The sequence below is a fragment of the Melospiza georgiana genome, chromosome 4 (assembly GCF_028018845.1).
Source record: "Melospiza georgiana isolate bMelGeo1 chromosome 4, bMelGeo1.pri, whole genome shotgun sequence".
NCBI classification, from domain to species: Eukaryota; Metazoa; Chordata; class Aves; order Passeriformes; family Passerellidae; genus Melospiza; species Melospiza georgiana.
Genome location: NC_080433.1, coordinates 31,299,484 through 31,368,024, shown reverse-complemented (window position 1 = coordinate 31,368,024; position 68,541 = coordinate 31,299,484). Strand labels below are relative to the sequence as shown.

The 68,541-nt window shown below is 51.0% G+C and overlaps 3 protein-coding genes across 8 annotated transcripts; all 3 read left to right on the top strand.

Moving 5' to 3' along the window:
- Positions 1-11,424: 11,424 nt before the first annotated feature.
- CBX7 (chromobox 7) lies at positions 11,425-28,429 on the top strand. Of its 5 annotated transcripts, XR_009114352.1 has the most exons (7): positions 11,426-11,741; positions 13,936-13,979; positions 17,973-18,038; positions 18,563-18,629; positions 19,229-19,568; positions 21,567-22,284; positions 24,398-28,429. XR_009114352.1 is itself a non-coding variant. In XM_058022011.1 (6 exons), the coding sequence occupies exons 1-6, from the start codon at positions 11,547-11,549 to the stop codon at positions 21,713-21,715; spliced, it is 858 nt and encodes a 285-aa protein (XP_057877994.1). In that variant the 5' UTR covers positions 11,425-11,546; the 3' UTR covers positions 21,716-28,429. The 5 variants fall into 5 exon arrangements, 4 of the variants coding, with proteins under 4 accessions (XP_057877994.1, XP_057877993.1, XP_057877998.1 ...); XM_058022011.1 differs by having other exon boundaries at positions 11,425-11,741; positions 21,570-28,429; XM_058022010.1 differs by having other exon boundaries at positions 21,567-28,429.
- A 4,669-nt stretch (positions 28,430-33,098) lies between these two features.
- On the top strand, positions 33,099-50,583 carry CBX6 (chromobox 6). Of its 2 annotated transcripts, none has more exons than XM_058023015.1 (5): positions 33,099-33,219; positions 33,376-33,419; positions 33,551-33,616; positions 33,835-33,901; positions 41,944-50,583. In XM_058023015.1, the coding sequence occupies exons 1-5, from the start codon at positions 33,151-33,153 to the stop codon at positions 42,859-42,861; spliced, it is 1,164 nt and encodes a 387-aa protein (XP_057878998.1). In that variant the 5' UTR covers positions 33,099-33,150; the 3' UTR covers positions 42,862-50,583. The 2 variants fall into 2 exon arrangements, with proteins under 2 accessions (XP_057878998.1, XP_057878997.1); XM_058023014.1 differs by having other exon boundaries at positions 41,890-50,583.
- Positions 50,584-54,557: 3,974 nt separating this feature from the next.
- NPTXR (neuronal pentraxin receptor) lies at positions 54,558-65,280 on the top strand. The gene is made up of 5 exons (XM_058023016.1): positions 54,558-55,325; positions 62,094-62,316; positions 62,458-62,702; positions 63,010-63,189; positions 63,566-65,280. Exons 1-5 carry the CDS (start codon positions 54,753-54,755, stop codon positions 63,788-63,790), a joined length of 1,446 nt encoding a protein of 481 aa, XP_057878999.1. The 5' UTR covers positions 54,558-54,752; the 3' UTR covers positions 63,791-65,280.
- The last annotated feature ends 3,261 nt before the right edge of the window (positions 65,281-68,541 follow it).

The following is a 68,541-nucleotide window of genomic DNA, read 5'->3' as shown; positions in this document are numbered from 1 at the left end:
CAACCAAAAAAAAAAAAAAAATTGTCCTCACTAGAACAATTGCCCAGAAGAATAGAAAAGAGAAAAAAAAAAAGAGGCCAATGGACCTGGCTCAGTGCCAGGACCCTTGTTTTCCTTTCCCAACACAATGCACGTTAAATAATACTTCCTTCTCACAACAAGGCCCTCCTGGGCCAGTTTTTTGTTTTTCTCCCCTGCCGTGTGGGGGTCGGTGAGCGTGCATGGCTCCCGGGAGCATCGGCCCTGCAGGGCAGCTGCTCATGCCCACCGCATGGATCGCCCATTCCCAGCACTGCAGAGGAGTGAGGGCCTGGGCCTGGGCTGCTCGCCTCCCCCTCAGCCTTCTGGTGGGGAGCAGCAGGCCCCTGAGCACTGCTCCTGACCTCTCCCACCACTTTGCTGGATGACATCTCCAGGGAAGCCAGGCAGCCATCCCAAACCACTGCTGTGTAACCATTCCCAGGCTACAAAGACATCCATACCAGCTAATCACAGCAGCCATATCACACATGCTGATTTATTGTCAGATTAAATATAACAGAGTAAGAGATCAATGTATATTACAGGGGGGATGAACAGCTTCATGACATTTCAGGCTTCCAGACTGGGATCAGGGGAGCCCCCCTTACTCGCACCTTGGCTCTTCAATTCCCATTTGGCTTGTGGTTAGTTTTCTTTCCTTCAGGATTTCTCTTCCCAATGACAGTGTCACTGGCACCCAACTGACTGTATTTAAATGTCTGTATTGTGGAAGAATCCAAGTAAAACTGGGTTTGTTTATTCTAACTTCTTTCCTGAAAAATTTAACATCTGAGGTACCATGCCACTCTTTGTTGGCAGTGTCAATCAACAGTCTCCAAGGGGCTGATCAGATCCATATCTCTTTTGTCTGAGGATTGTTGGGATTGCTGATTAAATAACAGGTGCAAGAAAGAAAGGAGTTGTCCTTCTTTAAACCAAACTGAGGCCTTTGTACACAAAATGACATCACTTCAGCTGTATATGTGTGTTGTCAGATTTCTGCTCTCTTACATGAGGACACAGGCTGCTGGGCAAAATGGATCCAGTGGCTCAATGCTCGGCCAACAGCTCTCTCAGCTGGCCAGCCTTGTCCTGGCACAAGGCAAGAGGGACAGATGCAGCAGTGGAGCAGCAGGTGGCAGGTCTAGTAGGTTTTTGGTGTACTTGCCCACTGACACTTGAAGTTGAGCAAACTCATTTGTTCCAAGGACAGACTTTGTGCACTGACGATCCTGAGGCAACCCGCAAGAGCCAGACCCAAGGTCCCACCTACCTGCATTGTCTGGGCTCAAATGTAAGTTCCTGCCTCCGAGTAAGGATTTGTGTTCTGGGAAAAAACAAAGGCTTTGTGAAGGTGAGATCTTCTGGTGCTGTTTTGGTCTGTTCTTCTCCCATCAAAGGATGAGCCTGTCCACTGCTACAAGGGTGTATGTGGTCAGTCACATCAACAAGAGGTTGGTCAGTGAAAGATGGTTTCTGAACAAAGTTAACCATGCCAAAGAGGTGCCTAATTCCCTAATTAGTGGGAATTAGGAAGGAAATTGGGGCAGAGCTAGAACATAGCATGCAGCCCTGCAGAAGTCTGAGTGTTTGTACTGCCCCTGTGTTTGCTGTGCCCTCCATGCATTCCCAAATCTGTGTGGTGGACATCAGTGGGATTCACCTTACAGCACATGTCTAACCACTGGCTCTGAAGTCTCAGCCAGCTGTCTCATCTCCCTCAATAATCTACAGAGTGAGATGAGCATGGCCAGAAAAAGAACTTGATGCCCTGGCTTAAGCTTTCAAAGTTTGGGATGAATCATGCTGTGGCAGTGCTCAACATTCCCTTTTGTCTAGAGAAGAAGACAAAGGCTGTTAGTGTTTGACTGCTTCATTTTCACTCGGTTCAATTTAAGGTGCTTAAATTTTAGCTGGCAAATGCCAAGAACAGTGAATCCCACCTCAGGAGTACAATGTACCAGTGTATGACAAGCAGCAGCAAGTCCAGGAGCACAGCTCCTCTCTTGATTTATTTAACAGCCACAGTTATTGCTTAAACTTGATCATGGGAACCACTGTCTCAGCAAAAATCCGTCTTGCTCAACATGCAGAGTATGCCTTGTCCTTCAACAGTGCTGTCAAAGAATATGTCCCTCAGGGACCTCAAAACACAGGAAAGAGTTGCTGGGGCTAGCAACTCACATCTGAGAGTGGGGCTTTCCCTCGATCTGGCATGGCACTTGTTTTTATCAGCTGCCAAACCTTTGGCAATTCACCAGCTCCACATAACGCAAGTAAAAACCTGGAAAGGACAAATCCAAACACTTAGGCCAGATTACTGTGTACATACAGGGGTCCTCGTGCCTGGTGGGAACAACCAGGTTGTCCACACTTGCCCCTGTGTCCAGGGCAGCCCCTGGACACCAGGTATCAGTGACAAAGAGCAACACTGCTGGCAGATCTCCCTCCTGCCAGTGAGACCGTGGTGGAAACTTTTAGCCAGCAAGTGTTTGTTGCTTGGCCTCTTCTATTAAGGGAGCAGATGCTGAAGGTTGTTTGGCTAGCTGATTAAATAAATCCCAGTGTTTTCTGCCAGACCAGGTGAAATCAAAATTTTCAGCTCCCTTGTCCCTACAAGATCATCAAGCAGCATTCAGCAGCTCAGTTACTGCTGAATATTTGGCTTTAAGAGCATCGTTCTGGCCATAGCCCTGATAACAACCATGAATCCACATTTCAAATGGCACCTGGAAGCACCAGACAACAAGAATATGAATGGAGTATATCCGGATCAGGCTGTGTATGTGCTCTTTAAACCATTTTTAATGTTCCTCAGGACTCACACTTGGAGGCCTGTATAGATAAGTGGTGGGTTTTGCAGGTCAGCTCGCATGTGAGCCCGTTCAGGGCTGTGTCAGTGCCATGCCAGCTCACCAAACTGAGGCATTTTCAAGGTGACTATCAGAATGATCACTTCCCATAGCAACCTGGAATATGACTGGGAAAGTCCATCCCTAGCTCTATTTTGTCCCTCACTTGCACCAGGTACACATCTGGGATGTGTGATGTTCATCTGGATGCCAAGTTCATCTGTATCACAGAAAGTGGGAAGCAATGGTGGTGACCTCAGCCACGGCTGAGTGCTGAGAAGTCACATGAACATTTATAAAAGGAGATGTAGGACACTACCCCATCTGTTTGGTATCTCCCTGCTCCCTTCACTCAGGTATAAACCTCCTGCAGCTGATGCCAACCCCAGTAGCTCAGTGATCCACCAGTGCATGACCCCTTGTTCCTCTCTCCTTTGATGAACAGAGATAAAATTTCTTGTTTTCATTACTGTGTCTTTTGCACATCCCCTCCTAACAAACTACCAACTCCCAACACTAAAAGAGGATCTATGCAGATTAGATAGAAGGCTTTGTGAGGTGGTGAAACACTGGCAAAGGCTGCCTAGCAAGGTGGTACATGACATATCCTTGGAAACTTTCACAATTAGCTTGGACAGGTCTCTGAGGAGGTTCATTTAATTGAAGATGTCCCTGCTCATTGCAAGGGGGTTGGACTAGATGATCTTTAAAGGTCCCTTCCAACCCAAACCATTCTAGGATTCTTTGAATACCATGGTCATGAGGAGCTGCAGCAGTCTGCTTTGGGGTGAGGCACATGCATAGTGACAGTTTTACAGTGACATCTCTAACACTGACTATCTACTTTTTCTTTATTTTTTACAAGTTATCCTACAAAATAATTATATTCATTGGCAACTTTCTCAACCTGAATTTCCAGTGGTTCCAATGACTAGTGATCCTACAGAGTCCTGTATCTTTTAAGGGGGTTAAAACACCCACTTGGCCAAACTGTGCCAAGAACCATCTTTCTATTGGGTTTTTCTACCAGCAAGCAGACAGTGCTGTACCTGTCAATCTTGCTGAAGCAACAGTTTTCCTCAGAAACAAATCTACCTACGCTGCAGTTTCAGGCTCTTCCTAAGAAAGGCTTTTCTGAAGTGCAGTGTAAGGCTGAATAATTTCAGATGGGAAGCATAACTGTCTACTGAGAAAAACGGGAACATACACTCCATTTTAAGCCCATTACAGAAAGAATTAGAAAGTCACGCGGATGCAAAGCTAATATCATCCTCTAGATAGTAACTGCTGCATCTAGTGCTTCTCAGCAATGTGCAAAAATAGAAGTAAGCAGAAATCCACCCAGACAAAAGCCGGGATTTTTTTTCTAATGTCAGTCAGGTGCCCAGATGTGGCTCCTGAGCTGTGAACATCCCACTGGCCTGACTGCCCCGGCGACCCCTCCTTGGCCCCATTCTTCCAGACACCTGCAGTTTTCTTTGAAGCAGGGACAAGGCAGGCATTTCCCAGAGACATGTCAGGACGCAGAAGGAAAAGCAGAGGGATGGATTCTATCTGTCAACTCACGATGAAATACAGTGACAGCCCCCCAAGTCCCAAAAGAAAGCTCAATTTTTTCTAGTTAAAAAAAGCATTTGGCTCCTTCCCTAGACCAGCTGCTTCCTACATAAGTAAGAGGCATGCACAGTGTACAGAAAAGAATATTTGACATTCCTAATCAATTAGATAAGGGGAAAAAACAGTCCATTTTCCTGTTCAAAATAAAATTATTGTGGTTACTTCAGATTTCAAGGGCATTTATCTTTCAGCTTCAGACAGAGGGGCACTGAGTAGACTGCAGGTTACTGACCCAGGGCTAGAGAATGACTAAGCTGCCAGCTGGAATGGAGGAGCCCAGGCTCAGCTCTGGTGGAACACTGGGATGGGAACAGCTGTGTCAGCTGTCAGCCAAGTCAGGTGTGCTCTAACAGAGCCAGGACTGTGCCAGGCCAGGAAAAACTGGCAACGTGGGAGGAGGGAGTTAAAACACCTCAAACCAAATTGTTCAAGGCAAGCACTCCCAGATCTTGCCCGCACACTCCCTGGCTTTGAAAACTTGTGTAAACATTTAACCAGGGAAATGCCAAGAAAATCAAGGCGAGGAAGAAGGTGGCTGGAAGTGTTGCAAGAGAACATAGGCACTTTCCTAATTTGAGTTCAGCTCTGGATGTTTCAGTGGAGAAGGCACAACCTGAGATGTGTTGCATATCTTTTACTCAAAAGCACAGGAGGCTCCAGGCCCCGGGGCAGGTGCCAGACACCACTGCCAGCCCTGCAACAGAGGCAAAAGGAGCAGGTACAGTGGCACGGTGCCCTCTCCTTGAAGATCATGTGTCTCTGGGTCACCTTTGAGGCCTCTCCACAGGCCAGTGGAGAATGGATGAGCTCTTTGAGAGGACTGGCTGTGCTGTCTCCAGTTCAGAGGAAAGCAGCAGCCCTGTTGCACTGCCTTGGTGCAAGCAGGGTGAGCAGGGTGGGCTGCAGGTCCCTGGTATGGGATTTACCCAAGCAATTACAGGCTCCCCCTGCAGTTCTTGGAGACTTCAATCCCAGACAGCTATATCAGAAGTCTCGGTCGCTGCTGCTTTGCACTTGCAATACCAGGCCTGTGTTCTTCCACTATTTGTCAGGACAGCATGTTTTCCCAGGAAAAATTAGGGCAGCGAAGTGTCGGAGCCTACAAACCCCTGTCCAGACCCAGCAGAGCCCTCTGGAGACCGCTCTCACACGTGGAATCTTGGGCTGTAGTGCCACCTAATGAACAGGCACAGCTCAGAGCCTGCAGGGATGCTGCTGTGTGCAGGGAAACCAGGCAAAAGCACCTGGTAGGGCTTGAATGCCTTTCATCCCTCTTCCAGGGCTTCAAAAACTACATATTTGATCCTCACAACCCTGCTGTCAGGCAGCGGATAATAATAACCTTGTTCTGTGAGCAAGTTGAGGAGCAGCTTTTTGCTGAGCCCAAGCACACAAACCCAAATACGCAAAACAAGCCGAGAGTAGTTGAATGACAAATGAGAGTTAACTCCTTGTTCCATGTCACTTTTGGAAATAGTGTTTCCAAGGGACAGGGCAAAGCAGTGACGTGGAGCATTGTGCAATTTGCACCCTTCTCCTGGGACTCACTGGCTTGTTCATCATGCACCAACAGGACCCACCTGGGTGGTGAGCCATGAACTCCCATCTTTCAGGAGGCAGAAGCTGGGATCTTTTTGGTTTGTGAGGATGGTCGTCAGGCATGAGGTGCTAAGGACATTCCCTCAGGAAGAAACCAGCTGCTGGTTGGCTTTTCCATAGGATATTGTCAAGGAGAACAAATATTCCACACAAAGTGTAAGCTTCAGCTCTTCACAGCAACTGCCTTCTCAGATCCAGAGAGCAAAACACTGAGGTGCTTCCCAAGTTTGTGTTCTGCTTTCTGACTACTGCTGATACAAGGAGGCATCCCAGGGGACAAACCACCACCCAGGACAGGGAGCTGCCTTGAGGCAGCAGGCAGGCAGTGTGGGGAGTTCAGTCTCTCCCTGGAGCTTGGGAGTTAGGGCTCTGCATTCTTCATTCTCCCTTTACCTTTTCTGCCATGATCTCAGGTCAGGCCCACACGAGAGCAGAGGTCTCTGTAAAGGTGCTGTCACAGATCTCAGACAGCCACCAGAGCAGAGGCCTATGTAAAGATGCTGCCACAGAGTGCAGCACGTGTGTGAATGGCAGCTGTGTGGTCAGAGCCCTTCCCCAGAAATGGAGGCTCTGAGCTGAGCACTCTCCTCAGCCTGCAGGGACTGTAGCACACTCTTTCCAGCAGCCCAGCCTGCTGTACCCCACACATCATGGCATGCCAGGCCATGGTTTAATGTGGTGGGTCTGTAGCATGGGTGGAGAGCAGCTCCCAGGTTCGGCATCCCAAGGGCATAACCCAGACCTGTCCTGGTGCGAAGGCTGGGAGCCTGATTCTGGCACCAGAGCAGCAGACCTGGCCACAAACACCAATCCTGTCATGACTGCACAGATGCTGAACCCTCAGATAACTGTGAAATAGGCTCTAGCTCCATAGCTGGTTTTGAAATCTTTCACATTTTTCAACGTGCTGCAGGGGTAAAGGAAGTGAGTTCTGCCACTCTGGCCCTTCACAAAGGAAGGAACAGGAGACATACACTGTCTCACATGCAAAGAGTTCTCCATGAAAAGAAACATTTTTAGGGCTGGATGCTCTACCAACAGGCAGTGCCAGGAGAAGATCATATATGAGAGTGGGAGTCTTTGGAAGTTTTAAGCAATGAACAGCTGAAGAAGTTTCCACAGAGCATGTGGGAGCCAAGGCTTTTCAAAGACATATCATATGTCCACAGATGGGCAGGCTTTCACTAAAACAACAAAACTCAAATTAATTGAAACAACAAAACTCAATTTCATTGAAACCACAAAAATATTTTTAAAGAAAACAAACCACAAAAGCACTTATTTTCTCTTGCCCACCCACACTTTTAGTCTAGGCTTCAGAGCAATGAAAATCCTACTACAACTTCCTGTAGAGGAATTTCTCTGAAGTGTGTGTTTTGTGTACCAAACCAGCAAGGTCCACTCTTGCTGTGACAGTCAAAGTGGCCCAGAGAGGAGGAAGACTGATCTCTAGCTAAGTGTTTATCTTGGAAAGCAGAAATCAGTGTTTCAGCACCTTCCCTAGGACATGTTTAGGAATTTTGCATGAGTCAGGCACTGGATGACATGTACACACAGCCAGGAGTGGTCGAGACATGAATCTCATCTTGCCCAGGAAAAGCACCATGCCGTAGCTGCTCCATGGCCCAGTGAACTCTGAATTTGTCTTGCACTGAGCAAGTGATTCAGTGGGTGAACATGTATTGCCCTCGCTCCTGAAAAAGAGAATAATCGGGTGTTTGTGGGCAGTCTCCCAGAATGTGGGATTTTATGGCTCTGAAGACAGAGGAGGGACAGGACCTTGATCACCAACACTACTGGGTTTGTGCAACAATTGCTGAGCCATCATTTAAAAGGTAGGAAAACAACAAACCCTCTTCTGGTGGCATTTGCAAATGTAGTAGCTGCTATTTTTTGCACTGATCCTGCTCTGGGAAGTAGATGAGCTCTTCAAGGAAGTCTGGGAGGAAACACCTACCTGGTGGTTCCCAGGCACACTTGCAGAGGAAAACAGCTGCCCACCAGGTTGATCTAAGACTGAAGGACAAGTACCAGCTGTGTTGGATTGAGAGGAACACAGTCTGGGATTCTGGCTTACCATCCCACTAAAATGGTCCTGTAAGGGCCTTAGATGTGCACCCAAGGCATGGCCACATTTCAAGGGAAGTGCTGGGTGCTCATATCTAAAGAGGATGGAAGGCTGCAGTGAACAGCTGTGTATGCTGTGTAAGGAGTGCAGACACCCCACGCTGGGCTAAAAGTGGTTACGGATGGGAACAAAATTACACGGAAACCATGACAGACCTAAACCAGAGCTCTCAGGCGATCCTCTGCCCTCTAAGACCTTCTCCTTTGGCAAGGCTGGAGGATTTCCATGGTTTTTTCCCTTGTGTCTGCTGTGTAACACCCGGAGGCAGAGCACTGCTTTGGGCTGGGGCTCAGTGGCCATCCAGCGTGGGGCAGCCCTGGTGTTGGGAGCAGATCAGAGCCAGGTGAGGAACACACAGCAGCACAGATTTAAACACACAGCAACACAGATTTAAACACACAGCGATACAGATTTAAACACACAGCAATACAGATCTGAACACACAGCAGCGCAGATCTGAACACACAGCAGCGCAGATCTGAACACACAGCAGCGCAGATTTGAACACACAGCAGCACAGATTTAAACACACAGCAGCTCAGATTTGAACACACAGCAGCACAGATTTGAACACACAGCAGCACAGATATGAACACAGCAGCACAGATTTAAACACACAGCAGCACAGATTTAAACACACTGTTCGCTGGCTGCTGGTGCCAAGGGCTCCGGGTAAGCCGAGGAGCCGCCAACTGGCAGCAGGGGGCGGCTGCATTCCTTCCACGCGTTTTAAGAAACTAACATTAAAAATGCTAATTGATGCGAGCATACCGACAGGGCAGATTTCTGGTGTCCTTGGGCTTGAATGCACTGATACCCGGTGCATCCTGCGTGTGCCTTCCGTGCTTCCATGGGGCAGACGGGGCTGCTCCGCGGGGCCAGGGCAGCACCGACCGCGCCTGTTCACTGCTCTGTACTCCTGCGATGTGCTCGCAGGCTGCCTGCCCAAAGCGCAGCGTGCAAACGAACCGGACCTGTGCTCACGGGGCAGCAGGCTGAGAGCCGTCTGCTGCTCATCGGACAGTGAGAGAGGCCGGCTCAGCCCCGGCCGGCCGTGCCTGGCGCCCGCACCCACAGCCCGGCTCCTCAGGGCTGCCAGCTCCGGGACACCACGGGGGCTGCCAGGGCTGCCTTCTGCTGCAAGGCCGCCTCTTGGAGCTTCTTTGGGATGTGCTGGGTGGTTTTGAAGCTATGCTGATCTTTGCTGCAGTCTTCTGGGGGACAAAAAAAAAAAAAAAAAATCTTTGGCAGGATTAGGCTTTGTAGAATATAAATGACCATTAATAAATTTTTAGTGTTAATGTAAGTGCTTGTATCAACTGAAAGCTGAATCGCTTAATCAGGCTAGCAGCAATTAAAATGGTAATTTTTTTTCTGTACTAGATTCTGCTTGCAATTTTTACTCAAGTAGAACTCTTTGAAGTTAATTGGAATTTTGATTAAAGCCTCCTGGATCTGGGTCTCTGAATTTGTACTAAGGAAGGTTCAATATTTGCTTTGGTTTTCTGCACATGAAGTTCACTGCTATATATTAGCGCGACTGTACAATTAGTGGTAACAAGAACAACTCCAATAAAGATTTCTGTAATCTAGTTCTTGATATACTTCAGAAAAGGTCTTTTATCACAGAATGGCTTTTAAAGTACTGCTAAAACAGGCTGTAAGATCTGAAAAACCTTGATTGATTAAATTGTTTGTCTTAATTATTTCTAGCCCAAATGAATGGCTTAGCAAAATTCACTTAATTTGGTAATTCAGAACTTGGATGGGATGGGAGGATGGGAAGTGCTCCCGCTCTTTGCCTTCAGCACTCGGGTTTTGGCTGCCACCGCAAAGAAAAAGAAAAAAAAAAAACCCACTGAAATTACATTATAACCATTAGTAGAAGGTAAAGTAACTGTGGTGGAACAGCTTTTAAAGGTAATGTTTTGTCCAAAATGTTGCAAAATAAACCCCAAGCAAACTCAACCCCCTGACCAGACTGCAGTGGGGCACTGCCGCATTTTGTGACAAGTACTTTAGGGCAAAGGAGGGCTTTTCTGAAAGCAGTGACATAACTGGTGCAATTACTGCTTAAGCTTCACTTGGGTCAGTTGCTGGTGTGGGAAAAGCAGAAAGAAAGAAGGGAATAATCACACGGAGATTACACTGATAATACCAAGCATATGGGTTCTTACTATCTATCTCTGTTTGTAGGAAGAGTATTAGAGCTTGTGATCAAAATGCTGGTCAATTTGTTTTTGAGAACTTCTTTGGTATCCATTAGCAAAGTTAATATATCTATATGTATTATTGGCCTTAAAGAGACATATATTAAATAATGAATTGTAAACATCCTGGACTAAGAAGTACAAAAGTTTATCAATAATTGAAATAATAATAACTGAAAGTTTGTTGTGACTAGGGGGTTTCTTTCTTTTATTTTATCCTGATGTGGTCATTGGAGCACATTTTCTTCCTTTTTCCAGTCTGGCACCTCAGCAAGTGGATTCCAATGTGAGGGAAAGGAATACAAGCAGATCCTTGCAATTCAGAGAAACATTCTGTTCTTTTGGTGTCTACTTTTTCTGAAGGTCTTAATTTTGAGAAACAAAGAAAATTTTACCTTAAATGCTTTCCCTCTTCTGCCTAAAACACAGACACAGAATATGAGAAAGGAAGAATTAAAAAGCAGATCAAAGGTTTTATTATTATTATTAACCATTCTTTTGTAATATAGTATAAACATCTTGAATATGCAACAGCTGTGCTATTAAATACCAAAACCCTGTTACAAACTGCTAGTGCTGCCTAATGATTATCCAAAGGGTCACCATTCCCTGACAGTGGACTTTGAGTTCTTAGATGGCTTCAGCAAGGGTAAGAACTCTGCCAGTTACCCAATCCATACCTGTGGACACATGTATGTATGTAGTGAGCAAATGAGCACATGCAGAATAAACGACTGAGATTAACACATTCACACTGCGTATTTGCCATTTCTGCAGTGAGGTTTGTCCTGTCTCAGACTTTGAGTGCAAACAGCACCCAGTGACATTCAGTCACAGCAGAGGAGCAACTGAGCACACTTGTGGGAGAGTAGGTAGTTGCACATGTAGAAATAAGTCCCTGCTCTGATGCAAAAAGTTTCCTAGGAGACTTCAAAGAAAAACCCCTCAGTCTGTTGTTTGAAGCAGTGGTTGGGAAGCAAAAGCACGTTTCTGCAGACTGGTGTGCGAGGGAGCCTGGATACCTGACTGCCTGCTCATGATGTCCCTGTTTTCTCATGCCTCACCCAAGAAAGCCTTAGTTGCCTTGAAGCGGTGGCCTGAGGAAATGCTTGCTCCACGATGACTGATAGCTACACGTGCCTTTGCGCTGGCAGAGGCACAGAGGCACCCCCAGGACCCGGGACATCTCATCGGCCGGGTGGGTGCAGCTGGATCGACGCTGAAATCAGGATTATCAGCTGGATCAACGCTGAAACCAGGACTGACACCCCTCGATTGACACACTCAGCCCGATTGACACTGGAACCAGGACTGGTGATCCCTTTTTCTCTCTTTTATCCCGTTTTTATGTTTCTCACTTTCTTTCTCTCTCCCCTGCCCTGCATCCCTCCATGCCCCTTAATACATCTTTTCTCTCTTCCTTCTCATCTTACCCTTTTCCTAAAACACGCTGCCATGTACTTGTATAGTCAGTCAGGGACTAACATACCAACTACCACGCACGCCAAGTGTGTAATTTACTAGGAAAATTTTCTGATCGTTTGCTGGCCCTCAGACTTTCGTCGCCGCTTTCCACGGCGATCACTGACGAATCCCGGCTGCTTCCTTCCCCCAGAAGCTGGTCCGCTGCGGGCACCTGGCGCTGAGGCACCTGCGGCGGCGGCGGCCCGGGCAGAGGAGGCGCTCCGGGTTCCTGCCGCAGCGCCGCTCCCGCCTCCTGGCTCTGCCGCTTTCCCAGCCGCCGCCGCCGCCGGCACGCGACCGCCGGGGGCCGCGTTCCTGCGGAAAACGCCCGCAAACGCCGCGGCTCGGCGGCGGCGGGCAGCGCTCCCTCACGGCGCCGCTCACGGCGCTGCCCCCGGCGGGAGGCGGGCCGGAGGCGGCGCGGCCGGGGCGGGAACCGCCTGAGGCGCCGCTCCCGCCTCCTTCGCTCGCTCGCTCCCTCCCTCCGCTCCTCACCCCCCGCTCCCGCCCCCTCGCGCGCGCGCCGGGGAAAACGTTGCGCAGGTTCTAAAGCGGCGGCGGGGGCGCGGCCGCGCGCGAGGGGGCGTGTGAGGGGGAGCGGCGGGGAACGGCGGGGAACGGCCGCCACCGGCACAGCCTCGGCCCGCCCGCTCGCCCGCCCGCCGCATGGAGCTGTCGGCCATCGGCGAGCAGGTGTTCGCCGTGGAGAGCATCCGCAAGAAGCGCGTGCGGAAGGTGGGCAGCGGCGGAGCGGAGCGGGGCGGGGCGGGGGGAGCGCACCGGGACACCCCCGGCCCCTCCCGCCGCGCACCGGGAGGGGGGAGGCGTGGTGGGCGCGCGCGCGGCCGCCCGGCCCCGTCCCCCGGTCCCCGTCCCCTCACAGCCGCGGGCGTCACCGGCACCTGCCCGAGGCTGGCGGGCGGGGGACACACGTGTTGCCCGTGAGGTGGTGCGGGCCGAGGGGCGGCTGCCGCTGCTGGGCTTCGGCCTCTGCAGGATGAGTGCTGGTGACACCGAAAGGGAGAGCCCAAACCGGAGCGGGTTTGGGAAAGCTCCCGTGACTCAGTTTCCCCAGCCGTGGAGCGCTCCCGTCCCCGCAGAGTTGCACGGATTAACCTGTAAGCGTGCAGTGTGTAGAGATCCTCCGGTGGAAAGTTCCTTATAGGGCAGTGTTTTCCAGCCTCGGGAAGCTGATGAGCCCCCCAAGCGGAAAATGAAACTGGTTCTCTGCACCCGAGTGCTTCCCTTGCTCTGCCTTTCCTGTGAAGGTGTCTGGCTGCAGCAGCGGCTCTTGGAGAGTGGTCGTCCTGCATGCACAAAGGCCTTTGCCATGCTTTGGGCAGTGCTTAGCAAACCCCTCAGTATAACATTAAATATTTTGATAGTTGTTCATGTTGCTTGCAGAGCCCTTGAATGCAGCTTCCAATCACAGCACTTTTTTTTTTTTTTTTTTTAATCTTGTACTTAGAGACTTAGAGTGAAAAAAAAAATAGCTCTGAACTTCAGCTGTGAGCTGCTGAATGCTTGGGTCAAAAGGATGAGTGCCTGTGATGGATGGAAGAGTGTTTGAGTAGAACACGTAGCAAATGGAAATGAACATGCCAGAGATGCTTCATAGGTTCTGATATACTGTGTTTCTTCTCTCTGCTTAAAAAAAAAATTCATCTGACATTTGCTCCTGGCTTACATCTCCTTCCTGCATTTATGTGTGCTGACTTCTCATAGGTTTGCCTGTGAATGTGTGCATGGTTCAGTCTTGCTCTCTGGTTGGCTTTTAGTGTTCTGCCTGCAAGCCTTCTGCAAAGCTATGCTCCAAGCTGATGGTAGTACCAGCAAGCTTAAACACCCCTCTGTGCCCAATTTTTGGAGAAAAATATATATCAAGTGTAGTTGAATGGGGAAGTGACTGTGTTTTGAAAATAAAGTGATGGGAAACAAGCTTTTTGGTTGCAGAGTTCAGTGTGTTGATTGGTTGCATCTTGTACTGTAGCCCATATTTGGTTCCATAGTTCACCTGTTTTCTTCTGCCTTTTTTCACCCTCAGGGTAAAGTAGAATATTTGGTGAAGTGGAAAGGATGGCCCCCAAAGTAAGTTGTGTTTACTTGTCTGTTTTTTCTTTAATATTCCATAATAGCTTGCACTGTGTCTCTGCAATTGAGCATTTCATTCATAATGGGTAATGGTTTGTCCCTCATTTCAACAACAACAAACAAAATCAAAGAGCCACAAACCAAACCCAACTCTGTTTGTGAATTGGCAGCTAAGGAATACAAACTGCGTGCCAGTCTATTCTGACTGGGTTTTGCCACCACTGAAATATTTCATTGAGAGGCTTTCTAGATACAAATGTTTTTAAATTCCTTATGAGTTCAACAAAGAACCCAGATTCTTCTGAACTTGGAATAGCTCCTGCTTTTCTGAGTCAGCACCAAGAGGACCCCACTTTATTTTTAGAGCTGTCTGCAGTCTTTTAAAATAGAAAACGTCTTGATAGTCTTGTCTTCCTCTTCTACTGCTTCCCCTCTGCAATTCACCAACAAAAAGGGGCAATGTTTCAGATTTATTGATTGTAACCAAATGCAGGTGACCTTTGTTCCTTGAAAATTCCCGCCATGCCTTCATTTCCTTGTCTGAAACCTCCTGTTACTTTGAGTGCCTTTTCTGCTTTTGTTTTGGTTGCTCTATTGCAAAATTGAAGAAAAGTTTGGGTTTTTTTCAGCAGTGCTGTGCACTGTTTACAGACACTTCTCTCATTAAAATGCAGCTGCTCCTGAAGAAGAGCGATTTCTCTGTGCTTAAGCAGTCAGTGAAATGCTTTGAGATTAAAAGGATTAGGCAACTGGAGAATATTACTATGTCAGCTAGCAGTCTAGTGGAGCAGCCTCCTGGCCAGCCCGTACGGGGCCGTGTCTTGGCTTTTCTGTTTGTGCCCGTGTGTGTACACCGGCCGTGTGTGTGGGTACAGCCGTGTTGCACACGCGGTTGCTCCGTGTGTTGCTAAGCAAAGGAGCCGCTTGTCACAGGTTCGTCCTCGCAGCTGCAAAGGGGGGCCCGCCAGGGTGGTTCTGTCAGGCTGTACCTGGTGTCCAAGAAGCTGAAATGTGTTCTTGGGTGCCCAACTGTATACCTAAGGCCACGTGTGAAGATAAGCAGCTTCCCCTCTCTGGTGGTGGTGGGAGAGGGTGACTTTATTCTTGGGAGTTCTGCTGTCAGAGAGTAACCTTGTGCACTTGTTGAGCACCAGCTGCCCTGTAGCATGGGTCACTTGCTGGACTGCTTCAGCCTCAAATAGCCAAGTCTTACTTAATCACTGATAGAGGGTGGGAAAGGTATTTGGAGTCTGCAAGACCTCATCCCCTCTTGGCCAGAATACTGATGTTTATCCCATTCTCCTTTCAACAAACGCATTGAAGTCCTTCTCTTGTAAAGCCCTCTGCCAAGAAGGTGGGCTGAGGCATGGCGTAATGTTTCTTGGACAGGGCAGGCCTTATTCTTAACTGCTGCCTGTCCTTGTCCTGTGCCTTGGAATACTGGGGGAGACAGACAGAAACACTTTTGGGAATTGAAAGCACAGTTCCCCTGGGTGCAAGGTGATGTCAGAGTTCTCTTATTTTAATGTATGGCATGTCCATGCATCTTCCTTCTTCCCCCAAACTCCAAATCTGAAGACTGTTGTTTATTTTTTTTTCCTTCCTCCTGCCTGCCTCCACTTTAACTGTGGCCTCAGTGGTTTGAATTACTTAAACTCAAGATGCTCAGAGCATTGGAGTCACTTTCATCCCACTAGCAGTCTCTGTTCCTTGTGTCTAAACATACATATGCCCGTGATGGCATGCAGCACCACAATCTGTTTGTGTCTGTTTCCTCATTCCACATCATTCCCTTCCTTAATTACCAACCTTGTTGCATTGCTTTTTGTAATCTCTGTACCTATTATCCCATCATTACCACTGGAAGTATTCATGAAAGGGAATAAGGATAGGTCAGTAGTTTACTGCTTTCACATGCAATTCACATTTCACTTTTTTTCCCCTCTTCTCAATAAAAAATTCTTATTCGTGCCCTACTCCTCAGATTTATGGACTGCACTGCAGGAGTCAGGGAATGGAGGAGTGACAGTCTGATTCTATCTACAAGCTTGTTTACAACTTGAGTTGGAGTTAAAAGGAGGGGGAAGAGGAGGAGTAGAAGGAGGGGGAAGGAAGATCATATGATCTGTGTTTTCCAGAGTGCCTGCTCTCTGCAGTTTGCTGCAGCCCGGGCTGTGTGTACCCATACATAAAGCTCCGTGTGCGCGTGCGCGTGGCAAACTCAACCATGTTTTTTTTATATGCAGTGTTTTGCCACTGCAGCGAAGCCAGAATCTGAGCTGCAGAGAAGAAGGCAACACCCACCAGGGTGTTTTTTTTAAGCAAATCCCTCTTCTTCTCCTGCCTATGAAAAGCAATCCAATGACTTTTTTTCCCCCTTGTGGTGTTATTTTTCTTAAATTTGTAGGATGTGTGCCAGAATTCCTGCAGCTGGGAGGAAACCTTCCTCTTTTCAAACAGTATCTTGGCTTTGACAGCTCACAGTCAGGTTGCTGCAGGAGGCATGAGCAAAGGAGGGAGGGAGAGAGGGAGGGATCAGCTCATTATGAAGACATAGCTGTTCTTAACTCTCTGATGTACTGTGCACCTTGGGATATCTGAATGTCATATTTTTATTTCTCCCTTTTGTAAAAAAATTTTATTTTCATTTCTAGACCCATCCTCCAGTATTGTTCCTGTATTATAGTATTTTTCTTCTCTCTAATGGAGAGATAAAAGGGAAAAGCATTCCCAAACCACCTCCCTTGTGTACCCCGTGTACCCCATGTCCTCACATGCAGTCCGCGCTTCATCCAGAAATGTAAACATCCTAAAATGCTTTCTTGCTGTTTAAAGGCACTGATACAAATGCACCCTTTTGCACCTGCATGTGACTCCTCTCTGGTCCTCCTCCCGGGGGCCTGGGATGAGCTCTGCCTCCAGGCCTGGATCTCACATTTCAGGAAAGTTGGGGTTCTGAGACATTTGAGGATTCAGATTTGCTTTCTTGCCTTAGAGTTTCTATGGTAGAGACACAACACCCATCTTTTCTGGGCAAGCATGACCCCTAAGAAGTAAACATGCCCCAAGGACCAATTGGTGATTCTTTCAGCTTCCACAGTGGGAGCATTTTGCCTGCTTCTCCCTAGTGTTAAGTGCATCTGTGCTCTTTGGGAACTAGTTTTGGAGTTGCCTGCTAGGTGGGCTCAGTGCTTTCCTGAGCATCTGATTCCTGTCGCAGCCGTCTGGCTGTGGAGGAGGCAGCTGGAGCAGTGAGTGACGCCGTTCCCAGGCTACTCGGGCAGCGTGAAGCCCGTTCGGGGCAGTGTCGGTGCCCTGGCCGCGGTGCGGTTGGGGTGCTTCGTATCCATGAGTTCCGCCCGATAGGAACAGCCTGTAGGGGGAGCCGAGCAGGAGCCTTAGGCAAGTGGCCGTCAGCTCGCCCCGGGGCCCGGCTCCCAACATGTTTGGTTGAACGGCATCAGTGGAAAAAATTAAATTCTTAAATGAATCCTTTCAGCGTCAGTGATTAGAAGTAATTAATAATGCAGGTGAGAAAGCGTACTTACTCTTCGAGCACTCTAAATTAAGAGAGACCTATTTTTCAGAAAGATGTTTTAGAACGTGCCTCGTTGTTCCATGGGGTTTGTGGTATTTGAGGGAGTGCTGCAGATGAGACCTGTTTAGGCACGGACTTACAAACAGTTTGTGAGTGTGTGCACAGGCTTTGCAGCCAGTGTGGAGTGGGCCCTGGGGAGGAAAGCCTTCCCCGTTTTCGTACAAAGAGCCGCTTGATGCTTGGCCCTGCCTGTTTTGGGAAGGGGAGGTGGTGTCTGTGGGAAGCTGGGGAGGGAATGGCTGGGATTCCTCAGAGCTCTCGCAATGTTGTGGCATGCCCCACCGACCCTTGTGAAGACAGTATCCAGGGCTGCAGCACACTAGTAGCAGGCCTGCAGAGAGAATGTTTCATTAAAATGTTGTTTACTTTTTATTCCTTATGTTTTTCTTCAGATACAGCACATGGGAGCCAGAGGACCATATCTTGGATCCTCGCCTGGTAGTGGCTTATGAAGAAAAGTAAGGACACATGTTCTTTCTCTCCCTGGACACAGGAAAAGAAATAGTGTCTTTATTTCATTGTATGCATAAAGTGCCTCTGTTATCCCTACTTCAGTCAAAGATGAGATGTGTAGCAATCAATCCTGCTTGATTTTTGTAGCCTGGTGTTGATTGAGATGGAGAAGACAGGGTTAAAGCAGCTTTGATTGGCACTCTTCAGGAAATGAGGCCAAGAACAGGCAGCACTGAGCCAGAGAACAATCAGACTCAGGTTTTAATCGGGTCCAAAGCTGGACTGGAGTTATGTGAGGTGGGAAGTTTCTCTAACCCATCCTTGATTAGCTGTGTCAGAGAAATTCCCCTATTGCAAGGTTTTCACTTCTACAGGAAGCAATTCTGGGATGTTTTCCAAGCTCACACTGGTCACCATTGGATTTTATTGAAGGAAATTGAGGGAGCTATGCTGCAAAAGATTGAAGTCCCAACTAGGTTTTATGCTGTGGTATTTAGTGCTCAGTTTGATTTGTATTCCTCTTTCACAGGGAAGAGAGAGACCGTGCATCAGGGTACAGGAAAAGAGGCCCCAAACCAAAGCGCCTCCTACTGCAGGTAGCCTCTTGCTCTTCTGTGTATTTCTAACTCCTTAGCTGCTCTGCTGCTCCCCTGCTCTCAGTGAGGTGGAAACTGTCTGTTTGCTGTTGCATGGACAAAACTGGAGGTAACAAGCTAACATCATAACATGAAATCAGTGTTTAGGCAGATAGTTTTAACCTGTTAGCTGAAGAGATCTCTAATTTGTCTTTAAAAATGCAAAACAAAATAAAACAACAGCTCTTTCTCTCTGAACTAGGATTTTATAAAGTGTGAGCTTGGGTACTTGCAGGTTACCTGGTTTGTGTGCTCTTTTTATTTCATGTTGAGCTTGGATTTTCCTTCAGTCAAAGATATCCCATAGCTGGAAGCAGAGTTTCAGCATGCTTTTACTGTTGCCAAGCAAAGCAGCCAATCCTAGGAAGCAGATATTAGGAAGAGCTTAGAAGGCAGTTGAAGAGGGGAGAGAAATGGTCTTGTAGAAGCAGCACACTTTATCCTAGCTCGTCTAGAGGTTCATAGACTGAACAAAGAATATTTTCCTGGTTCCCAGTGGGGAGCCCTCACTGCATGATCAGATGTCTGCTCTGACCCTTGCTGCGTTGGTGTCTTGGCAGCGGCTGTATGGCATGGACTTGAGGAGTGCTCACAAGGGAAAGGAGAAGCTCTGCTTCTCTCTTGCACGGAGGTTTGGAGGAGGAGACAGTAGCCTGCCAGGGGCCAAGACAGGGCAGGCAGAGTTCCCTGAGAAGACTGGGGGTGCAGTCCTGCCATTCTCTCTCCGGAAGCAACGCAAAAACCAGAAGTACCTACGGCTGTCAAGGAAGAAGTTCCCGCGCATGGCGAGCCTGGAGAACCGAAACTGCAGGCACGACTTCTTCCTGAATGATGCGGTGGGCCTAGAGGCCAGGCAGAGCTCTGAGGACTGGGAGGCCACACAGCACACCAGCAAAGAAGGTAAGGCTAGTCACCCTTTGGTGAAGTTCTGGGGCATGTCAGGGATATTCTGCATACTTCCACCTTGGTTACATCCTCCTGGGATTGTGGTTTAGGTCAGGCCCTTATTATGTCCCTCTTGTTTGCAGGTTTCTTTCTCGTTTTAGCAGCACAGATTAATTTTTTTTTGGTCCTGTTGGCTCTATGTAGTCTTACAACCCAGACACCCCTCTCAGTGTTAGAAAATGTGCAGAAGATATTGCAAGTTTTCCTCCTCTTAAAATTTCCTCCCAGCAGAGGTGACACACAAGTGTGACAGATGAACTGTGCCTCTGTCCACATTATCCACATGTGCTCAGCCTGCTGCTTGGCTCAAAGGACTTCGGCTGTGGACAAGCTTGGGCAGCAGCAGTCCTCTCATAGTGCTGCTTTAAGAAGCATACAGGAATGCTGCTAGGAACTCACAATATACTCCCTGCCCCCTCCTTCCCTTTCCTCTCCACACCCCTCTAAAGCCTCTTGCTATAGAGCTATGTGAGAAAGGGAGAGAGAGATGAAGTAAGGATGGTAACTCCTGCCTGATCCCACTGAGTAGGCAGTATGAGTGAAGGCATGGGAGATGTCCAAGCACATTTGGCATTTTGGGGAAGGATACCAGTATCTTGTGCAGGAGGGTTGTGGGATGTGTGTGTTGCTCTCAGTTACCAGGGAAACTCTATCCCTGCATTATTAGAGCTTCTGAAGGCGTAGCTTTCCTGAGGAGTGGAAAACTGGGGCTTGTGCTGCTTGTAGTAGCTAAGGGAATCCTGTTACTCCTTGCTAGGAGTAGCTGTTAGCCAGGCTGGATTAGGCAGGATCTTAGGGAGAGGCTGTGTTCTGGGCATCAACTCTATTCTCTCCTTTCTGGGAGAGACTGGAATGGTGCTCAGAATCCAGGGAGGCAGCAATGGGAGTAGCACAGAGGAGCCCAGTGTTACATCCTGACGGTGAGGAAATGTGTGGGGCTGTTCTCCCCAGAAGTGTGCGGCACTAAAGCGCTTGGGGATCAGAAGAGTGAGTGGCACTACAGAATTGTAAAACTGTTTTTGTTCTCCCCTTGACACACAGCCTGTGTGGAATCCCAGTTACTGTTAGGGGGAATTGGACTCTTTCTGGGGGGAAAGTAGATACTCCTGGTGTTTGAGACAGAAGCCAGGAAATACACTCTAAAGGGAGCCTCGTTCTTTGCCCAGGTTGGGACAACAAGATACATAGTGGACAGGTAGAGTGACAGGGAGAGTGGGTGTTTTCCTTCCTCTCTTTTTACATGGCAATCATTGGGAGCTGTGGGGAAATTAGCCTTTGGGTGGCAGATGGGGCTAATAATTATTCTTATAGTGAGAAAGTGCAGGGATGCTTGGGTTTCTTGTATGGAGCTGTCTGGGAGCAAAGGAGGCATATGAGAAAGGAAGAGCAGCTTCTCTGTGGAGCACTACTGAGGGATTTTTGAGAGCATCACACCCAGGCTGCATTGCAGGTGCAGTACAAGGCATTTGTACTCCATTTTGTCTCCCTTTGACTCCCCTAGGAGTATCTGAAGAGTGTGTGTAAGAGATTTTAATTTTTGCCTTTTCAGCATGGTAAGGCGTTTAGAAGACAGTGAGTTCAAACCAGGTTGAGTGTGCTTTGCAGACACAAAACCAAATTAGAGGCTGAGATGGGATGAGGGACATGGGGGTATTGTGGATGGCTAGATGAACTCGGTGGTTTTACAGGGTCTTTTGGCCTCTGTGTAGGCTGCTCTGGTACTACTATGTGTCTGGACACCTGAGTCTCCATTTTCCTTCAGCCTCTGAGGGTAGGGCTTGCACATGTTCTTTCTTGCTCTGTACATGCAGAGTCAGTAGAGGCTGATTTCACCTACGGTTTGTCAGAAAGGAGACCCTTTTTCCATCTTTCCTTCCCTCTCCCCTTCCTCCTTTCTTCTCCCTCACCTTCTCTGTTTCACTAACATGCTCTTATGTGCCTTTCTTCCTGCAGCAGATGTGGATGCCAGTCTCCCTTGGATCCCCACTGTGCCCCCCAGTGAAGTGACAGTGACAGACATCACGGCAAACTCCATCACCGTCACTTTCAGAGAAGCACAAGTGGCTGAGGGCTTCTTTCGAGACCGGAGCGCGCAGTTCTGAATCTCTGTTTGCAGTGCTCCCCAAAACCAGTGCTTTTAGGGTGGGGCTAGGGGAGGCTTACGTTATCCCTTAAGAGAAAAAAAAAATTCAAAATGTCTCCTCTTAAAATGTTTACAGAGACCCTTTTTTTTTCTCCTTTTTCCTCTTTCAGATACGCAAAAAAGGGCAGTGTAGGGGGTGTGTATTTGTCATTGCTTTGTCCAGCTGAAAAACTGACAGCCCTTTCCCTGGCAAAGACTCCCCTCCTTGATGTGAAAGCAGCAAGCTGAACAATTCGCCTTTTATCCTGTTAAGTGGCGGCAGCTGCATTTGTGGGGAGAGGGCATGTGGAGGTGGAAAGAGAGCTGGATCTCTAGCCTGCCGCCTTGTTCTGCAATTGATATCCCTTGGATAAAGATACATCTCTGTACGTTGCTCTTCCCACCTTCCTCCTCCCTCTCTTCCTGCAGCAGTGAGAGGCGATGGATCCTACCTGTGTAGATAACTCCAGCCTGTTAAGACTTTCTCTCCAGTGCTGTTTTCCCTGTGGCCTGCTGTCAGGACTTCAGCAGCGTATTTGCCTGTCTGTGGTAAGTCAGTCTTTGCAGCCTGGGTCCATACAGGCAGCAGAGCTTTCTCCCTTTGATCGTTGATCATGCGGAAATTCTGCAATGCATCTCTGAAATCCAAACTGGCAACATAAATTCAATTTGCCCTCATTAAAAGCTCAGAAAGCCAGCATAGTTGAGACATACCATTCTCTATATGCTAAACAGGATTTGCAGGCTTGGCTCTGCTGCGTGAGGAATGCGTTATGGAAAGCGGGGTCTTCTTACCCTATGCCAAATTCAGTATTAATAACAAATCCTGCCCTGAATATGTGGTAATAAGTTCGTTGAAAACTGACTCCTGTCCCCTGGGAGGAGGGACTAACAGGACAACTGAAGCATTGCCTGGCACTGCAGAGATATCCAAGATACTGGCACAGGCCCAGGACTCGGGAATTGGACAGAACTGAGCTAGAAATGGACCTTGATTAGCAGCAAATTCTGTTCTTGGATCCCATAGAGAGATCCAAAATAAACAACGTGTGGGGAAGGCATGTATTACATCTGAGGAGGGGAAAAATTCCTAATTCTTAGTAATGAGAATTCTTGGATTGTGCTGCCTGAGTGATACTTTTCCATGACTCCAGTATCCTCACAGTATCTGTGATCCTGTACTACTTTACTGATAGGAACTTCCCCTTGGAAGGCTTAAAAATCTTTGCCAAGGAAAGTGGTCTGCATTTCAATAGACCCGCCTGATCTTGCACTCAAAAATGCCTTGTGCTGGACTGCCTGTGACACTTTGAGGTTTTTGAAGAATTGCTGTATTTTGAGTTTGTAGATTAGCATAGCATCTGTTCTTGCACATGCATGTTCTCTTCCATTTTTAAAAGCAAATTTTTTAAAATAACTTAATTTTTTAAATATAGACCTTTTCCAACGGAAAGCAAGAAAAGTAAGGTAGTCTAAAGTGGGAACTCTGGGACAGAGTGCTGCAGGGTAACATTAGCTACTGTCATGATTACTGTCCTCAAATACTATGTTTCCTTACTCCACCCCACCTGAAGCATCTCTTATCTGCTGTATTTATTCAAAATGAAGGCAGGAGCCTTCTTAGCTCTCAGATAAAGACACCTGTGGAAATCCTCAATGTGTTTGTTTGAGGGGCTTGGCTCCTGGCCTGCAGAATTTGGGAGCTCTAGGGTTTCTGGTCCTCCAAACATTTACTTATTATAAAGTGCTTGGACTGCCACTGTGGGTTTTTACTAGAAGCAATTTTTACCTCATTTAGGATATGGCAGCTCAGTGTAGAATTAGGATTTCCCCTTCCATCTCAGAGCTGTTGGAGCAGGTCTGTCTTTCATGCCATCAGAGCAGTTTCAGGATCGCTGGGAAGATCCTGAATTTCTGGACTGACCTTTTGTCTGTAAAAGAAGTAAGATGGGAGTTTTATTATGGAGAAATCTGAGAGGGTGAGAAGTGGAAGCTGAGGGGGAATTATGTGGTGGGAGGAAGAGTGAGTGGGAAAGAAGCTTGCAATAGCTAGCAAGGGCAAGCTGATGAGGTAAGCATGCAGGCGCAGGATGTTTGTTGAACGTGGGTGTCCAGAGCGAGGCTTCTGTGTCTGGAGTTGCACCCTTTTTTGCAGGATGTGGGGTCAGACGGTGTTGTTACCATCACCCAAACACCCCCTCTTCCTGACACCTGCCAAATATGCTGAATACCTGCATCTCTCTTCTGTTGTGACCAGTGGACACACCACGTGGCCCAGTCCACTCTTGTGGGCTGGAGCAGGTCAGGTAGCGATGGTTGCAGAATCGTAGTGTTTGAGCTTATTTTAAAAAAAGTGTTGAACTGCAGCTCATCCTGCTAAATCTTCATGGCATTTATAGGATCTGTTTTCTTTATTCTAATGCAGCAACTGCTGCCTTTGTCATGTCTTCATCTCAGTGTACAAATGCACCAAAAAAAGCTTCCTATTTACTAAGTTCCTGGCTTTGGCTGACATTGGAAGCAATATCAATCCTGCAGCAGGAAAGAGCTTGTCCTAATAAACTCGATTTCCATCCTCTGCTTTCCTCTCCACTCTCCACCTGACACTTCTCAACACTTTGTTTTGGCATTTTTCTTTAAGCGTATTTTCTTTCTCTTGCAGTGGAGTTTTCAAAGACCTGTGGTGGTCTTTCAAAGAGGATCCACCCACAGCTTCATATCTTAATCATTTTTTTGGATCAGGCTATCTAGTGTTCTGCTGGTGACTAATCATCTATCATCTTGCTACACAAAGTGTGGAACAAAGTACCTGGCTGCCACGCTGCTTTGTGTCAACGGGGAGCTAACCATAGTGGGGTTAAGACACAACAAGCTGCGTGTGCGTGGGTTTGGAGAGAAGGGTGTGAAGAGGAGTTTGTGGTAGGAAACTAAGCAGTTACTTTGTTGGCGTGGACTTTTTTTTGACATTCATGAATTCTTGTTTATCTCAAAGAACTTTTCAAGAAGATTTTTCTCCTCATCTTTTTAAAATGTGGCTCTGTTCCACATTGTCTGCGGACATATCACTGTAAACTTCCTTGGTAGAGCTGGTCTTCAGGGACTTTAAAATTAGCTTTATTCCACCTCTGCAGGTGTAGAGAGGGTTTTACTAGTGATGGAAAGACAAGTTGTCTGGGTTTGTCTCTTCTCCCCAGTACTGTCCATCTGCCAGTTCAACCCAAAACCTGGCAGTTGAATTGGGACCTCCTGTGCTAACATATCATGAAAATCAGATGCTGTGTTTGGATCTTTGTTAAGCATTCCGTTTGATTAGAGGAGCCAGAATAGCATCCAGCTGAAGCTGAGTTTAATAATTCTATTTGAAGCGCAAGCCGAGAATAGAAATGGGCTAGCTCTCCCATACCTTGTTTGGCTCCATGGCTGTAAACAAGAGAAATAAAGTTCAGCCAGTGGAAATTACTGAACTGTACACAAGAAACAACCTTCTCAGAGAACTGCTCTAATAGTCATTCTTAGAACTGTTTCCATGTGAAAATTTACCAGCAGTGTTGGGGGACAGAAGTGTTTATTTTATAGATCTTGCAGTGAACTCACTGTATGTGTGATGGACCTGAGGGACTTCATGAGACTGGAAAGCCTTTTCTGTTAACACTGTGTTTAAAAAAAATCTATGTGGAAAGAACTGCCTCTGTTCCTGGATGGTTATAAACTAGATATTATTGCTCTGATATACAAGTGATGCCTTGGAACAGCAAGTTTTAACACGTTAATAGTGGCATAGTGGCCTCCTGCATGCTCCTTATTGTCTTGCGTTTGCTTGGGGGCCCTTCTGCTTGTGAAGTCAGACTAAGGTGATTTTTTTTTTCTCTTTATCTTGTTTTTTTTTTCCAAGCAAGATCAGGATATTATTGTGAGAGCACTCAAAAGCGGTTCCATTTGCCAAAATAAGCCCAAATTTGTTAGTGAATTGACTCTTGTTTATATCAGAGCTCAGACATAGAGAAGCTTATTGAGAAATGAATGGCTTTTTTTGTTATTAGTGTTGTGAAACTGTCCAGAATTGTTCTTCTGGTGTTTTGTGACTGGATGTATAAAATTGTTTGTTCACCTCACAGGGGGCCCTCGGTCCCAGTACTGTTTCATGCTGTACGCCAGCTAGTGCTGCTTGATGGTTTCACTGGAATAGAGAAGGGAGGCCTCACACAGGTCAAAATGTAGGCAGGGTAGCTCAGGCAAGTCCCTCTAAGGTAGCCACAACAGAGGCTGGGGTGTGGAAGATAATGGGGGCTGCCAGCCACATCTATGTATTAAGCAAAGCAAAGTCTACCACCACCTCTCCACCTCTTCCTCTCCTCTCAAGCTTTGAGCTTTTGTTTTCAGAAGTAGGAAAAGTACAAAAAAACTCCTTTTCTAAAGCAAATTGGTATCTACCCATCTTCTGTTCCTCCCTGGCTTACGTGCAGCCTAGGAAGAAGAGGGCGGTGGGCCTTTCTGGGAAAATAATAGGGACAAATTCTGGTCAGGAAAGGGAGGGACAGAGTTGCCTTGGAACTGCTCTCACTCGGTGGTTGAGGAGGGGCCTTTGGGTCAGCTGGCAGTTGAGAGAGAAGGTGTGTTGTAAGCAAAGAACTTGTAGTGAAACTGAGCCCTTGCATCTGTGAGTGGAGTTCTGAATGGGCCTGCAGAGAGGTGAGTGCTGCATTTATGTATCAGTCTTCTGCCATTTGGGAATGCGAGGGAGATCTGTACATTGAGAACTTGCATAGGGCAATTTCTACATAAAAATGTAGAGCATTGGAACACGTTGCTTTTGCCATGCCTGTTGTAAAGGTTTTCCCCAAGGGCATGATAAACTTGTTTTGAGAAAATAGCTTATGATCAACAGGCCACAATGTCCTGTGTCTGAACTTACTGTCTTCACAGAGAAAGTATGAGCTTCTGGGTGTCAGACCACCTGGATTCCACACACAAAGGTGGTCAAGGTAGAAAGGCTCATAAAAGAGCCCCCGGACAACTGGAAGGAGAGAGAAGCAATCCCTTAAAAATGGAATTCAGACCCTTCAAATCGTTTCTGGTAACTAGCACTTGCTGTAGAGATGACCCCATTTTCTCTTCCACTTCTTTCTCTTTCCCCCTTAACTTCTTGAAGTGCAGGGAGCGTGCAGGATATGATCCCTAATTAACCATGAATGGTTGCAGTGCAGGGCTCCATGAAAGCATTTGGGGCTGCTGTGGATTGCTATAAAGTTGGGATGGGGTAGAATTCCTAAGAATTGGAACCTCCATCACAGCTTATCTCATTACTGGGGTGTCAAAGTTTTGGCTGGGAGGGGAATTTTGGAGGAGGAGGAGGTGGGAAACCTTTTTTTATTATTGTTGTTGGTTTTTAACCAGAAAATGTAGTGTCAGCACAAAGAAGCTTTTTGCAAATCTGTCAAAATGTTAAGCAGCTTTTTTTTGCTTTTAAATCTGAAGTATGTTTTGAAGCACTTTGGAAATGCAAAGCACTAGGAGTGCTAAGTACTCCTTATCGTCTGTCTGAAAGTGGCATTTGAAAAGCAAAAGATGTATCTGTTTCAGGCCGCTGGCTGCTCCTTCTCCAGGGCTGCCACCCTGCCCTTTGCCTCCCTCCCATGGGGGAGAGTGTACTCCCCCATGCTGGGAGCAGAGGGTTCCCTAAGGGAGGAGAGCAGACCTGCTAAATCCCTCGCTTGCCTTTGGGATGCAGGTTGGCTTCCTCCCTCCCCACCTCCTTTGATCGAGGAAAGGGAAAAGCAAAGTTGAGTTTCAGTTTGAGTGGTCCTTGTCTGGAGCTCTGACTGTTTCTTCCAGCTCTGGAGACATCTTCATAGAGTTTCCTGTCTGAAAAATTGCACCTTATTAGCTTAATTGAGGAACGAGGAGATGTCTGTCCTTCTGCAGGGAGTGGGGAAGAGGAAAGGAGGGTGAACCAGGAGCTGTCTTCAGTAGCTGCTGGATTTTTCCAGAGGCTGTTTCCACACCTCATCTCCAACAGAACAGCAACAAAAGACCTAAAATAATTTAGATGAAGCTTTTGTTGTGTATATCTCAAGAACCTTTTGAGCAGGTTTAGGGCAGAGAGCCCTTTTCCCTCACCTAGTCAGCTCTACAGCATGGGGGACAACGCCCCAATTCCCTTGCTGGGTGTTCAGCACCAGCATACGCACATGGTTAGAACGCTTTTGTACGCTGGCTCACCTCATTTGGTGTGCTCCTTTTCTGTTGCAGGGGGAAGATGGGGGACAGTGGGCTCAGTTAGAGGGGAGGGTCCCTGATTACTTTTGTTCCTATCTCTTCAGTTGTTGCTGTTGTTCCTGTAAGCACGCTAGAGTATTGGAGTCTTTGCACACAGAAAGCTTCCTTTTGCACAGAATGAGCTTCTAGCTTTTGTACAGACTAATTGAATGTATTTGGGGAGGGGGGGAATAGGGAGTAAACCAATTCCAAACAAACCAATCAGAGTATAATGCCTTTTCTGAGCGAGTATGTGCTGTAAAAGGAGATTGTAATAGCAAAGGGAGGGCAGGCTCAAGTATAATTTGACACAAAGTGTGGTTTTATTTTTGTACTGATATGGATAAGAGACTGTACAGCATCTATTTATTTAGATGATTTATGTGGTAAATGTTGCAAACAAAATTATTAAAATATTAAATATGAGAACTGACATTTACCTCATGGTATGTTTGTGTGGTCATTTACCCCCACCTTGCTTTAATTCTACAGCTGAATTATTTTCCAACAGTCACAACTATTGTTGTATAAACATGCAGCACAGCTGGAAAAAGAATGGAGAACATGCATGTGTGCGTGAGGAAGATCAGTAAAGAAGGATTGATGAAGAATGGAGCCTGCAAAAGGCTGCTTCTGACATTACTCGTTACTTTGATTAGAGGAGGTCAAGTTTTTATTAATTTTTAACCCACTGGGTAAGTTAGAGCTGTCCAAGGCTGACCTGGGATGATTGGTCTTTGATGGATTATAATTTTACGAGGAGAACACTGATGGCAGGGTGGCTGTTGCTCTGGGTTTAGGGAGTTCTCTACATCCTTCATGAGGCTGCAGTGCCAGGACAGCTCTGCCAGCACCAGGAGAGTGCTGGTGTGCCCCACATCCTGCATCTCATTGGAATGGAGAAAGTCTGCAGTGAGACCTGGGCTGCCAGGCATGCTCTGCTGTGCTTGCCAGCAGGACAGCAGTTCTCCTGCAAGCCAAAGCCTCCAATGGTTTGGCCAGCAAGGCTTCCAGGGACCTCTTCAGGAGCACAGCTGCTCCTGGGTACAGTGTGCCCCCTGGTTCACCCCAGGACTTAGCCAAGGAGCTCGAGTCCTGGAACTGCTGGTACTCCATGGAGGAAATCCCAAATGTCATTTAGTCCACTTGGGTGCCTGGCTTGCTCCTTCAAGGTGTGTCCCACTCCATCCCCTGTGGAGGGAGAGGCCAGGTGTTTATAGAGGTATCTGGCCAAGAGAATGGGGCTGTCTGAGATAGCTCCAGTAGATGCAATGTGGGGGTGAGCCCTGCACCTGAATGCAGCTATGGCATCAATCACAGAACAAGTGGAGCAAAAGCAGAGGGGGATGGAGTGTGTTTCCTGACTCAGCCATGGCTCAAGGCAGCATGGTTAGGTCCTTGCCTGTGTTACCAAAGGGCTGTCAGCATGCTTGCCTTGAGCCAGGGAAGCTGAGCTGAGTGATGGCATCAGAGCAGGACTCCAGCCAGCCACTTACTTTCTGGCAGCAGCTAGAGGGTCAGGTGAAGCTGTAAGAAACTGCAGTGCAGAGTTACGGGAAAGCCTGCTCTGGAGATTGTGTCTTCCTACCTCTGCCAAAGCTGCAGAGGCTGGCTGGTACTAGAAACAGCTTGTCCTTTTGCATGCATGTGTTGGCTGGATTAAAGGTTAATCTGGGCAGTCCTTTTTTTAATAATCTGTTGCTATGCCACCCCTCTGTTCTGTGCAGTGCAGCTGACTTGCCTTGCACAGCTCTCCCCATTGGATGCCTGAGAACAAGGGCACTTGGCGAAAGGGGAAACCACAAGGGTTGAGCAGTTGGATGTTCTCTGAGAAGCAGAAAGTGAAATGCAGCCTGTGTGACCCCTGTGAGGACAGTCTCTTCCTGTCTGTTCAGTGCTACACAGCTTCCCTGCCCTTCACAACATTTTGCTTGCTGAGCGACTGCTTTTGAGATGAGAATGAAGAAATCTGGAGGACTTGTGTAATCATGCTGAGCCAGTGGGAGCCTGGGCAGCTGGGCCTGCTTTGGGATCTGCTAGGCAGGCCCCAGGGATGTCATAGCATCCCACTGGTGTAGGCACAGCACAAACCCCATGGGCCTTCTCTCTCTGCTGCATCAAAAAGTTACTGCTCTGGAGGGCTGGTTGTTCTGGCCACTGCTTGGGCCATGCTGAGCCCCCTGTACCTGGTGTGCAGGGTCAGCTCCAAGGGACCTGCCTTTGCCTCTGTGTGCTCCAGAGCTGCAGCAGGGAAATCCCAGCACACATTCACCTGGATGCCCATAGTGCCAAGGGTTTGGTTGGAAATGTACACAGCATTGGCTTGAGGGGCTGGGCTGTGTGCAGCTGTTCCTAGTATAGGTGAGGGACTGACCATTTGCTTTCCAAAGTCTGCTGCTCCTAACAGTGACCTCACTGGAGTGAAGAGCAGCAGAGTCGCTAAATGAACCCTTGGAGCTTTTCTCCTGGAGATAAGTGCTGCTATTCCTACCAGGTCCACAAAAAATGAGCTTGGAGGCAGCTACTGACTTTGAGCAGGTAAGTTTCCCATTATTAAGTGTCATTTCAAAAACACATAAAAACTCTCTCACACCTGCTGCTGTCCCCCGTGCCCCTACACCGCTGACTAGGGGTTTTGATGTGAAAGATGTTGTTGCTCTCCTAAAGCTTATTGCTTCCAGGCACTGACTTCCTAGTTAGAAGTGCTACAGTGTATCCTATGGCACCAGGGTTTTGCAGGCAGCGAATTGCAGGAAAAATATTTTATTTCAGTGTCTGTAGTGAACAATAGCTTATTCAGGGAGGGCTGGCTTCCCAGGTGGGTTGGGATTTTTTTAAGTGTTTTACTAGAAATGTGAATGAAACAAAGGAAATACCCAACAATGTCCTGAACAGCTGGATATTCCGCTACTATTTTGCTTTGTGAGAGTACAAGGTAGATGAAAGTGTTAGGACATACCAGTGCAATGGCAGCTTGCAGTGATTTGAGCAGTGGCTGTGGCTGGAAGGAAGGTTCTGCTGACAGGTGGAAGGACAGAATAACTAGAAAGAGCACATGGAGCCCTCTGAAAAGCTGCTGCCCGTTCTGGTCCGTGGATCACGGTGCCTTTTGCTCCTGTCCTGAGGTGAGCTATGCTATTCGTGACCCACACATCTGTTTTGTGACAAGGCCACCAGTCTTGGTTGCTGCACATGTGTTTGTGTAGCCATGTAAAGACTTTTTCCCCTTTTGATTTAAGGGTGCCTGCTTTTGGGAGTGGATGATGTTGGTGTTCGAAAGCTCAGTTGCTTGACACTCAGCTACAAATGTAAAAGCAGTTGTTTAAACAAAGTGAACAGTAACAAACACTAATTTAAATGTGGATGGTGTTAATGAACACAATGTGCAAAGTTAAAAAAGTGAAAAGCAAAATGCAGTGGGTGTGATAGACTTGTTCTTTTGGAGTCACCTTTAAGCATATGAAGAACTGAGATTAAAAAAAGGTGGTATCTGGGGAAAAGGGCTGCTCCAGAAGGACTTGATCCACTCCAAGTGAGAGTCTTGGACTTTTGTTCTTGCCTGGCCTGTGATGCCAAACACCTGAGTAAGGACCTCTTAGAGCCTATTCTCCAAGTGAGGGGTATGACCTAAATGCAGAATTAGCAGTGATGAAGCATGCTGTGTTTCAGTCCCTGACTGGGAAACACGTCCTTCTCCGAACTGGTCACATGTCCAGAACCAGGGTCTGTGTGGTTGTCTCAATCAGCATCCAGCAACATCTCCACCAACCCCATTGCCAATGGGGATATGGCAGTGGAGAGCACATCCTCTCCTGATTCACCTTTCCTCCAGGCAGAGAGCTTGTGTTGGCTGCAATGTTTCAGCCACTAAGGTGAAAAAGAAAAAACACTCTGAACAGATCTTGCCTGGATCACAGGCAGTGAGGAAAACATTCATTTTTAAATGTTACCTGCCTGTCTTGACTTTGGGAAATCCATCCCTACTAGAACTGATATTATAGCCATAATATAGCCCTTTCCAGAATTTCCTCCTCCTGGGTGAAACCCCTGAGCAAGAAGTGGAAAGGGAATGTGAATGCAAATGTAGAAAGGGTTAGCAAGGGCCACAGGGGCTGTGAGGGGTCCCTGCCAGCCCAGCTGAGGAGCAGGTAATGGAGGGGTTCCAGTGCTCTGCAGGTACCTTGCTGGTCACACTGGATTTGGAAAGAGCAGCAAATGCAGGACAACAACCATTCCCTCTAGCCCTCATGACAGCTCCCACTTTTTCCAGAGGGTATCTGAAATGCACAGCCTCCTCACCCAAAAGCCAGGTGAGAAAGCAGAATGGGCCAGACAAGGTCTTCCAGGTAAGGGTGGACCCTGCGTTCCACACAAATACAGCTGCAGGGCAATGAGCTTCCACTTTGAACCACAGAGAACGATTTTTGACTGAGATTTTTGTCTTTTTAGCATCTGGAGGAGAGTGTAAAGTATGCTGCAAATTAATGAGGGTTTTGCAGCAATAGTCAGGGCAGGGAATTCCTCTAAGTGACTTAACATTTTTCTGGTTTCCTTACAGGTTTATGTAGCATGGTTGGCCCATTTACCTCGCACTACCTTACATTGGCGCAAAAATTGTACCTTATACTGGCACACACACCAGCTAAATGGAATAAAACACAGAAAAAGGAAAGAAAATATTTAAGCGCCTTTATTGTTGGTTTTTGCCGTGGTACGTGCTTCAAGGCTGCCTGCCTCCTCGCTGGCGAGAGGGGTGACGGTGCATCTGCAGCGGGAGAAGAGGCTGCCGCCATTGTTTTAAGTAAAAAAGAGGCCCCGTTCGGGCGGGAAGGGGCAATACCGCCGCCATGCCGGGGACCTGCCGGGCGGGATTCGCTTCCCTTCCGTTCGCTCCCCTCCCCGCTGCGCGGCCGTCCCGCAGGCCCGAGGCTCCGCGCCCCCCGCCCCGCCCGGCCGCGGCCCCTTTAAGGGCCCTCACCCACGGGGGGGGCGGGTCACGCGCGGCCGCGGCGGGAGGGGGCGCGCGGGCGTGCGCGAGCCGGCGGCGGCACGAGGAGGGCGGGGCCGCGGGCAGGGGGCGGGGCGGCGCGCGCGGGCGGGCGGGATTATTATGGGCTGTGGGCGCCGCCGCCGCTGCCGCCGCCGAGGGGGAGCAGCAAGATGGAGCTGTCTGCAGTGGGGGAGCGCGTCTTCGCCGCCGAGTCCATCATCAAGCGCCGCATCCGAAAGGTGAGGGGCTGCCCCCACTGGGATTGCGGGACTCCCCCCCCCAACCTCGGTTCTCGCTGCCGGGCCCCGGCCGCGCCGCTGGCCCTCCCGCCGGGCCCCCGCCTCACACACCCCCCCCCCTCCCCCCCCACCCGTCTTCTTCCCCGTGTGTTGCAGGGGCGCATCGAGTACCTGGTGAAATGGAAAGGCTGGGCCATCAAGTGAGTGTATCCCGCCCGGGCTGCGGGGATGGGGGGCATGGGGTGGAGGGGGAGGTATCCGTGTGCGCGGCTGCGGGGGGATTTGGGCGCTAACCGCTTCGCTTGTCCCCTCCGCTGCTCCCGCCCGGCAGGTACAGCACCTGGGAACCCGAGGAGAACATCCTGGACTCCCGCCTCATCGCCGCCTTCGAGCAGAAGTGAGTGTTCATCCCCCACCCTGGGCTGGGGGGGCTGCAGCAGCAGGTTTGACTTTGGGTGGGCGAGCGGGAAACAGCGTCCAGACGTTCCTTTTCTTTTTTTCTTATTTTTTTCCTTTTTTTTTTTTTTTTTTTTTTTTTTTTTCCTTTAACTTGTATGCTTCTGTTTTTCCCTTTGGGAAAAGTTTTAACTTCTTGAAAAATTTGATTCCCTAAAGGGAACGAGAACGTGAGCTGTACGGGCCCAAGAAGAGAGGACCTAAACCTAAAACTTTTCTGCTGAAGGTAACTCTTAATTAAATAACTTAGGCCTAGTAAAAAAAAAAAATCTCTCAAACCTTGCTGGTGCGTGCCCTTGGAAGGACTGGACTTTCGAGTGACTTGTGCCTGATGCCTGGCTCTGGGAGCGCGGGGAAAACCCGACAGGAAAGGGGGGGTGGGCAGAGGCGCAGGAGCGTGTGAGGGGAGGGCGGTGTGCGTGCGGCGGGGCCTCAGCAGGACGGTCAGCACACGCAGATGTGCGTGGTGAGCCTGCAGTCTCTTCTTCCAATATCCTCTCCTTCTCGTGGCCTTCTGCTGCCGCAGTGGAGAGCCAGCCAGTCTCGTTCCCTCTTCCTTCAGCAGGCTGTTCCATCCAACCCGTGCCCTGCAACTTAGCAGCGTGCTGAGCGGTCAGGCAGCAGAGGCGGGAATCCCACTGCCACTTGTGCTCCTCTGATTGCATTTAAGGATGTGGGTGCTCCATGGGAGTTTCATGAAGGGTTCATGCTTTGATCTGTAAACTGCAGGCTTGTTTAGCTTTTGCAGAGGGTGAGGGGTGGCTAGGAGGAGGAGGAGGAGTGTTTCACCTCTGCATAGGAAGGCAGCTGAAGTTTCCAGTTCCTTTCTGATAGACTCAGCATCTCTGCAAGATGTCGTAGCATCTCTGTTTGCTTGCAGAGAAGAGCAAGGAAGGTAGTCCCTAGTGCAGGCCTACTTGCTCTGTATTTTTACCTTTTTTTAATTAAGAACTCTGGTAGCTGCATGACTGTTATGTGAGCTCTGTGAATTTATTAGTTTACAGATTAAATGCCTTGCTCTACTCCCCTCTTCCCTCCCCTTCCTCTCCAGCTGTCACAATTGCTGGCGTCAAATGAGCATAGAAAGAACACACCTTTGCACAGTTTAGAGAGATGAGCAAGTCTGGAATTCCCCTGGTTTTATTCTGATAGGAAGCCCGGGAACAGCCAGTGTGGACCCGATAGTAAGGCATCACTATCACCAAGTCATCCTGTGGCTTTGGGCAAGTCACTTAGGCTTTGTGCGTGTTTCCCCATCTGTGAAACAGGTTAATACTTCCCTTTGCCTGGCAGCAGTAGGAGCTTTACTCAAGTCAGCACAGCACTTTTAACTGCATGAGCACCGGAAAGCACAGTGAGGGGTAGGGTGTCACCTCTTCTCTGCTTTGAGAGGGCTTAATGAAGCACATGGAAGAAATGCAGGAGCAGGCGTATTCTGATGCTCTGCGTGAAGCCCAGGGGACCATGGCAATCCTTGGGAAGTCCTGCTGATGGAACTGTCCTACCCGCACGCCTGTTTTTCTGCTAACAGTGTTTGTGTCTGTAGCCTGAGAATTACAAACATATCTGATAATGTACTACCTCTTGTGCTCTATTGAGAGAACACAGACTAGCTGGATTTCTTCTTTCTGGCAGTCATGCATTAAATGTAACTCTTGTGTTTAAATTTCCAACAATGCAAAGGAACACCTGAAGGAAAAATCACCAGCTTGAAAGAGTCCTCTGCCTGCATTAAAAAATACTGGTATTTGTAACACCTGACACTGCTCAGAGCTGTAGAGCGGTGACTATGCTATGTGTAATCACTTTCTTTTATTTTTTATTCTGAATGTGATATGGCCACATCTATTGCCATATCACTCATTTTACAAAAAAATTACTCATTCTCACTCATTTAAAAACCAAAACCAACCCCCGAACTCAAAACCCACTCATTGCTTCTCTTTTCCCATTACCCTTTAAAACTCCCCTAAACTGAACGTGAATTATTCAGCAGCATCCTTTGAATCACGTCCGTGACACGTTTCTGTGGCACATCTTCCTTCTGCCAGCTCCTCAAATGGTACTGGAAACCTGTAGGTTTGCAGAGCTGGCTTGGTACTTTGTAGAAGATGACTCGTGATAGGGAGCAAGATCAGCTCTCCTGAGGGCTGGTGCCACGTTGTGGGAGAGGCAGGCAGGGCAGAGCGCTACCACTGCTGCTGGGTTTGCACCTCTGGGAAACAGCAGCTCTGACTTGCTGTTCCTCTGTGACTTCGGATCCTACCCTAAAAATAACAGCCCAGACCAGGCAGTGAGCAGTAACTCTGTCTGAGCCAGCCCATCTGAACTTGTTTGAGCTCTGTTCAGGCAAACCACAATCGACACAACTGCGGCTAGAGTTACGGCAGAGACAGTGGGATGGTTTGTAACTCAGCTTTTCTGACCCCTCAAGATGCACATTTCCCCTCTTCCAGCCCTGCAGCACCGGTTCTGCTGGGGGAGGAGTGGGATTGGGTTCTGCCTCGGGCATTGCTAACACTATTTTCAGTTCTTTCAGCTGCAGAATCTCTTGCCAGTGAGAATTTCGGAAGCAGGGGAAGAAATTTGATTCTTGTATCCCAGAGGGAGTATTTGGAGTTGGCAGTTAGAACAATATTCTTTTTGATCTGTTAACTGAACAGATTAGGCCTGGATGCACTGATGTTTAAGCAGAAATCTGGCCTAGGACTGCTTTGATGGAGTAGTCTGCCCTTGACTGAGTGGCTTGCTAGGATTTTCATGTGCATTGGTGCTTAAACCTAGGCTTCTGAGTCTCCAGAATGGCATCAAAATAAGTGCCCTGATGTGGCACTCAGTCCCTTGGCTTGTGTGGGTGTTTTAGCTTGCACTTGGGACTAGGTTTATCCTGGGATTAGTTCTCAAAAGTTGCAGATAGGTACCCAGGGGGATTTGCAGAAAGCATTCATGCAGGTTAGTGGCCCACGCCTTTGGAAAAGCTTTGAAAAGCTGCATCTTTGACCACCTGCTGCTTTGTAAGCCAGGCTCCTGTTTCTGAGAGCTGTCTAACACTTGCCCTTCCCATCAGACTGCAGAGGCACATCACAGTCCAGGCTTTTTAATATTGCTGTCAAGATGGCCGGTGTTAAAAGCGACCCCTGCAAACTTCAACTGCGGAGTTTTGGGCAGGAAATGGGTCTTTATCCTTTGCATGCTAGGGGCAAACGTTCCCACAGCTGAGCTCTGGCTTGGCAGGAGGCTGTGATTCTTGGGAGGCTGCTGGTGTGCTGCAGCCCTTTGCTGAGCAGATGGGAAACCCAAGTTCTTAGTCTGAAATGGCAGCACTGTGTGTAAGGCTCTTCAGGTGTCTGGCAGAAGTGATCCTTGAGGACAGGCCCTTCAGCATGGATGCTGGTATGAGGTTAGAGAGAGACATAGCATGTGCTGTAGTGATCTTCCTCTTTTTCTCCTGCTCGATTTGCTCTTTTTATTTAGCTTTTTTCTCTAGGCACTCCAATGTGTGGAATGCAAACCTCACCAACTCACTTAATAAAGTCTAGCAAGTGCTCTTCAGAGGCAGAGCCCAATCTGCAAGCTCAGTGGGTGGCTGGCAAAGACCCCTAGCTGGGGTGGCCATAAATACTAAGGTGACAGGAGCGAAGAAGGTTAATGGGAAGGAAGAAGTAAGGGAGAACAAGGGTAAAGGGATTCTTAGTAGGAGAGTGGGGGAAGAAGGGGCTGAGCAGCATGGTGCTCTGTCCTTTCGCCCTCTCTTGAACTCCAAAGCTGGAATTGGGTTTCTTTTGATCTCCTCCCTGTTCATAAATTATCCTGAGTAATTTGAAAACAGACCGTTCCCCTTTTGTAGCATTTTGTTCCCAATCCGGAGGGAAACTTTAGTTTATGGCAGTGTTGCTTGGGAGAATTGTGCTATGAACTGGCTTGCTTTTGCCGTGTCACTTGGAAGACTGCAGAAGAAAGAGGGTGATAAAAAGGCAGAATGGCAGCCAAAAAGGGGAAAGAAGAGCTCTTGCAAATGCTGTTGGGAGCAAAGACTGTGGGAATGCAGGTGGAGAATAAAAGACAAAGCAGAGCCAGTAATTTATGAGAGAGTAGCGCTACTATGGTGCAGCAGCACTACTGGAATTGGCGAGATTTTAAAATAATTCACTAGAAATCTATTGCTTTACAAGGTCTTGGATTTGATTTTTTTCTTCCAAATTGTAGAGATTTTGATACAAATCAGGTAGGAGAGGCCTTTCTAAGCACGTGTCTGTGTACGTGCTCGTGTGCCTCGGTGTGTTAAGGGAATGAATGAACAAATATGCTTGCTGGGCCTCGAGGGACACTTATTCAGAAATAGTAGGGAATGGGGGAGATAGACTAGTTCCCAGGGGCAGTGAGGGAGAGCTGTACAAGATAAATAAAGGTGATACGTATCCCAGATGGGAAGAGGGGGAAGGGAAGCAATCCCAGCAATTGGCTTGCTCTCATGACAGAGCACTGCAGCAAGCTTCCAGAAACTGCATCCTGATGTGGGCTGAGCTGTAAGCAGAGTGAATTACTTCGTATACATGCTGAGTACCTCTTCAGCAGTGAGCACATCCTGCTGGTGAAAGCAGCAAAACCTAGAGAGGTGGTTTCCATGTGGAGAACTTGTGAGCCAAGAAGCAAACTGTGGTGACACAGCTGAAAGGATTCAGGGGCTTTGTTTCTCAAAGATATTATCCTCATATGGCTTGGGAATGATCAAGGAATGGGCCCAGAGCAGGGAGAAGTGCATTTCCAGCAGATAAAACTGAATGTTGAGTCTTCTCCAGACCAAAGGTAGCAAGTTACTTAATCCGAAGTTGGAAGCAGGGGAAGGAGAGCCTCTGTGCTGTCCTCTGCAGTGAGGGATGAGTTCATGTAGGTGATGCCTGAATAAACCTGATCCTGTGGTAGGAATACTGAGCTTCCCAAGTGAGAAAGCTCTGGGGGCTGGTCTTAGATAAAGCATCTGATACGATTTTTCTTGAAACCTTACCTGGAAAAACAATCTCAAGGTAAGCAGAATATTTGCATAATGCTCTTTGGAACTTGCATTGAAGCTGGTCACTGGGGATAGCAGTGTAGCAGCAGGGGAGGACTGATGGGCCCTAATTTAACACTCTCTCTTAATCTGACCAAAGTATCAATGCTGTGTGTAGACCACCTGGACGCTTCTGAAGCTGGAATTCAATAAAGGCAGATAGCTGAAACATGAGTTAGAAACAGCTTCAGCCGTGAGAAAGTGCCCCAGAAGTAACTGGAAACGCAGACACATGGCACGTAAATGAGACCTACTGGTTCTGGCACACTGGAAAAGTCCAAGCCATGTACCAGGGCTCTGCAGTAGCTGCTGGACTGCTGGACAAGCACAAAACCGGGACAGGTCTCTGTGAAAACAGGACAGGAGCTGATTAATGTATGCAGAAAGAGGAGGTAAAAGAACAGGGCTGTGGAAGTGGCCAGGGAGTAACCATCCCAGAATTATCACTTTGTTTCATGTGGCTGATGGGAAGCTTTGCTCAGGAATTTTTGGGGTGTACAAGGAAACTGAGGGTGTTTGTGACTGCTTCCCCCACACTTCTGGGAAGCTGCCTTCTTTCTCTCCGGGGTGATGGAGGCGGTGCTGGTGGAAGGTGGCAATTAGATTTGACTTGGAGCAGAATGGCACAGAGGGGGCAGAACTCCTCACTCGAAGGCATGATTATGGGCTAGGCAATTAATCTGAAAGTGCAGTGTTGGCAACAGGAGAGGCCCTGAAGGATTCCTGTGTCCATCCACTGAAGCTGTAGAAGGATTTTCAGTGATGCATCTGTCTGTAGCCTCTGCCTGGCTTCCTTGTCCTGGGTTTTGGAATGGGATGTTGTATTGCACTTTGCTCTTGGCTCAGCAGTGGTAAATTGGTAAGAAACCCAAAGCACAAGAGCAGCAATGCGGGAAGGACTGGCTGTGGTGTGGAGCAGGATGAAAAGGAGTAAATTTGTTAATTCAGGCTGTGCTGGTATGTAATGTCAGAAAGCAAACTTTAGCTTGTCCTTGTGCCTGCCATCTGTTTCAGAGGCACCCGTGAAGAGATGGAGTAAGCACAGCCCAAATGTGCTTTTGCCTGTGACCTCCTGACCGGGTCTGCAGTGTCTCCAAGTTGTGATTGTGTAGTGATGTGAGGGGGAGAGTTCATGTGCGGTGCAGGGAGTTCATCTGGAGCTGTTGCTGGGCTCAGGCCTGTACTATGCCTGTGACAGGAACTGTGTCTTATTTTCTCAACAGTTTGGGGCATGGAGTAACACAGGAGGCTGAGCAAGGAGTAACTAGGTGGACGCTGGGATGCTTTGTGCTACAGCAGAAAAAGTGTTGGGGTTTGTGTGTGCTGGGAACACTTCCCTTTAGCTAGGTGGGAACGCCCTGTGTGTTAATGAGCAGAGCGGCTGTGCCTGCCTTGGGGTTGTGCTAACTTTGTCCGTTTCTTTGTCATTTGGCTAACACGGAGTCTAGGTCCCCAGACAGGGTGAGCCTTCAGTTTGTGTGTTCTTGTACAGCCAGAGAAGGGGGCCTCATTTTTGCAGTTCTTTTAAAGCCAGAATACAAGTAGTACTGAAGGCTGTGATCATCCAGTGTTAGTCGAGAGAGGAACAAAATGTCTTCACGTCTCCATTCTGTGCTCATTCAGGATCTTCTGTGGTTCCCATGGGTATCTCTGTGGGAGAAGAGGGGCTCTGGCTAACAGCAAAGCTCTGGAGCTGTAGGGCCAGGACTTTGAGCTTTTTGTGCAGGGGCTGGCTGGGCCCCTCGCTTAGATCTGCTAGATCCCTGCCTTTACACGCACATTTTTTCCCCAGGCGTTTCTCTGGTAGTAGGCACAGCCTGCAGGGTGACAAAGGAGATGGAGTTGAGCGCTAAGCTCTTAGCTGGCAAGAAGCCATCCCGATCTTGGCGTGTGCAAGGGGCAATGGGATGGAAAAGTTGGGGAGGAAAAGCAGCTGTCGTGTTGTAGCGCTGCAGTTCTTTCTGTGCCCACGAGGTGGGGGAAGCTGCTCGCGGGATGGGCAGTCACAGGGTGGGGGCTCGCCTGTCCCCTCCAGGCCTGCGTGGCTTCTTAATGTCACCGCTGCTGAGAGGGAATATGGAAGGGGGTGGCTTGGGCAAGTCCTGGGGTGCAGGTGGAAGGATGAGCTATACAAGCAACAGTGCTCTGATGAGATGTGGTGTAAGAATAGACTCTGGGTTTCCATGCCCACAGGTCATACAGCACCAGCTTATCAATGAAACTGTTGTTCCTGCTGCCAGGAAACGTTCCTGTCTCTGCTGGATGAAACAGGGCAGTTTTTGGCACCAGAAGAGATGAAAAATATTGTTCCCCTGGCCTGGATCTTGAGGAGGGCTGGCACAGAACAGTTGAACAGGTGCTATTCCTGCTCTGGTCCACTGCTAGGTTTCAAACAAGTGTGGTGCTCAAAAGGACAAGCCAATCTCTTCTTTGGAGGTGTAGTTAAATTTTACTTGAATTCCAGCTGGCTTCATCTCTGGCTTTAAACACTGGACTTTGCTCCCACCGCACAGTAAGAATGAATGACTTCCATGTGATCCTAGTTAAATATCAGACCTCTAAATTTCTTGTGTTTAATGAAGACATCTCCATCAGACCATTCTCACCAGCCTCCATCTGTGTTCCTCAAGACCCCCTTCTACCACCCTTTTTAGAGGCAATTCTCATTAGGCATTACTCTGCCTCTTCCCTCTTATCTCACGTTCCATTTGTAGAGAACCTGGTACATTCCCTTTGTAAGTTTGGATGCTGTCTCAGCACTGACAGCCCCAAGTGCCTGGGATGATGCTGGCTTCTTTGGCTGACAGTGGAGGGTTGTGCACTTTGACTGATGACGACCAAGGGGGGCTTTGGAGACCATTAACTTTAACCCTGACACCTGCCTGGGAAGTCGCAGTTTCTCCCTGGGGAAAGCATGTGTCAACAGGGGTACAGCCTAGGGAGACATCAGCTGCCCAAAAATGTTACAGACAGTGCCCTGTGTCTGTCTGGGGGCTGTGCTGGAGCTATCTATAGTTTGTAGGTGTGTTCCTGTGCTTGTCATTGATGTTGGGTATAAATGTGTCATGGTGCTGCCGGTGAGTGAGCAGTGCCCCACTGGAGCTCTGGCTGCAGCTAGGCTGCCTCTCTGACCCTGTTTGTTTTCTTTCTCCCCACCACCGCAGGCTCGGGCCCAAGCGGAGGCCCTCCACATTGGGGATGTACACTTTTCTGTCAAGCCTGGTTCCAGTACCTCCTCTCCCAAGCTCCACTCCAGCGCCGCGGTGCACCGGCTCAAGAAGGACATCCGGCGATGCCACCGCATGTCCCGGCGCCCCCTGCCCCGCCCGGATCCCCAGAACGGCGGCAGCGTGGCCGGCGCGGCCGGCATTCGTCCTCCTGTCTCGCCCTTCTCGGAGACCGTGCGCATCATCAACCGTAAGGTGAAACCCCGCGAGCCCAAGCGCAGCCGCATCATCCTCAACCTCAAGGTCATTGACAAAGGTGGGAAGCCAGCCAATGGGGCCGGGGGCCTGGCCCGGCCCAAGATCCCTTCCCGAAACCGGGTCATTGGCAAGAGCAAAAAGTTCAGCGAGAGCGTCCTGCGCACTCAGATCCGCCACATGAAGTTTGGCACCTTCTCGCTCTACAATAAGCCGTCTGCTGCACCTACCCCCTCTCTGGAGGGCAAGGGGGAGGCCGAAGGCTCCCAGGCAGCCTCCTGTGGGCTCATTATGGGCTCCACCCCCTATGATGCCCCTAGCTCCAGCTCCTCTGGCTGTCCTTCACCTGCTCCCCACTCCTCCTCTGACCCAGATGATTCCCCTCCAAAGCTGCTCCCTGAGACCCTCAGCCCAGCCATCCCCGACTGGCGTGAGTCAGAGGTCCTCGACCTCTCAATCCCCCCTGAGTCGGCCGCCACCAGCAAGCGTTCTCCCTCGGGGGGGTGCAGTGGGGGGCAGACTCCCTCCTTGTCCCTCTCCTCTTCTGACCCGGAGCAGGAGGCTGGTGACTGGCGTCCTGAGATGTCCCCTTGCTCTAATGTGGTGGTCACAGATGTCACCAGCAACCTCCTCACTGTAACCATCAAGGAGTTCTGCAATGCAGAGGATTTTGAGAAGGTGGCGGCGGGCAGTGGTGGAGGAGGCAGCAAGTGAGCAACCGGGTCCCCCCACTCCAGGGGTGTGGGGGGAGCTCTGCCTGAGAGAAGTCGTGGTGCGAATGGCTGTCCTTAGTTCTCTCCTTCTCCCCTTGGCTGTCCCTCTACCCTCACTGCCACCCTTCCTCCTCCTCTCCTCCTGCCCAATTCCTCTTGCCTGGAGGCTGGAGTGTGTCAGTGGGGGTGTGGGAGCACCCACTGTTCCTGGGTGTTGGTACTGCTAGGAGAAGGTAGGGAGGGTTATGGTGGGGCTGGGGAGTGGTTGTTTGTCCTTGAATGTGGTGTTGTCCAACGGGCGGTGGAGCCTTTGGGGCTGAGGGATGAGTGAGCATGTGTCTGTGTGCCTGTGCAGGTGGTGAGGAAGGTGCTGCTCTTCCTCATTCCCCTTCTATCTTTGACAAAAACCGAAGAGGAGCTCCAAACCCGTGAGGGGAGGATGTAAGAGGATTGGAGCCCTTGCCCATGTCCTCCAGACCTTCTCCCACAACGTGCATGCAGACACTTCCATTCTTGTTTCCCCCTTGCCATGACTACCATCCTGCCATCCTTCCCCTCTTGGCCTGCGGCCTGGATCTGCCCTCTCCTCTACTGTCTTTGTGGCAGTTGCTGATCCAGATGCTCTCAGAGTGAGGGGGAGAAGGACAGGTTAAATGTCATGCCTGGAAGGTGCTTGAGACAAAGCTGGGGTGCTGGGGGTTGCCCCATGCAGCCTATGCCTCATATTGGCTTCCCCTTTCCTTTGACTATTGGTGCTACCTTGGCAGTTGTATGGGTGCTTTCAGGTGCCCTGATCCCTCCTCTTCTCCCTCATCTTCCAGCCTGTTCAGCTCCTCAGGAGAAAGGGAAGAAAAGAGGAGTCTGCTTCCAGCCCATATCTTCCTCCTGATGTCCATCAGTGCACTTGTTTGGGGGAGAGGGACATGAAATGCCTTTCTCTGGCCTTTCTGTGGCAGAAGCAGGAGTGGGCTGTGCCTCCATCCTCGGTCTGTGGGAGGATGATGACGCTGCCCAGCCGTGTGAGGCTGCTCCCCCAGCCCTCTTTGCTTCCTCTTGCTCCTTCCAAAGGAAGGAGGGGTGGATGCTAAGGCAGGTTGGTTGTTCTCCCTGCTTGTTTTTGCCCCTCCTGCTCGGTTGTGTCCCTCCTGCTCTCCCCTCCCTCTGGTGGGTGGCCTGGAACAGGTTTCCCCTCTGTCTTTTCAGCATCTGAAACAGCCCTTACAACTGTCAACCAAAGGTGCTCATAAGAAATACCTGTCTCTCACATCGCATGCATGTGCGCTGGATCTCTTCCCCTAAAGCTGATCTAGAAGTTCCTTCTCTTCACCCCTAGCAAGTAGGAGGGAGCAAGACCACAGCTTGCTGTTTATTCCCCAGCTCCCTCTTTTCCTGACCAGCTTTGTTCACATCCAAGATAAGCTCTATTTTTTGCCTGCCATTTCTGGCTTGCTCTGTTTCTGTGTGGGTCCTAAGCTTCATGGTGAAAAGCTGTTCCTTTGCTCTCCTTTCTTCCTCTACTTGCACAGGACTGAGCTCGTAGAGGCAAGGAAAAGAGATGCTGATGAACTGGTGGGAGACCCTCACCCTCTCAGCCCTGTCCCTGGATGGGGCAGAGGGGTATCACTTCTACCTAACATGCTGCAGAGGTGAAAAGGGTGGAAAAAATTCCTCATGCCAGGGCTCATTTGCTTATAAGCCTGCCCTGGGCGGGTGAACACAAGTGGAATTGGCCCCTCTGGTGCTTTCACACAAGGATGTTCAGGAGCTGCTGGCTCTGAGGAGTGCTCTCCTGCAGTAGTGATTTTGTGGTTGTAGTGATCTGAGGATAGAAGGGAGGCAATTTGTGGGAGGGAAGTAATATTTGTCTGCCCAAGGGACATTGTCAGGGTGGTAGAGGGATAGACCAGCTTCTGACCTTAATTAGGGCTTTTGTGCCCAGTGTGTGTCTATTCCCTGCCTCCAGCGCCTGGGTTGGTGTAGTAAAATCTTTGCTGCCCTCCCCACAAACCTTGCCTTGCAGTGGGTGGCATTCCAAGCCATGGGAAACGGTGAATTCACACTAGTTGTGGTTGGGTGTCTGCGCAGACAGTCTGAGGGGGATTCCAGGTGCTGTTAGCACCACCCTTGGTACACCTCTTTCTTTTTCTTTCCTTGGTTAAAGAGCTTAGTGGACTCTTCAGGGATGTGCTTTCATTCACAGCTGAAGCTAGGGGCAGGGAGAAAGAGACTTCCCTGATCCATCCATTCACCAAGCTAAGGCTTTCTATAACTTGTTGGACTTGTGTGCGTGTCTGTGTTAATACCTGCTTGTATTTTTTGTGGGTGTTGGTTTTTTTTTTTTTGGTTTGGGTTTTCTTTTGCGCATCTTTTCTGTGCCTGGCACACCCAGGGATCCCTTATGTTAGCATAGCCTATCCATTTGACTGCAGCTTCAAAGATGAGCAGTTTGTAGGCATAGGGAAAAGCTCTTTCTTAGGAAAATAGCGAGGAGATTCTTCTCTTTTTCCTCCCCCTTCTGAATAAGAACTAATCTGTGGCTGTGAGATAAGAGGAGCTGCTTTATGGGGTGGATGCAAACTGGCCAGTCACTTTAGGTTGTTAAGTTACTGTTTGGTGTGTATGTGGTGCTGTGTTTTGTTTTGTGGTATCAAGGTTCTGAAAAAAGTGTTGAAGCGTTTAAGTGGGAGATAAAAGGGAACTTTAATAGGAAACTCTTGATGTGTTTTGGCCAAGGTGTGTTGCTTGGCAGAATTCTTTTCCCCAGTGTCTCTTGTATGGTGTTCTTTGGGGGCAAGGGGCAGGAATTGTTTAATTGAAGGGGTTTTGCCTTTCTCCAGAGTGGCAAGCAAGGGAACTGTCTGTGAAGAGTAAAACAGTGGGTCATTGTAGGGATGCTCCGCAAGGACCTCCTTCCTGCGGTGAGGAGATGAGGGGACTTGTTGCAGCAGAGAAACTCGTGTGGTAGATCCTCGTTGTGGAGGAAGAAAGGAGTATGATCCGGCTTGCAGACACAGCTCACCTGCTTGTGTGACAAATCCCTCCCTGGGTGGGTCACCAGGTGGGAACCAAACCCTGAACCTCTGGATCCGAAATGAGGATCCCGTGCTGGTTTGAGTTAGAGGTTTGCTAACTTGAATGCAGCAGTAGCCTCGAGTTCCCTCAGGTGGACAAGACACTTGAGGCTAGCTAACCTACCTTCGTATTCACGTGGGCTGTGCTCCTCCTTCTGAATTTTTGCCTTTGCTCCTTAATGGACATAGGAAAGAAGATTCATCCGTGCCTTTTAAAATGGGCATGGAATTGAGGGAGGAGTTTATTTGAAAGTATCCCCTTCCTTTCCCCGTAACCCTTAGGAAAAAAAATCAACAAAAACAGGGAAATATTCTCTGTGTCTGTGCCATGTTTGTTCTCGTTGTCGTGTTTTTAGAGGAGATTTTATGATGGAGTGGAAAAAGTGAAATTATTAGTTTTGCATAAAAAAAGAAAAGTTTTAAAAAAAATTTCTACAGGGAGAGAGCGAGAGAGAGTTTAAAAATGAATAATAAATGCAGTGATTGCACAAACTGTAGTGGTATTAGATGGTCCTTAGAGAAAAGAGTATTTTGTAGTATCGAAGCATGTGTGTCTGGGATGGTGTTTGGCTTGCTTGAACTGGAGGGAAAGGCATTCTAGGACTAAGCAGCGATCTCTGAGCTGAAAGGCAAGTTGCATGTTGGAGGAACCCTGTCTACAAACCTTTCCCATCCTTGCCTCCCAAGTGTTGGAGTGAGTTCCCTTCCCTCCCATACCTCTCCTGTGAGCTAAGGTGGAGTCTCCAAGTGGTTTTCTGGCTGAGCAGCCCTCAGAGATGGCTGGTCACGTTCTGGCAGAACGTGGATCAGGCCATCTACATGGAAACAGTTGACTTACTTTGCATGCACAGCAAGCCGCTAACGTTTTGGGTTGGCATGTACCTTTCCTGCCAAGTTGCTGTCTCTTTTCCATCCCCTATATCCAAACAGAATTAATCATGGTGGGCTTATTTCCTGGGAAGCAGATATGCCTCTCCTCTGTAAGGTTTCTTAAACTCCTTTGAATACTGGGTGGGGGGTGACATTTTTCTGTATAGAATTCACCACATCAGGACAGAAAACTGAATCCCATTGTTGTGTATTCCAGCACCCCTTCTCTGACAGTGGCCAGATCTCTAGAGGCAGGATGAGAGCGCTGCCTTGTGTGTGCTCTGATTGTGCTGCTGAGGGACGTGCACCCTCTTCTTGAGGCCAGCAAATGCTGGAAGTTTTTAGGGTGGAGAAGGGGAGAGGAACACTCTGACAGGACTTGTCAAGTAGGGCAGCCTTTTTCTCCAGCTTCCTTTGGGGTGGTGGGCAAGAGTTGCCTGAATGTTCCTTCAGAGCGATGCTGGAAGCTCTGGCTTCCCTGTCCAAGATGTCTCTGGTGTTCATCTGGCACGTGGGAGTGACTGCAGGGAAGACGGAAACCACCAGATGTTGGTGTCTGAACAGAAGATGGTAGGCAGGGACACTTGAACGGCTTTTCTTGTCTGGACTTCTCTGGTGCCCTTTGCAGTGGCAGATGACTGATGTCTCGATGCTTCCCATAGCCTGGGCTGCACTTGGGAACTTCTCTGTCTGCCCATCAAAGTGTCGGTGTTTCCCTTGGCTTTCAACTTGGAACAGAAACCTCCTGTCTCAGGCTCTCCTCTCAATGAGCAGCATGGGACTGGAGGGGCATGAAGCTAATGAGATACAAGCTCCTTTGGGGATGAAAAACAGAATTAGTGTGGTGAGCAAGCCCAGCTGTGGTGAGCCACTGCCTAAATTCTGTTTTCAAAAGAGAATGGGAGCATTTCTCTGTGTCTCCCCTTACTGAAGTTCCCAGGGAAATTTTGTGAAATAAACAAATAAAGAAAAAATAAAAAACCCACAATAATGCTTTTTACCAGGTAGGAGCTGTCTCTGAGCTGAGTCTTCCTAGGGATATCACTCCCTTCTCCAGCCCCTCTTTGTAGAGGAGGCTTCAGCAGCTCCCAGCGTGTGGAGATGACCACCTCCCTGGGGACTTCCTGGCAGAAAGGGGTTGCCATGCTTGAAGGATGGTGTCCTGAGTTCCCCATTCTTCTGCCCACCCCAGGCCATGGCATGAGTGGGGCTGCTCAGGACCAGGTCCTTCTTCCCAGGGAGCTGTAACAAACCTGGAGTGCGTGTTTGGCTAAGTGCTTATTTTCCCTTTTGCTTCCTTCCCCACCTTCTGACAAGACTTTTTCCTCCTTGCCTGGCACATCCTTTTACTCCAATGTCGCTTGCTTTTGCTGCATTTTTCAATTGCCCAATAATCACGCAAGAGCTGGGATCTTATTTACTTCTTATATATAAATATATGACTATAAAAAGCCTCCTTCCCCCTTTCTCCCCATCTCACCCACCGCCCCATGCGCTGCCTCCCTGATCTCCGCTCCGAAGGTGATCTGCTGTAGAGGGTTAATTTGGGGTTGGGGATTTGGTGCCTCCTCGTTCTGTTCCTTCTTGGCTTGCCAGCTGTGTCGCTGCCCTGTGCCTCTGTCTTCCTCATGCAAAGGGGGTGGGGGTGGAGGAGACCATCCTGCTGAGGGTGCTGGCAGCCCAACTCTCGAGGTGTTTGCACAGAGATGGAGTGCTCAGTGTTGCTTCAGAAATCCCTTGCTCCCTGTCTGTGCTTCCTTCCCCAGGTAATTTCAGGAAGTATCTTCATTTTGCCAGTGCTCTGAGGTTGAGAAAATAAGTGTCTTTATTTTCTTTTATTTTTGAGATCCTTCCCCAGAGTGCAATGTGTATGGTTTCTTTTTGGGGGTGTAGATGGCAGGAGATGTTGGAGTCTGTCTCCGTCCTCACCTTTGCCTTTCCACCTCTGCTCCTCTCGCATTTTGCCATTGCCCTGTGTCAGATGGATGTGGTCGAAGGTATTTGCACCCTTTTCTGAGCAGGGTCAGTCTTGGCACAGGGAGCTTGTCCTGTGTTCTGTGTGGTGATTCTGAGGTGCCCTGTGTCCCACCTGCCTTGCCTGTAAGGATGCAGCAGGGCCCTGAGTTCTTCTTTCTTCCCTTCTGTAAATTTCTCCCTCCAGAAGTGAAGGGAGATAGTCCTGTGGTGGTTGGCTGCCTCTGGCAGCTCTTCTGTCCATTGCAGCTCCTGTGTGGTGGGAAACAATGACTCCAGGGCCATCCAAAAGCACAGTCCTTGGGGTAGGGTCCTTCCACTCCAGCTGAGCTCTGTGCTCTGAGCCCACACCCTGCAGACACTGGCAGGTGGCCCTGGGGTGGAGGAGCAGGGCGCCCTCTGTGCCCTGGGCTGGGTGGAACTGGGAAGTGGGCAGCCAGCAGCATGCTGGGCACAGGGAAAAGTCAGGTGAAGAGCTCTAGAGAGGTGCCAGCTTCTGCAATGGTTCAGCAAATGGGTCTGCTGAGGGGAGAGGAGCATGGTGGGACATGCAGGCAAAGTGTTCATTCCCATTGCAGGGCCCTGGTTCTTTACTTCATTCCTTGTTCAGCTGAGCACTTGGAGCTCACATCAAACCTCCAGCACACGGCTGGGTGGCTCAAAGCACTTCGTGGGGCTTCAGGGCCTCGTAGGACTGATGGGGCTTTCCCATGCCCCCAGCTGGCCCCTGCTCTCTGGGTACTGAGGGTTTCCTCTGGGCAGGGCAGCAGGTAGGTGCTCTTGCACAGGTAGGTGCCCTGGAGGGAGCCTGCTGCTTCCAGCCCCCAGCTGCAAAGCAGGGGCAGAATCTTAGGTCAAGTTCTCAAACGGAACAAAAAAATTAATCGTTGTGATGACTTTTTTTAGAAAAGAGTTGTCATGCCTGCACCTCCCCCAAGCAAATCAACTCAGTGTGTGCTGTCCTCTTTCCTCTTCTCCCCTGTGCCATTAAGCCTTGTACACTCCCTAAGAATAGACAAGACTCTCTGCTTTGGGATTTTTTCCCCCATTTGTTTTCTTTTTGCATAGAAAGTTGTCTGCTGGTGGTGGAGGACAGGGGCCTGCTTCATCTGTTCCTTCCTTTCACCTTCCCCTGTGCCAAGCTTAGGCTCAAATGATGCAGATTCCTGCAAACACTGAACTTGGAGCAGGCCAGTGACCCCACTGCGTTCTGTGGTACTTGGGTGCTTCAGTTTCTGCCTGTGCTTGAGCTTTGGCAGCATCAGAGCCCTTCCTTCCTCTTGGAGAACTAACTCCAAGTGCTCATAGTTCTGGTGCAACCCATCTGTCTCTTCATTTCCCCTCACTTGGCATACAGAGTGAAGGTGGTAATTTTTTTTTTAATTTAAAATAAACCTAAATATGTATCTTGTAATTTTTTTTATTTTGAAAAAAAGCATTTAAGGATTGTGCACGGATGAATTGTATATCTATATATTATTTTTTTGTCTTGCAATTTTCATTTTAAATATAGTGTTTGTTCAGTTTTGTTTTGTTTTTTAATCCAGTTCCCAGCTGGCTAAACTCTGTCTAGAGTGGATGGGTGGGAGGCAGAGCCACTGGAAGGGTGATTGAATCACTCCTTCCCTTGGTGCTTCCTACAAGAAACTGGTTTGCTCCAGGTTTGGGGGTGGGGGTTGTGCTAATTACTCTTGTATTCTTGTACATTTTGTTCTTTCTGCTGCTCTTGAATATTGTATCAATGCCAGAAATGGGGAGTTAAAAATTAAAACAAAAAATTAACCCCAATAAATTGTTACATTCCAAAAGCTGTTGTTGTTTTCCTTGGGTGGGCTCTGCCTTGTGGAGCTTGGAGGAGGGCTGTGGAAATGGCTCCCCTGATCCAGCACAGATCAGCTCTGCAGTCAAACACAAGCACCTGCACCCTGCTTGGGCACCATGGATCGGCCCTGCTTTGGGCTTTGGACCTTTCTGGACACAAAGAAGCTCTGAAAACAAACAAAGGAGTATTCTGGAATGTTAAGGGAAGAGGGAACATTTGGGAAGGCCAAGCTGTAGCAAGTGGAACCTGAACACTCTCTTCCCAAGTGCTTTGGAGTCTTCCATGGGTCTCCCATACCCTTTTTTTTTAATAATTAATTTAGATCAGGGTACAACCTAGCACTTGGTGGCTGAAAAATGCTTTAGGCATTTCCCAACTCCAGAACACGTGCTTAAGTGCGCTTTCTCACAAGCTGATCTAAGAAATATGGTGAAAAAATCTCCCTGTGTCTAATTGAAGCCCCAGATTCACTCCATCACTCTCCAGCCTGGAGCAGCTGCATAAAAAGGCTCAGCTCAACTCAGTGGGAAGTGCTGGTGGTGGGAGATGTGGTGGGGCAAGCCAGTTGCTTTTGGACAGAGAGGTCCTGCAGGAAGGCAGCACTTCTGGATGCTGGGAAAGGGCAGTGTCTGGGCACAGCTCCAACCAAAACACCCTCAGGGCTGCCCTTCAGGAGCGTGTGCTGCAGTCTCACCCCAGGGGAGGTTGGGCTGAGCTAGGCATTCCTTGGACAGAGTTGCTGCCTCGAGGTACTTCTGCAGTGTGTGAGCTTTGGGCAGCCACAGCAGGGCCTGCTCCAGTGGTGGCATGGCTGGCAGCAGGGAGTGCTGCCCACCCAAGCCAAGCACAGTGCAGGTGTCATCATGTCATGGCACCAGGCTCACCTTGCCTCTTCTGCAGAAAACACTCACAAAGCCAGCACTCCCCTCCCTCCTCCCTTGCCCCCTGGCTCTGCCCAGAACCCGGTGGCCTTTTGGCTGGATTTGAGGGCACCAAATGAAGCCAGCTCTCACCCAATGCTTTCTGGACCAGGAGGAAGGCTGAAAAGACAGACCCCAGCCTGGCTGAACAAATCCAATGAGGTCCTGGAGCAGTGCCCTCGTGCAGGCAGACCCAGTAACTGGGGCAAGGTGATGCAAGTCACATCTGCAGGGCTGAGAAACCTGGAAATAAAGAAGCCAGGATTTCCATGCTGTGTAGATCTGGGAACCTGCAGATCCCCAGGGTCTGAAGGCTCCTGATCTAAGGAGATGGTGGAGCTGACTCCATGGAGTGAGTGCCGAGGAGCCCTTTGATCTCCTTAGGGTGGCCCTGGGGATGTTCCTGTACTGGGTGATGACCTGGGAGGAGGGAATCCCCCAGCTCAGAGGCATCAGCTTACACTCCCCTGAGAAAAGGTTTCCCCCCTTCCCTCACCCCACCACTCTGCTGGCCTCAGCATCATGAATGGGCCAGGGTTTCATGCTGGCCAGGATGGAGCTGCCTGGTTCCTGTGGGGAGGGTTGGGTGCAGGGCAGCCTTGGAACAGCAGATATCCTTCCCCATAAGCCAGCATTCTATCCCAAACGTTTCTCTCACCCAGGGGGCACAGCAGGGTGACCCCTTGTCCTGCCTTGACCCTGTCTGCAGCTGCCCCTTGGGGACAGCTGCTAGTCCCAGACACCATTTTGGTGTTAATTAAATGGAAGAAAATCCCTTAATTGCTCTCTCCCAGTCCCTCTGGGCTGAATCTGTGAGCTCTTGTTAAATCCAGCTTCTGTCACCAATCCTGCTCATACCAGCAACCAAAAAAGCCCCACATTGCCTTCCCCACCCTGTCACGCACCGTCCTTGCGAGGGCCGGCTGCCCACCGAGCATCTCTGAGTTGTTATTCATGGGACAGGGAGGCTGCTCTGGCCACTCACCGGTCTGAGTCATCACTCCCTGTGAAAATCTATTTTTGTCACCTCTTTGTCTCTGGGAAGAAGTTGTGGTGCCTGCTGAGGGACAGGTCTGGACCGTGGGAGAGCTGAGGCCTGCCCTGCTGCGATACCCAACTCTTCCCATGCCAGCCTGCGTGAGTGGGGCCAGGCTGGTGCAGAAGGGCTCACCCTTCCCCTCACTGCCAGAGCAGCATCAGCCAGAGGTACAAACCTTGCCACCATACTCCTGCAACCTTTGGTAATAAAATCGGCACAGTGCAAAGCATCACTTCCCCTGGCAAGAAGCTATATAGAAGCCTATGGCACTTTTCCCACAGGGTAGCAGATAAAGGATACCACTCCCACCCTGATCTGTGCACTGTGGGTGGGATGGCCTGGTGCAGCTCTCACACTGCCCCTGCACTGTGGGATGGCCTGGTGCAGCTCTCACACTGCCCCTGCACTGTGGGATGGCCTGGTGTAGCTCTCACACTGCACCTACACTGTGGGATGGCCTGGTGCAGCTCTCACACTGCCCTGCACTGTGGGTAGGATGGCCTGGTGCAGCTCTCACACTGCCCCTGCACTGTGGGGTGGCCTGGTGCAGCTCTCAGATGGGCTCCTCTCAGTTCCACTCCTGCCTCGGTGCTGCCAGGGTGGGCGTGCAGCAGGCAGGGGGTGACACAGCAGGGTGCAAAGCTCTGCCACTGTTAGCAAGGGACAGGTTGGAGGCTGGGGGCCTCCCCTCATGTCGTGGGGTGCAGGCTTCTGTTTCCTTTGCATCCTGCACCCGTGCCCACTTGTCCCATCACACCGAGCACTCACCATCCCACAGCACTCACCGGCCTCGCCACCAGGGCCAGACTCTGTTGCTTGGGCTTCCTTCACATTCCCCTGCCCAGACTGCTCCATGTCCAGCTCCACTTTTCCTCCTCAGCATTCCCTTCATCTCTACTCTTCCTTCAACCTCCCCATCTGTCTTCCTCTCCTCCTCCCCACAGCCTTGCAGCACCACAAGTCAGGCAGGTCTCTTGTTGGCTCCAGGGTGATGGTTTTGGGGGGCTGGGGTACCCTGCTTTCTGTGGGGAGAGAGGGTGACTGTACGCTGTCAACGGCCAAATTTGAGGAGTTTTTTGTAGCTCTGGCTCCCTTGCTATCCCCTCAAATATGCCTGGGAGGAAAGAAGAGGTAATCTTTACCGTTGTTTCATACCCAGCACTGGAGCTGTTTTAAACACACATGCTCCTGCTTCCCTGCCTGCTAGGAGGGATTTCCTGCCATTACTGAGTAGACCTTGAAATTGATTTTGTTTGTTTTCCCTCTTCTGCTCCTCTTTTCTGGGCAGGCCTGCGTCGCCAAGGCCCCAGTGTGCCTGGGAACAGGAGAGGGCAGGGCACAGCCTCTATTGGAGCAAGGAGAAAGTGGCTGTCTGGAGCAGCTCGTCCGTGAGCAGCGCAGACTAGAGGGATGGTGGGGGAAGATTAAACGTGTGTCTTTGTTTCCCAAATCGATAACAGGCGTTTGTGGGGCAGAGGGTGAGGCAGCCCACGGCAGCTCTCTGCAACAGTCCTGTCTGAGGTGGGAGAGCAAGACAGCTAGGAAGTTTGTAGTTCAATTTTTAGGAGAAAGGAGGAAAAGACCCGAAAGACCACCACAGGGAATGACTGATTACGAGGCTGTCACCCTCGGGGTATCAAGCGGTTCTTTACTGCCAGCCTAGGCATCTCGCAGGGCAAAAGTCATCCCTTGGGCTGTGCCGGAGCAGCATCTTCTCGCCAGAGGCTCCCGCCGGGCTGACTCCAGCGAGCCCGAGGCAGGGCTGGCCCCGTCCCCGAGTGCCCCCGGGGCGCCCTCCCTGCCCTTTCCGTTCGCTCAGCCGCTCGCTGCCCAGCGCTCGGGCCGCCGCCGGTGCAGCCCGGGGAGGGTGCTCAGCGGGAAGGGGGGGTCACTGAGAGGGGCACGGCCGGGGGCACGGCCGGGGCCGGGCCGGGGGCGGCGGCGGGGGCGGCGCGGTGCGGTGCGGGCGGCGCCGCCCGGCACATATAAGCGCGGCGCGGCGCGGCGGGGCCCCGGCGCCGGTGCTGCTGCCAGTACCGTCCTTCCCCGTCCGCTCCCTCCGGGCTGCCTGTGCGTCCCTCCGGCCGTCCGTCCCGCTCTCCATCCCCGCCCGCTTTGTTTTCTCGCCGTCCGCGGGCTCGGGCCCCCCACGCCGCTGCCACCCTGAAGTTTCTGGCGGTGCTGCTGGCGGCGGGCATGCTGGCTTTCCTCGGGGCCATCATCTGCATCATCGCCAGCGTCCACCCGGCCGGCACCGCCGCGCCCGCCGCCGCCGCCGACAATGACTCGGCCGCCGCCGCCCTGCTGCCCGCCGCCGACAAGGGGCTGGGAGCGCTGCACGGCCCCGCCGAGGCGCTGGCCAGCGCCGGGCCGCGCCTGCCGGGGGGGCCGCCGCTCTTCAGCCGCTTCGTCTGCACCCCGCTGAGCACCGAGTGCCCGGCCGCCGGCACCGGCACCGCCGCCGGCAGCGCCGCCGGCCCCGAGGAGCTGCTGGCGCTGCGGAGCGCGGCGGCCCAGCTGCGCCGCACGGCGCTGGAGCAGAAGGAGCGGATCCGCATGGACCAGGAGACCATCCGGGAGCTCACCGGCAAGCTCAGCCGCTGCGAGGGCGGCCTGCGGAGCCCCCCCGGCCCCGCGCCCCCCGCCGCCGCCGGGCTCCGCGCCGCCCCGCGCCCCGGCACCATGGGCCACCCTCCCGACGAGCCGCCCGCCGTGCGGGAGCTGGAGGAGGCTGTCCGCACCCTCCAGGACCGAATCGACCGGATAGAGGTGCGAGGGATGCTCCTGGGGACTGGGCGGGATGCTCCCAGGGGATGCTGCTCCTGGGGGGCTGGGGGGATGCTCCCAGGGAAAGATGCTCCCACACGTGCCCTTCCCCAGGCCTGCAGCCACATGCACCCCGAACTAGCTCGTTCCCCTCATGAGACTTCAGGAAGGTTGTCCCTGCCTCCCTCTTTCCTGAGATCTCTGCCCAGGGGCAAGGCACTCACCTTGAGCCCTCCTCTCTCCTTTCCATGCAGGGTAGTCCCAAAGCACTAGGGCTGCCCCAGTTACCCCACAGTCTGCACCCAGGTAGGACACCTTGCTTGCCCCATGGCACCTGTTAAGGACTCCTCCAGAGCAGGTTGGCAGCTCTGGCAGCCAGACCCTGCCCTTTAGCAAAAAGGTAAATCCCATCTGATGCCATCATGGTTATGAATGGGACATCTCACAAAGTAAAGTGCAGTGCCCCCCACCGTGAGCCTGGCACCCCTTCCCACATGGTCCTTAGGAGCTGGAGAGAGAAGGGCACAACTGGAGTTGTTCACGGTGCCCATTCCTGTGGCATTGGGATGTTGGCACTTGGGATCAGAGCCCTGGTCCCCATTCTGTAGCAGCTGTGCAGCGTGTGCCCGGCAGGCTCAGCCCTGGCCCAGCCACAATCCAGCAGCACCAGAGGCTCTGCCACAATGCCTGGCATGGGGCACATCATGGAGTGCATGTGAGTGTTGATTTATTTGGGCTGATTTGGACTCAGCAGTCCCACGGAACTTGGCAGACTTTGCAGGATATGGCTGTGGCACGTGAGAGCTGCAAGAGGAGAGATGTCTGTTTTCCCTGTGGGAATTGCTCCAGGTAGGAGCAATTCCCTGAGGTCTGTCAGGCGTCAGAGCCACCTGCAAGGAGCCTCCTGCGAGTCCTCAACCTTCTCATCTTCCTGTTCAGTTTCCTGTTGCCCTCTCCACTCTTCCCTGGAGTGTGCAGCTAGGAGGGGGATCATCCAGCACCTTTTGGGGTCCCTGTCCTCAGACAACCACTTTCTCCTTGCCCCTCTGCCCCCCTCACTACAGACATGTGGGCACAGCAACAGGCAGTGGAAATGGGAAATTCAGAGCCACCGAGGTCACTGGCTGAGAAATGAGACTGGGAGAGAGGGTTATTGTAAGCAATGGAGATATGAACAGGAATAAAAAGACAGAGAAAGGCAAATAAACACACAAACACAAGAAGGAAAAGAGCTGGAAGACCAGAGAGGAAGCACCTGTGAGCTGCCAGGGTAATGCACACACAGGCACAAGAAGAAACACGGAGGGATGCCAGGCATATGCTGGGACAGTGGGATGTGCAGCCTGTCTGACATGTTGCCCAGAGCCAAAGGGAGCCCAAGGGAGCCCCCAAGAAACCCCTGCAGTCCTGCAGAAATGATTTTCCATCAGTGGAATAACACAGCAGGTATGCTCACCCAATGATAAATTGGGGAAATAGGTCTCTGCACACGTATCCTAGACAATGCAGGTGGGATGGTGCCCAGCACATCAGTTTGGATCTTGGGGAGCATCAGGTCACAGAGCCATGCTCTCCCTCTTCTCTGTAGGGCAGCACCACCCACGAGCTGCCCTGGCCCCTTTCCTCGGGTTTCTGGGGGTGGTGGGAGGTTTGGGTGGAGAAGGGAGAGGGTGAAGCTCACCAGGGTTGGAGCAGGCTGTCACATGTGCCCGGGGAGCCTGAAGCGGTGCTGGGACGGGGCTCAGGCACACAGTGACGAGGAAGCCAAGTGGCACAGGACCAAAACTGTTCGGGTTTGTGCTGCCAGGGGCCTGGGGGTCCCAGGTACACTCTGCAGGGAGACACAGCGCCCTGAGGCTCAGTGAGCCCTGCCAGGTGATGAAATGGAGCAGCATGTAACAGGTGGGCTGGTCTTTGTCCTGGTGAAAAGTGTCGCCGGTGGGCACCACAGCCCTGTGAGGGCTGCAGCCCATCCAGCTGAGCCTCGTGGTCACACCTCAGCCATCCAGAGACAGTTGCCTGTGGTGTCCCTCTCCAAATTGCCTCCCACCCCAGGAGCAGACAGCTAAAACTTCCTGGTGGAGCACCTGCATCTTCTGTCCCGCATGGCTTTGGCTGTCAGCCCTGGGAGCCTTCCTGGGGTACCCATGGCCTGGGAGGCACTCACAGCCTCCACAGCTGTCCTGGATCATGGCAGTGACCGTCCCAAAAGGTGACCTGGATGGAGACAGTCCCGGGGTGGCCCCCATGTGCTGAAGACTGCAAAACCCATTGGGAAGGAGAGGAAATGCTGCCAAGTGTGTGGTGGCTTAGTCTCAGAAGAGAGATGACCCAAAATGCCATGAGCCGCTCTGGGAAGGCTGCGTCCCAGGGAGTCTCCAGGCAGGTTTGCCAGCAGGGATTACTGCTGGATGCCTCAGAGCTGGGACTGCAGGGAGGGGGCTGGTGGAAGATTGCTGATCTAATCTGGGCACTCTCAGCCCTGTCTGTAAGGCATAACAAGATTTATTCATGCACTGAAAAACCTATTAAGGCATTTGTTCCTTAATTTTGTCGGCATGGCAGAAGGATTTCCCAGGATGCAGGGAGGGCTCCCACAGTCTCGCTCTTTGTCCCCTGCCATTTCTGTGGGGCTGGGCTAGCATCAGCACCGCATTCACACATCTTCCCTCACCTCTTCCTAACGCCACCCCGGTACTGATGGTCCTTTCCTCATGCACAGCAGCCTAGTTAGGCTTTTTCATCCTGGTTTTGAGGGTCCCTCCCTTTGGCTCAGCACGTGCTCATGTCTGTACACCCTGGTGCATCTTGGAACACAGAGCTGAGGGACCCAGGTGCTCCTTCTCCATGCTTTTACTTATTGCTGCAAATGGAAAGGGATTGGGGAGAGAATCACCTTGGCTGCCTGGGCTGTGCCGAGATGCAGATGCCCCCCTTCTCCCCATCATCCCTTGCAGGGGAGAGGGGACGGCCTGATGGGCTCCGTGGGGACCTGGTGGAATTGCAACAGCCTGTTTGCTCCTCAGCACGTTCCTGGCTGTGCCATTGCAGCTGGGGGCCTGGCTGCTGGCAGGAAACCCTCGGGTAAGGAAATGGGAATGGTAGTGACCAAGCTGCTTCCCTCTTGTTTCAGTCTCCAGCAGTGCAGGGATGTAAGCACCCAAATTGTGACAGTCCCAGCCCCCCTCCACCGAGTGAGATTTTAGGGAGACAGGATCAACAGTGAGCACTTCTGTTGTGAGGAAGAGGGAAAGGCTGATGCATCCCTGTTTTTCTTCTACTCCATGCAGTCCCTTTTGGAGTTTAATGATGCCCAAGGTCCTGCCTGGGTCCAAAGAGGTAGCAGTATCCAAAAGCCCTGGTGCAGCAGGTGTGCTGTCCTGCTGCAGGGAGTATCCCAAGGTGGCAGCTGCTGAGCAGTTTTGTGCAGCCTGTGAGGATTCATGGGTCCAAGGAGCAGAACGGGTCTGCTGTGTGTGTGCACCCTGATCCCTGGGATGTGCCAGGGCTCCATCCAACAGGCATCCCCCTGTGCTCCTGCCTGCCCTGTCCCAGCAGCCAAGGTGGGCACTGGTGAGCTGGGGGCTGAGGGGGAGCAGCAGCGCCCAGATTTGCCGGTGCATTAGTAAATGAGGCTCTGATCTCCTTATGTAAATCAAAGTGCATTTGCTGATGGAGGGCTGCGGCCCCAGAGAGCGCCCGCCGGCGTGGCTGCCGCAGCCCCTGCCCCCACCTCCCCCTCCCCACCCTGCCAGCCGCTGACATTTAACGTGATTAATATTACCTGGCATCTTTCAATCTTTTTTGCCGGTTCTGGTGGCCAAAAAGCGTGGAAGGAGCCTCCCCCACAGGCACTGCCCACTCCCCTGCTGCCGGTGCGGCGGCAGATGGGAAGCCGGGTGCCTGCCGAACAGCCAGGGAGAAGGAGCTTCCCCCCTTCCCCTCCCCAAAGGTCACCAGTAAATAACAGCTGCACATCAACCATTAATAATTTTGCAAATAATTTGCCTTGTGAGAAAGATGCTCGAGCAGCCGCTCGGAGATGAGGATCACGGCTCAGGGATGCAGCCCAGCCTGGCATCAGGGGGATCACCCAGCACAACTCAGCTGCACGGGGCAGAATGGGGAGTCCAGGCTCCCGTCCAGCCATCATCTGTCTGCAGGGATGTGGATGGTGTTTGCTGGGACGGCCCTGAAACCCTGCCAGATGAGGGTGCAGGCTATAATCCCTTTCCAGAAGGAGCATGGGGGCAGCAATGGTTCAGTCGGCCATGTGGCTCCGGCTGTGCTACCCTGGCTGCCAACTGGGAAGGACCAGCAAGAGCTGGAGAGAGGACTGGATGGGGAAAAACTCAGGAGGGGGGAAGAAAGTGAGCAAAAAGGGAAAGACACAGTGTGTGGCATGGAGAGGAGCAACAGGAAGAGATGGAGCCAGAGAAAGGAAAAAGCCATAGGGAGAAAAGTTACAGAGGGAAGAAAATAGCAGCAGGGAGAAAAGCAAGAGGAAGAAGGAGGTAAAAAAAAGTACTCAGTCACTACTGAATAATGTAGGGCAGGCTATCGGGGGCTAGTGAGAGTGACAAAATCTCCCAGCTTTTTCTTTTTTCATCATTAACAGATGGAGCCGTGCATGAAAGCAGGGACGTAGGCTCCAAACCCGCAGCTCGAGCAATCAAAGCGTGCGGCAGACAGGAGCGTGCCAGCCCCCGCTCTAGCCAGGCAGCCTGAAAGGACAAGAAAAGCTCCTGGAGCCCACGGGATGTGGCCACGGAGGCAAAGGCAGCCCCATCCCACCTGTGCTGCCTCCTGCCAGTGCAGCCATACCTCAGCTAGGGTAAAAATGCTGACAGCTCAGGTGGGAACTGTCCCTGCCACGAGGATGAGAATTAAACTTTGCACTTCCCTTCCCTCCTGCCATCTCTACCCTGCCTGTCATGCAGTGCCCAAGACCCCTTTAAAGAACCCACCCCACAAAAAAAAACCAAAACCAACAAAAAACCCAAAAACCAGAAACAACCCCACCAAAAACCCCACAAAAAACCACCAGCAAACCCCAGCAAAATAGTTAAAGCTCCTTTCCCATCAGCTAATCGTTCAATTTTGCAAAGACCAAAGTCAGGATGCTCTTTGCTGGGCACTTTTCGCTTACCAGAGAGGTTTTGTTCTCACTGCAAGAGCATCCTTAGTGCTGCCCGGAGCAAGCTGGCAGTGAGAGCTGGCATTTGGTCAGGGCTGGCAGATATCCCCTGCACAACCTCTCTTTATGTGCTGGGTTTTGCTTTTCCAGGTTGGTTTTCCTCACAGAACTTGTGGGTTTGCCCTGGCAGACCCTACTGGCAGCTCTTGCCAACCTTGGGGCATCGTAACTTCCATTTTATTTGTAGCCTGAGCACTTTGTTGCCCAGAGTGGGTACATTTGTGCTCACACCAACACCATCTTCTCACTTTTCCTCTCACTGCTGTTCCCATCCACCAAGGCTGCATCCTGCCCAGCCAAACCTGACTTTCCTCCCGCCTTCCCCTCCCCTTTGTTGTTCCTGATGGATAGCAAAGATTAGGGGTGAGGTGAGCAGGCATCCCTCTCCTTCAGCTTTGTGTGTGTGATTATGAGATCCTGTCCAGCCTGGAGAAGCTGGATATAAGAAGTAAGAAAAAACAGGGAATCACAACCACAGGTGAGTGTGCTGACCTCCCCCAGGCCAGCTCTGAGGCAGGAGGGAGTCTGTTCAGATCCACAGGGATAGTATCCCCCATGTCCTGCCAGCACCAGCCCTGTGAATGACCAGGGCTGAAGCGGGCATGCATATCCCTTGGTGCCAGAGGAGCCAAGGCAAGGGTCTCCATGGCTGCTCTAGCACCTCTGGGAAGGTCTGGCAACACAGAGAAGGTGGTTGTCATCTTTCAGAGCCCATGGCAGAGACACTAATGCATCAAGGGCACGGGGAAAGAAGAGGGCTCCTATTTACCAAGAAACTCCAGGAGCATGGTAAAGGGTCACTTTCTCCCTTCCAGACTGCTTTTCTTCCAGCTGGGATGGGGTCTCCCAGTAAGGTGGGATCTGGGGTCTTTGCAGAGTGCAGTAGCAGCTGGGAGCATCTTCACCATCTGCCGTGTTGGATTTGCCATGGGAAGAGTTTTGGTCTGAGTGTTAACCCTGATAGGACAAGACAGGCTCGATGTCCCCAGGTAATGGCTCATGCCTTGAGGGCCCGAGACACGACAGCCTGGCACCAGTCCCACCTGTCCCTGCCATCCTGGTGCACCGGGAGAGGTTGGCTTATGGAGAGCTACCTGGCACACGTGCACACACCCCCGCACGCCAGCTGAGCTCGGCTAAGAGGATTACAGCCCATTAACTGATGTTAACGTGCTGGCTATAGGTAAGCAGCCTCACAAGCAGCAGGAGTGGCCGGGAGCTCCAAGGTCCTGCCTGCATCATTTCCTAATCGTGGGAGGCTGCCTGCAGGAGCAGAGCCAAGGGATGACCCAAACATCCCATCCTTGCTCTGTCTCTGAAGCAGCAGAAAGTCATTAAGAGCAGCCAAGCTTCGTTTTGCAGGAATGAGCTCAATGGGGGCTCTAAGAGGGGAGGTACAAAGTCAGCTGGAGGCTCTTGGAGAAGACCCCAGTGCGGATATGGGACTGTCATCCCAGCACTACCTGTAGTGCTGCAGGCTGGGCATGTCCTTATTTTAACTCTTATGGTGACACTGTTCTGAATTTTCTCTTTTGTCCCTGCCATTCCCGCTGTCGTGGCTGCCGCAAGTGCAGCAGGAGCTGCCAGCCCGCACCAATGGCTCAGCACCCACTGCCCCGGCCCTTGCCCGTGATGCCCTCCACACCAAGATGGAGCAGCTGGAGGAGCAGCTCCTTTCCAAGATCCTGACCCTGCAGAAGGAGCGCCAGGCCGCCAGCACTGACCGCAGCCAGCAGCAGCACAACATCGAGAAGGAGCTGAGCTCCCTTCAGAACCGGGTGACAGAGCTGGAGCACGGTGAGTCCTGCCCTGCGGGGATGGAGGTGGGGCACAGGGCTCCTACCCTGAGGTACATCGCCAGGAGAGCCCCAGGACAGGTCACCTTATCCCAGTTACAGGTGCTGACCTTCCTCTCTCCTCCCCACCCTTGATGCGTAGGACCACTGGGCTACAGCCCTCCTGATGCCTTCAAGGTGACCATCCCTGTGCAGAACAACTACATGTATGCCCGCGTGAAGAAGAGCCTGCCGGAGCTGTACGCCTTCACCATCTGCATGTGGCTGAAGTCCAAGGCCCTGGCAGGCATTGGCACCCCGTTCTCCTACTCTGTCCCGAGCCAAGCCAACGAGATTGTGCTGTTGGAGTGGGGCTCCAACCCCCTGGAGCTGCTCATCAATGACAAGGTCAGCCCAGTTGCAGGAGGGGCAGGAGAGGAAATCCTGCCCTCATCTTCCCTGCTTCAGTCCTGCTAGGAAATTATACTCTTAAGGGCACTGGTGTGGGGGAGCTGGGAGGAAGGGGCTCTAGGTTTATGGTGGGAGGCAGGAGGATTGGGAGAAATTGGGCTTAGTTCTGAGAGGGAGAAGCAGCACATCTGGATGTCTGTAGATTTTGGGATGCCTCCACCCCCACGGGGCTGCAGTGCTTGCCCTGCCAGCGGACTTCCCCAGCAGTCCTACCGAGCACTGGGATCTCGCTCCTCTCTCACAGGTTGCCCAGCTGCCACTGAGTCTGAAGGACAAGGCCTGGCACCACGTCTGCGTGGCATGGACCACCCGGGACGGCAAGTGGTCAGCGTACCAGGACGGGGAGCAGCGGGGTGCCGGTGAGAACCTGGCCTCCTGGCATTCCATCAGGCCCCAGGGCGTCATCATCCTGGGTCAGGAGCAGGTAGGTACCAGCTCAACACCAAGAGCTGCCTGTTAGCATCGCTCTGGTGGGAATTGGCTGGGGGAAGAGCCCCCAAATGGGGCAAGGGGAGGGGGCAGCGTGGGCAGGAGCGCTCAGCAGGGCAGTTGGCTCTCCTGCCTGTTCATCCAGCCTCCAGGCTGGCCATGTGCCATCATTGTCTTCTCTTCCCTCTCCCTATCCCTTTGGTCTCCCTGCCTCATCTTGAATCTCTTCCATGCATCCATCCCCTCCTCTCCTTGCCATCAAGCACCTTGCTCTGCTTCTCCCCACACCTCTCCCTTGCCGTTTCCCACTGGATGCATGTTGCTCCTCTTCTCTTCATCCCTGTCCAATTGCCTCTCCTGCTCTTTCCCAGGACACCCTGGGGGGCCGCTTTGATGCCACACAGGCCTTCGTGGGAGAGCTGGCGCAGTTTGGCGTGTGGGACCACATGCTGGCACCAGCAGAGATCCTGGCCTTGGCTAACTGCACCTCCCACCTCCAAGGGAATGTGATCCAGTGGGACGACCAGGCGGTGGAGGTCTTTGGAGGTGCCAGCAAGGCGGGCTTTGCCGCCTGCGAGGAAGGGAGGAAGGCATGAGTGGCCCCAGCCCTATCCCCAGCGCTGAGGAGCCCGCTGGCAGCCCTGGAGCAGGGAGCCCCTTTCTCCCCTCCCAGACCAGTGAGCCTTGCTGGGGCAATGCTTGAGCCCCCCGTGCTGGTGTCCCAGGAGGGAGAGGGGCTCCTGGAAGCCTCCCTGTTGTCCCTGTGCTGGTGCTGTGGCTTGTCCTCATTCCTGGCAGGCTGGCTCCCGAGTCTCATTTTGCCCCACTTCTGTTTTGGGTGGAACTCACTGTACCTGCAGGTGTCCCTGGTACGGTGAGGGTCATCACCTTGTCACACCTAACAGGAAGTGGGAAGGAGAACTCCATCCACTTTGAGTGCAGTCCAGCCTTAGTGGGATGCCAGGGTGCAGGCATCACCTGAACACACCCCCTTACCTTATTTATTTCTAGCAACCTCACTGTCCAGTCTTATGAGCCTGCATTCCAGGATCTCACCTCTAACCCCATCCTTCTCCTGCTGCCCTGGTTTTTCAAATGTGGCCCCAGGGAAGCTGAAGGAGAATGGCAGAGAATCAGTGGCACAGCACTTACCCCCCTGCACCCCTTTCCCTGCCTCTGCTGCCTGTTTGGGCAGGACTCCCTGAGGGGAGCCAGGCTTTTAAGGCAGAGAGGAGAGAGCACTCTCCACCCCCTCCAAGCTGGGGAACGGGTCTGCCACCAAGGGAATGGGGGAAAAGGGGCAAAGCATCTCCCCCAGCGCTGGCCGAGGGGGAAAGCACTGCCATTGAAGGGAGCAAAAGCAAGAAAAAGAGAGATGGAGGGTGGTGGCAGTCAGAGGAGCCCTGCCATCCATTCCCCAGTCTTTTGGTACTGGATTGGGCTACTGTCCTTGGTTCCACCCAAGTCCCCTTCTTTAGCCGCTCCTTGCCAGGAACAGGGCTGCCACTGGCCTTGAAACTGGGAGGGTGAAAGAGCAGGCTGGTGTTTTCCCTGTGGAGTGCCTGAGAATCCGCTGTTTCCACATTGCGTGGTCACCAACATCTCGATATGTGAGTGTGTGTATGTGCATATGTGTGTGTGTGTGTGTGTGTGTGTGTGTGTCTGGGGGTGGGAGGGTTATTTCGGGGCTCTCATGGTTGCTCAAAGCAGTGTTCAGCTTCCAGTGTTCCCCCTACCCCAAGTCCCACTGTGGGTGACAGCTGCCCCCTCCCCTGGGGGAGGCAAAGCTGGCAGAAGGGACAGCCCTGCCACTCCCCATCCCCGCCCAGGGTCTGTGCCAGTGCTGGGGTGGCTCAGCCCACTGGGAATGACACGGAGGGGATGGGGGGCAGCCCGTGTGCCAAGTGGGAACACTGCGACCTCCGTGTACCCTGAGGAGCTGCCCCCTCTCCCTCGCCCCCTGCCTCGCTCGCTCGCGCGCTTTCTCCAATGCACGTTTGTGAAAAGGGCCCTGACACGTGCCCCTGTTGGGACGTTTCTTTTGTAAAGCTGATCGTGAACAATAAACGTGATGTTTTCTGTTCCAGCCTCCTGCAGAGTGCGAGGTTGCTGGGGGGATGGACGGGACAGGTCAGCCCAAGATGGGGTGACCTCCCCAGGGTGCTTAGGGTTGCACCACTGAAGGGAGCTGGCTGGTCCCACTGCTGGCATTACAGGAATATCAGCACAGGGGTTTGGTACTGTTGCCCCAGAGGGGCAGGGGATGGTGTCACAGTCTGGCCACCTTTGCTCTACCCCACTGCAGAGCAGTATGGGGTACAGGCTGCTGCTGGTGGGGCATGAGGGCTGAGGGAAACACTCTCCATGGAGGGAAGCAGAAACAAGTGAGAGATCCTGGCCTCTAAGTCAGAGCATGATAGCAAGGAACTCATATTGAGTGTAAATCTAATTAAGTACCAGTAATGAGTTTCTGACCTAGCTAGGCACAAGATGGTTCAGGCATGACTCTTGGAGCTCCTGTTGTAGAACAATTCATGACCAGGTCTGCATGGTGCTTTTGCAGTGGGTCCTGCTCCTCCTACAAAAGGCACAGCTTCACCAATATTTGGGGGAAATGGAGCACGAAGCCAGAGGACTGAGTTTTCCCATTGCTGGCATGGTGGTGGGATCTCCTCTCTGAGTCAGAGCTGCCCCGTCTCCCCCACTTCTCCTTCTGGAGGGTGTTTAATGCCATAAAAGAAAGGCTGGCACTCTCACCTTCAGCACATCTTCACAAAGCTGAGGGCTGGTTTTGAAGAAAAAGCATGTACTTCAGCTGGAACACTGGTTCAAGGGCCTTGCCGAGCTGGAGGCTCACACCCATCACTAAGAGGAGAGGGTTCAACAGGTGCCATCTGCTTGTGTGCCAAATAACACAGCATCATTAAGGAGTGCAACATTTTCTAGAGGAGGAAATGTCAAAAACCACTGATGGGATCATAAACTCAGAAAGAGGTTTAAAGGGGGAGGGAAGCTGGTCCAGAACACCCTGCTATCAAAACTGCAGAAGCACTGTGAGAGGGCTCTTGGGGCTGCTGGCCAAGACAGGAGAAATGTGAGAGGATGAACGAGGATGGAAACAGCCTGGCCGCTGATGTAGGCTATTGGCAAAACACCCATCTCCTCCAGAGCCCGGAAACCCAGCCCACGTTGAAACTGTGTGCAAATCCTCTCCAGAAAAGCAGGAACAAAGGGGACACCAGGAGATGCTTGATCAGGGCCTTCAGTGCTGGCTTCCTCATCTCTGCCAAATGATGCTGGCATGATCCTAATCCCAGCCATGTGCATGTCCCCAGGATGTGGATCTGTCGCTTCTGGAACAGGAGAATGGGGGGATCCCAGTGGCAGAGCTTCTGCAGGGTGAGCTCCTCTCCCCCAGAGCTTCACAGCCAGTTAGGCAGACCTGGGGGTACACAGGAAAACTTGGTAGAATTTTCCCAAACCTTTTAAAATCTTCCAGCAAATGCTTGCACTATAAGGCTCTTCAGGAAACAAAGGCATTTATGGAGAGATTAGAAACTGGATGGGAGACACAAATGAAGAGCAGAAATAAATATTTGATTTCCATCCTGCCCTGGCTCTCTGCAGGAAGCAATGTCTGCTTCTTACCCGTCTGAGGAGGACGAGAGCAAGATGAGACCATTTCTTTTCAGTAAGCTGAGCCTTGCAAGAGCTGCAAACCTGCAACAGGGCTTAAAAGGTAGAGGAGATGACAAATCAATAGCTTTGCTGGCTGCAAGAAGTAATTACAATGACTTACACATATTGCTTGCTTCTAAATTAACCAGGAGCACTCAGGAGTAGCCCCGTGTCTCTCTAAGGGCAGCTGGCTGGAAAACAACATGTTGTGCACAGTAGAGATGAGGAACAACAAAGCCAGCCTTGGGGGAAAGAGGAGGGTAAGGAAGGAAATATTTAACAGTGGTGTGGAGAAGGCAGATGCTTCAGCTGGTTGGCTGTGTTGTACCCAGTCATCCAGGACAGGGAGGAAAGGAGGAGGGCACCCAAGAGCTGGGCAGTGCAGGGCAGGGGCACAGCTGGGCTGCAGCAGCTCAGCAGGAGCTGGCACAAGAGGAGACGGTGTGGGAGACAGGCAGGAGTGATGGATGCTGCCCACGTGCTAGCCTCCATCTCCCTGTCAAGGGCTGTAAGCACACTGCAAGGAGAGGAAAGGAGCTGCCATTTCCTTTCCTAATCTGCAGAACTCGCTGCTGCAGGGCTTTCTGCTAGCCAGGGGCTTAGCCAGACTCCAATACCACCCAGCCCACACTCCCAAAGGGGTTTGTCAGGCAGTGAAGAAGACCAAATTGAACACGGCGATGGGAAACCTTCAGGCCTGATGGTGTTTGAAAACTTTTGTGTTTGGAAAGAAAATAATACTGGCATTTATGAACCCCTCCAGCCCCTGCCCCTCTTTCCAGAGGGCACCACTGGCCATGCAGGTTCTGCCTTCCCAGGGACATGGGCAATCCTTGGACCCCCACTTCAGAGTGGGCTTTGGGGATCTCCTGTGCTCCCCAATACCTGCAACCTCAGCTGAGTTTGCATGTCACAGCTCCCTGCAGTGTGTCAGCCTCCTGGTGCCCTCAAACGAGGTCAAGCCAGCCAATACTTGTCCCCAGGAGGTGACTTCCAAAGTCCCCACTACCTGCTCAGCAATGGGGTGCTGCCTAATTGCCTCCTTTCACCTCTTGTCCTGCTGGGAGCCTCCCTTGCTCCCTCCCAGAGCCAGGAAGGCTCATTAAGACTTGTGCAGTGCTCGCACAGGGAATGCGCCACAATTCCGGAGCATCTGGCACAGGAACAGCCCCCACACGGCTGCTAGTGCTGCAGCAACAGACCTTACTAACAGTAGTTGTCCTTACTAGAGCTAGTAGCTACGGGAACACGTGAGGCACTGTGTTTTCCAGCAGAGCAGGGGATCAGGCTGTCCCAAAGCAATCTGCCCTGTCCTCTGGCACAGAGGCTGCCACCCATTCCTGCACACCGGCGTCCCCATCTCTGCCTTCCCTCAGCTCAGCGTGCTGGGGGTTCTGATCCCAGAGAAATGTGCCTTCAGCATTCCCACAGGGCCTCCTGAGAGCTGCCCCCACCCATCCTGGGGCAGCTGCCCCCAGCCTTGGCCCTCTGTTGCCACCCAAGGCGCTGTGGAGCAGTGCCCAGTGCCTGGGCTGTGCTGGCAGGCTGGACAGCAAGCTCCAGCCCCCTGCTTCACCACACAGAGGAGCTGGGGCACGGCAGAGCCTGTGCCCACTGGGACAATGGGGAAGTCCCCAAACCTGGCCAGAAGCAGGTCAGAAAAGAAAGA

Excerpts from the sequence above, each read along its gene's own strand:
- CBX7 (XM_058022010.1), top strand. The coding sequence starts at position 11,547 with ATGACTGATAGCTACACGTGCCTTTGCGCTGGCAGAGGCACAGAGGCA. Across the intron at positions 13,980-17,972 it reads TGGAAAGGATGGCCCCCAAA|ATACAGCACATGGGAGCCAG; the intron begins GTAAGTTGTGTT and ends GTTTTTCTTCAG. Across the intron at positions 18,630-19,228 it reads CAAAGCGCCTCCTACTGCAG|CGGCTGTATGGCATGGACTT; the intron begins GTAGCCTCTTGC and ends GTGTCTTGGCAG.
- CBX6 (XM_058023014.1), top strand. The coding sequence starts at position 33,151 with ATGGAGCTGTCTGCAGTGGGGGAGCGCGTCTTCGCCGCCGAGTCCATC. Across the intron at positions 33,220-33,375 it reads TCAAGCGCCGCATCCGAAAG|GGGCGCATCGAGTACCTGGT; the intron begins GTGAGGGGCTGC and ends CGTGTGTTGCAG. Across the intron at positions 33,420-33,550 it reads TGGAAAGGCTGGGCCATCAA|GTACAGCACCTGGGAACCCG; the intron begins GTGAGTGTATCC and ends CCCGCCCGGCAG.
- NPTXR (XM_058023016.1), top strand. The coding sequence starts at position 54,753 with ATGCTGGCTTTCCTCGGGGCCATCATCTGCATCATCGCCAGCGTCCAC. Across the intron at positions 55,326-62,093 it reads ACCGAATCGACCGGATAGAG|CAGGAGCTGCCAGCCCGCAC; the intron begins GTGCGAGGGATG and ends CCGCAAGTGCAG. Across the intron at positions 62,703-63,009 it reads AGCTGCTCATCAATGACAAG|GTTGCCCAGCTGCCACTGAG; the intron begins GTCAGCCCAGTT and ends CCTCTCTCACAG.